General features: G+C 39.1%; 2 protein-coding genes and 2 long non-coding RNA genes across 4 annotated transcripts in view; 2 read left to right on the top strand and 2 right to left on the bottom strand.

Annotated features, from left to right (window-relative positions):
* Positions 1-9,785: 9,785 nt before the first annotated feature.
* On the bottom strand, positions 9,786-42,060 carry LOC122356144. Its single transcript, XR_006252288.1, has 3 exons — positions 41,760-42,060; positions 15,941-16,017; positions 9,786-10,646 (listed from the first exon to the last, which is right to left on the bottom strand). It is a non-coding gene; the product is annotated as an uncharacterized LOC122356144 (long non-coding RNA).
* A 413-nt stretch (positions 42,061-42,473) lies between these two features.
* On the top strand, positions 42,474-45,279 carry six2a (SIX homeobox 2a). The gene is made up of 2 exons (XM_043254638.1): positions 42,474-43,478; positions 44,736-45,279. Exons 1-2 carry the CDS (start codon positions 42,919-42,921, stop codon positions 45,040-45,042), a joined length of 867 nt encoding a protein of 288 aa, XP_043110573.1. The 5' UTR covers positions 42,474-42,918; the 3' UTR covers positions 45,043-45,279.
* Positions 45,280-57,947: 12,668 nt separating this feature from the next.
* six3a (SIX homeobox 3a) lies at positions 57,948-61,253 on the bottom strand. Its single transcript, XM_043256328.1, has 2 exons — positions 60,436-61,253; positions 57,948-59,055 (listed from the first exon to the last, which is right to left on the bottom strand). The coding sequence occupies exons 1-2, from the start codon at positions 61,125-61,127 to the stop codon at positions 58,863-58,865; spliced, it is 885 nt and encodes a 294-aa protein (XP_043112263.1). The 5' UTR covers positions 61,128-61,253; the 3' UTR covers positions 57,948-58,862.
* A 163-nt stretch (positions 61,254-61,416) lies between these two features.
* Positions 61,417-70,457, top strand: part of LOC122357105 — a 10,262-nt gene continuing 1,221 nt past the window's right edge. The window contains exons 1-2 of the long non-coding RNA XR_006252424.1: positions 61,417-63,182; positions 63,429-70,457. The exon at positions 63,429-70,457 is cut by the window's right edge and continues 1,221 nt beyond it. This is a non-coding gene — a long non-coding RNA (uncharacterized LOC122357105). The remainder of the gene's footprint in view (positions 63,183-63,428) is intronic.

Below are 70,457 nucleotides of genomic sequence, written 5' to 3'. Positions count from 1 at the left end.
GCGCGGAGCAACTGGGGCCGGGCCATATGTGTCAGGAATAATTAAGGCTCCGTCTTTCAGTCCGCTGCGTCTGTCTAACCTTCTGAAACACAGCTCATAAAGCCATGCCTCTCTTGGTGTCTCTGATCCTGACCCTTGACCCCTACCTGACCTCCTACCTCAGTCAGCTAGTCAATATCTAGCCAACTCTGTGACTTCTGTTGGTTTCTGACCTTATCTGCCACATAATCCTGATAAGCATCACTGTTATGACAGCTTGATGATATAGATACCACAGCACTTAGTAGAATATTGGTGAGAAAATGGTGAGAAATGCATTGTCTTACAATGAACTCTGTCTTGATACGCTTAAATATGGGTTACTAAACAGTTTAAAGCACACTATATATTTTATATATATAAGTTCATGTTTGTTTTATATGGTTTCGAAATTTGTTTTGGTAACACATGATCATCACACATGATCATTTGGTATTCACATGAAAAAGTATCAAAATGAATTTGAATTCAGATATATGCTCATTAAAGAAGTGGAGTCCTAGTATGAATTGAATTTTAACGTTTATTAACAAATTCACAGATGACAAAAAAAATGAGTGTCAGTGTTATTGTAGGAACAGAGTGTTCAGAGTTATTGTTCATTTTGAATTGCGTTCATGTAGTTTATCTTTATTTAAATTTGAAGTTTTAGAGTTTTATCTGTCTTTTTATATGCGTTTATAAGTTTTACTATCTTTAGTGTCATGGCAATACGCTAAAAGTTATATGTTTATTAGTTTATATATACTTATTTATAGATTTTTTTGGGAGTTATTTTAATGAATGTTAAAAATATACCGACGCATGTTGATCTAAGTGACTTGCGATATGCCTGTATGCCTGCAATAACCACAGCACTGGCAAACATTTTGCTCATAAGTAACATGCTGAACCATCATGTAACAGTACATCGCAGTGCACGCTCATTCCATGCAACCCGTCAGCGAGGATATTGCATCACTGAGTCCTGGAAGACCCATCAGCCTCCTGGCTCTGGGAATAGTGGGGGCTTCCCTCTCTCTGGCAACAAGCAACCCGATCGGCAGGCATTATCACCTCATAATTACAGTCCTTTTGGACATATTAGCGTAGGCGCTGCGATCCGGTTTCAATGCGGAACCCAATTCCCCAACACGTTCCCCACCTCTCCCGTTTTTTACAGATGCCTTCTCAACAAACAAGCCTTGTATAAAAATATCCCCTGGCAGTAATGGTTCTCCTTTGCAGTTGGCCAGAGCGTTAGGCATGTGATGCGATGCAGCCAATGGACGAAGACGCGGGGTGAAGCGTGTTGGGTTACCTGAGCGGGGCATGATGATTTAGCATGGCAATGGTATTTATATCAGCAGTGAAAGTGTCATGGCGAGAAGGTCAGAGGCTTGAGTAAACACATGAGTCTGCCGTATCAGAGAGAAATCTGCTTGTTAAACGTGCGAGGCCTGCGTGAACACACATTTACACAGAGCACATATGCTCCTAGCGCTTGTGGTTTTGTCATATCAAGAGGCCTGTCTGACTCGATGAGATCACTCAACGAGAAATCGAGAGTTACATTTCCCCACTTCTTTATAGCACAATTTATGTCAATTGAAATTGAGTGGAACCGAAATCAAATGCACTGACAAAGTCTGACTGAGGTGATAAAGCGCATATTTCCCCAGTGTAGTAATACGCTAGTTTCTTTCACACTTTCTCACACACGCACACACACATACGTCTAACCAGTCGCACATGCAAATCTCTGACCTGCAGAGTGGGAATTATATAAAAGCCATGAGAAATAGCAGGTTATCAGCGTGCTCTCTGGGGTTAGCATTTACTTTCCGTGCGCTTCCCTTGCGTATCAGTTTCAAATGACAACAGTGGTGTAATTGCACCATTCCAATGTGTGATAGATGAAACCCTTATGTCTTCCATCGGTCATATGATGAGAAGAAACAAAAACCTGTGTTTATTTTCTCCAGACAGCTATGTGCCGTCTCAAATGGAAACTATTACCTGAAGCCACGCTGGGCCAAACAAATATCTTTTAAAGCAGAATAATAAAACAAATTAACGTAGACTGTGAACAAAATATTTGAGCCCTAAACACTAGTTCTAAACTCTAGATTTATGTGGTCTTGGAACCAAAACAGGCTTTTGATTCCAAAGCTGAGAAAGCATGAATCTCTGCAGTGAAGAAATGTCTTCTTTTAAAACTAATTGGTGCAATCTATTTCCAAAAGCAAGAGATTTATTGATATTATTACCTGTGTTTTCAGGCATAAATCTTAAGTGAGTTTTTCGAGCTTTAATGAGTTAACCGTTTCAAGTTCCCTCACCCTCCTCCTCCAAGAACTCATATCATTCCATAGATGGCTTTCATATTTGTCGAGTTAAACGCGTCAATCCTCATTCAAGCTCTTGGACTCGAAGCAAATGTGGGCCTCCAGGACACCTGTGTGGACCATATCAAATGTGCCACACACACACACACACACACACACACACACACACACACACACACACACACACACACACACACACACACTCACACACACACTTTCTTACTAAGACACTAAGATATTGCATGTGTCTTTTATTCATAACTGTAAGAGGTTTCCTTTCCAGATTTTGTTTACAATTTAATGGGTGTATATGTATTTATTATTAATTATATAATTATTCATTATTATGATCATTTTTGACTTCTTACATTTTTCAATTAATAAAAGGACACTGATGATAAATATGTGCAAACAGAGCATGCATGCATTCATTAATTTCAACTAGTTTTTAGTGGATGTGAGTCAAAATTTAAAAAAGGTCATATTTCTCTATTATTAAGAGGATCTGCACTTTTAATTAAATATATTTTTAACTTAGTTTAGCAAAATTATAATACAATAACCTTAAAAGCATCTGTAAAATGTCTCCAGCACATTTTATAATTATGCAAAAGTTAAACATAGTTCCAACCTTATGCCTGTTATCAATGTGTCAAAAACTAAAAACACTGACATAACACTCGTAGGGGCATAAGTCACTTCATTGACTACTTGCCAGCTAGGAAATAAATAATTAATACCTTAGGGTCCATCGGTTTTTACATCTACGTCATTTAAGTATCACATCAACAATGTCTGTCATATAATAACATGCACAAAACACAGTAGTATTTATGAGAAGCAGAGGTCCAACGAGTACACAGACTTTCAGGAAAACCCACACTGCCGGATATTTTGACTACATCATTGTTTCTGAGCAGGAGAAAAGAGTGACCTGAGCAGCTTCAACACGTTGTCTGTCAGAGACGGTCCCTGCTTCCCAATGTGCATACTATCTATCCTAAATAGTCTGTGAAATGTGTCCCAAAGCAAGTTTAAGGCCCCTAGATGGACTACTATTTTTGATCTGTGTCTAATGACAAATATTGCCCACAACTCTTTGCACTTTGCTGAGGGTTTCGGGTTCAGAACTACGAGCACAAATAATAAGTGTTTAAAAACTGCAAATATGGTGGATGTGTGCAACCGGCAACTAAAGGGATAGTTCACTTTGAAACTAAAATTTGAGGTTTATCAGCTTACCCCAACTGCATCTGAGGTGTAGGTCTGATCTGTGCTCCCTCAGATCATTTGGACATAGTGATGAGCAAGCGGCAAAAAAGTATATAAATACTGTTCGGTTTCTAACACAAACCTACGATTTCGTGTCTTAGATCATCAATGTATCGTTACGATGATGTATAGTTGAATTTGGATTTCTCTGTGCATGTTTTTTTTCTTTCATAGAGAAAGTTCCCTATACCTTCATCGAATCTGAAAACAGTCTAGTGCTTTAGTATCTTAAAGGCAGAGTAGGATGCTATCAGTTCACAAGCACAGAACTGGTGATAGGAATTATTCTGTGTTTTGGTAGGTGCCCAGATTTTGTAACCACTTCACAGCTGCAGCCCCAAAAGAGGAAATGCAGAGTTTGTTAATGACTCTTCCCTCACTCAGGCAAACATTTATGGTGCTGCTCTGTATATTTAGCAATTATACTGTAACATATCTTCATTTGTAGTGGTAAAATGTACCATTTAACATGTGCTTTGTAAAGTGCGCAAGTACTCCTGGAAGACGAAGCTATGAAATCCAGAGAAACTGTTTTTCTTAGAGGTGGACAAATAAAGCTGTCTCCAGCCCCCAGTGAAAGCTCCCGTTAAAGAGTGCGACTAACTCATCTTAATGGAGTGTTATTTTTCTGTTCCGTCTCTCTTGGTAACATCATAACATTTTCCTTTCCCACCCACAAATGTGAGCCCTGCCGTTGACATGGTATTAGTCAAGCCTCGCTGTCGGAGTCTGGCTGTGCGAATTCAGACGCAGGTCTTCGTCACCTGTCAATCAACCCCGCAGCACTGTCCCGGTCCAGCCACAACATCTCTGCAGCTGTTTTGGCCCCTTGCACCCCGCCAACCCCACCCATCGCAAACGCTCGCTTTTTATTAGCAAAATAAGTGCGTTCAGCTGAAGTCAGGTGATAAGTTCATGTTAATGCGAAGTTTGGAGTTCATCTGCGGGATACCAAAGCTGTTTTTGTTTTTTCTCTTCGCTCTGAGTGGACACAGGAGTATAATCGCTCCGTAAGGCTGTGTACATATATTACGGCGACCTGCGTATTCCGTATTTCGTAGTTGCTCCCCTGTCGCTCACCTCTGGGTTGCAAATGTTCTTTTACTGCTTAAACAGTTCCATCTCCTCCCAAAAAGCATCCCATATGGTCCCCCCATTGTTCCGACTGCCCTACTCCCCAGTGTCATGCCTTGTCACTGTTATTATAGGCTTACACTCACAAGACGCCGTGATTTGTTGTCCTCTTCTGGCTTTGAAGATCTAAAGAGTAGTGCAGCGTGAGATGAGGGGAGATGAAGATGAAGTCGACAGCCGTGGCCTTTATACGGCCGCACACATAAACACACGACGAAGCATGACTATACACAAACTCTGACAACCCCGAGTCAAGAGGCGCGGGTCAAGTTACGATTTCCCCTTTGTGTCTTTAAAAATCCGCAGATGACAATTACGGCGGATTTGATTAACTGAGAGGGCGGCGCAGATAGTCAGGGTTTTTTACGAAGGGCCAGCGGTTCGGGTTTCACTAGCTGTCATTTATACGGCCAGAGAAAGGCAGGGGGAGTCCCTTTACTGCTGAGCTGGGGCCTGGGCCCAGACTTCAAACACTACACTCCAGCATAGCTCTTCACTTTTATAATGCGCAAGGAATGAGAGAACGCGCATGCACAGCACTTAAAATGTTACATTAGTGGAGTTTTGAGGAGCAGCTTTGAACTCCAGTGGTCTTGCTTTGCTTGGACCTGTTTGTGTGACAGCTTCAGTCTCCATCGTGATCCAGTATAGATCCAGTGTTTGTGTAACAGATTTTACATGTTTTGTTTTGTTCATATTAGTAGTTGCATTTAATTTCTATTTTAGAATGACCATAATGAAATAGATGTAATCAATTTTATTTAGGTAGTGCATTTTATTTTTCATTTTTAAATCTCATTTATGGTAAGTAATATGTATAGGTAACACTTGTTAACTATTAACTAAGAATTTTCCTCAATAAACTGCTAATTTGCTGCTTATTAATAGTTAGTAAGGTAGTTGTTAAGTTTAGGTGTGAGTAGGATTAGGGATGTAGAATAAAGTCATGTCAAATAAGGCACTGATATGCGCTTAATTAGCATTAATGGATGGCTAAAATTCTAATAACACGCATGCTAATAAGTTATATTATAGGTGTAACCATAAAATAAAGTGTTACCAGTATTATTATTATTATTATTATAGATAGCTGTCAAACGATTAATCGCAATTAATCTCTTTCCCAAATAAAAGTATTTGTTTGCATAATATATGTATTTATACTGTGTATATTTATTATGTATATATAAACACAAACACATGCTTATATATATTTATATATTTGTATACACGTGGATATTTTCAAAATATATCTGTGTGTATTTATCTACACATAATAAATATACACAAAGCTATATTATGTAAACAAAAACTTTTATTTTGGATGCGATTAATCACGATTAATTGCTTGACAGCACTAAAATAAACCAGTTATTGTTAATTGAATAATATCGGTGCTATATAAATTAAATTGATCAAACTGATGATTAATAAAACAAATGATAATAATAACAATAATAGTTAATATGCAATTCATTATCGTTAACGTCATCATACAATTTATTAGATTTTAACTATAAAGCATTTGTCTGAAATCAAAGTTAATTTGTTAGAATAATAAACATTATTTATTTTTTTAATGATGGTAACATTATCGTCTTCATCATCCTCATCAAGAATAAATCAAATTGAATCTACAAAATGACCATTAGTTTTAAATGATCCGTATAATTATTATTATTATGATAGCACTTATAAAATTGAGGCCAAATGATTTCTGTAGCTTTTAATCGGCAAATCCAGTCTCCTACGGCCCCTTTCCTCCTCTCTCTAAACCAAAACCCCCTTTTTACCAGGCCATCCATGACAAAGGCGGCCTGTAGTCCCTTGCGTTCGGTCACGAATGGATTGGGCCCACTTGTTTTTACAAGCACCCCGTGTCAATGGTCTAGTTTATTGAGACAGCTCTCCTCTTGGCCTGTGAGGCGCTCAGCCGATGGACGGCACGGATGAGTAACCCTTGTGTATAAATAGCTTCCTTCATTAAATCAGTTGTTCTCTTAATTGAACTTAAATAAAGAATGACTTATGTCTGCCAGCTGGTTTTAATAGAGCAGACCGGCTTGTGGTGTATAAGAGGAGCATTATTTCAGCGGTGTACTGGCTGTTATCAACGTAGAAGGTGAAAACAGGAGAGGCCACCAGCCAGCCTAATGCATTCTGAGGTTTCAGTGGTTTATTTTCCCAACAATGAAATAAATGGTTTGGTAATTAAATTTTCGGCACTGGCTTTAGACCTAATGGGCATCTGTGACAAGTGTTAATGCATGGGCGAAGACGCTGAGGGCTTTGACACAAAACACGCCAGCCCCGTTTCGAAACCCGACATGCTCTTACACACTTTTCTCCACCGTCTTCCAAAACCTGCAAGCAATTTTTGCCGTGAAAGGCCAATCAAACTCCTCCGCCAGGGCACAGTTTGCATTAATCTGCTAACCTAATGCACTGAACTCTCTCAGCTGCACGGTGATACTTTTCTCCAGCCATTTTTTTTTCTGTGTCTCTCCTCTCTGAGACAAGAATTCTTGAAGTGAGCCGTTGTTTGAAAGCGTTTTGTGGTCTCTGGCAGCGGCAGCTGATGGAAATTTGCTGAGTTGGAGCCCTGAAATGTTGCAGCTGTCTCAGAGGAGCTCGGCCACAGCTCTGAGTCTCATTGCTTGGCCGCTGGTCAAACGGAGGGAGAGCACTGATTGACTCCCTCCCACCCGCTCTTGATTATTCCCTTTCCTCCTCTACGCCTTATGCCACTCGATCATGTAACACTTTCTCGGTCATTTAAGCTTTCGCATTTTGGGACCCCCAGTCTCGTCCAGCTTATAAGCCAAAGCTATTACCTCATCTGTGGGTCAAACATTTATGACGATACCTTCTATTGCAGGGTGGAAATCGAATAAGGTTGCACTGCTTTAGCAGGAAGAAACAGAGAGCCGTTTCTTGACCATAAATCACAGTTTAGGGGGGAGATGCTCCAAAATAGCGTGAACTCATTTTTACATGTGCAGCACTCCGCTAAGAGGAAAGCAGCCACTTGTCGTCTGGAGAGATTGAGTAATGTAATCCTTTACAGCCCAGCAGCACTGCTGCCACATACCTCACTAATAGCAGGTTGATTATCAACAAGACTGTCCTTTAACACATTCCCGACATCTGCTTTCTGTCTAAGCGTAGAGGGTGGATACGTATAGACGTAGCAGAACGTTCGCACACACGCTTTCATTGTAAGTGTATTTAAAAAACACCTTCTGGTTCACAAATTGTATATATATATATATATATATATATATATATATATATATATATATATATATATATACACGCATTTAATGCATGCTTGTAAAACCGTGCACACATTAAACACGCTTTTTGTTGTGTTTAAATTGAAGCGTTCGTACTGTCTACTGCTGCTTCTGCTGTACGGTAAAAGATACTCACTCTGTTTCATCCATCTGTAGCATACAGGCTTTCAGTGACATCCTGTTGACGTTGTTTGGCACCGTTTTGATTGAAAGTGTTTTAGATGAGCTGATAATGTCAGCTAGAGCCATATCCTCTCACTAATGAGCCACAGTGAGCTCTGACTTTCGTTAGTGTCTCTTCTTGAGTTAGAGTTTATTAAACTTAAGCACTATCTTGGAAGGCCTCGAGTTATGGGTGTTTTGTGTTAATATATATTAATATTAAATTATACACTTTAATTATTAAAAAAAGTTAAGTTAATAATATAATATTAGGTATAATATTTAGCTTAACTCTTTTAATTGGTGTTATTCAATCAAAGGGATATAAAAATAATGGTCAAGAAATCAAAATGCATTAAAAAAATGTGTCGTAGTCAGTCAGAAGATTCAATTATGAGTAATTTTATGAAGGAAAAAAGTACATAAAATAAATACATGTAATGAAAATAATATAAATAATAATAATAATACAGAAAAATGTATACACGACACGACAGCTGTATATTAAGTATAAAAATAAAGAAGGATTTCTTTTACAAAATCATTTTCCCTTTTTACTTAACAAAATGCAAAAACTGGTCCTTTTCATAAAAAAAGTTGAACAAATAGTTTTACTTTATTTATTTTAATTATCGTTTGTCCTTAGAATACACTACAGAATTACACAACAGAAGTACAAAGCAGGCTTTTTTTCATCCTAATCCTAAGGCACCAAACAAAAACTGCCATCCAACAAACAAAAATAGCACACGACGTCCCCGGTCTTAGGGTATTATTTGCAGTATGATATTAACATGTATAACATCAGTGCAGCAGAGCATCTCTCAGTTTTTTCTTTAATGATGGCTTAAAAGCCTTACTACTGATTCACTGCTTCCCCACAAACCCACATGGCTTTGATTGACACATGCCTCCCTGGTTGTTGGGACATGTTGCTGATTGAGGCATGGCATGCGATTTCCCACTGAACCCCATCCCTGATTTTCACTCATCACGAAGCCCTCTGAAAGTCCACGGTGTCTCCCCTTAGAACTGATTTCTCCAGCTTCTCGGTTTCCCCCTCGCATGGCTCCTGCGGCCGAGGCCAGTCGCTTGGGCAGGCAACAAATGGAATCAATTTATACCCCTGGAGCAAGGTGGTTTTGATGACATCTAAAATGTTCACAACGTAAACTCTGGATATAAACATTTCAGGTCAGGAAGAGTTTAGAAATGTCTTTCATAAACATGCGCAGGGAAGATTTTTTGACTTGTTTTTGATAGATGGCCAGTCGTGTGTTCAAAAAGTAATTCAATTTGTCATGCTATGTCCTGACAGAGAGAGAGAGAGAGAGACGGGGATTGGGGGAAGGTTTGGAAGACGCAGCGATTAATAGGGTCTTATTAGTTCTGACCAGACGTGTGTGTTGTGATACAATATCTGCCTTTAGAGAAACTCAAACACACATTAAATAATGAAACCATCTGACTTGTAAGGTCAAAGTAAAAAAACAGTAACAATAAAATAAAATGATCTATTTATCCATCTATATATATATATAAATCATGGATAAATAAAACACACACACACAGGTTTTAAAATACAGATCTTATGTTATTTAATAAACAGATGAGTGATACAAGCAATATTGATCTTTTCAGTCAAAACATGAATATCGTCTATTATCTGTATAGAATTTTTTAAAATATTTTATTATGGCTTTATTGTAACGCAATACACTATTTCTAATACATTATTTTTTCAATATTTTATGATATTTCAGAATAACAAAAATGGAAAGGAAAAATGTTTTTAGCTATTAAATTGTTATGTGTGTGTGTTCAAGTGTACTTCTTAAGCAAAATATTCTCTAATAAGTAAAGTATATTAAAAAAAGCCAATTAGTGTGTGTGTGTGAGAGAGAGAGAGAGAGAGGGATAGAGGGATAGAGAGAGAGTAGTATATCATGTCATTTTATTCTGTACTTAAGCAGGCTGAAAGTCTTTGCCGCTCACTTTTAAATTCTTACACAAACAAACAAACGTTTTACTTTTTTACTCTTAGCGATTAGAAGATATCGGTGATGCAGCGGAATGAAAACTAGGCTGAATTTTCCAGCCCTGTGGTTTTAACGTTAGTGTTAAAGGACAAGGTTAGTGTTAAAACACTACACTGTAAAAGTCTCTTTCTGCAGCTTGACCATCTTAATTGATCCTCCATTAGGGCTTTATAGACACTGTGTCCTTCGTCCTGTGCCTCTTTTATAGATACTAATAAAATGTTCAAAGTCCCTGTGCAGCTCCTTATCATGCAGCAGCGTTTTTATGCCCTGCTTACACCGGGAGTGTGACTCTGTCTCTCTACTGTACAGTCTGATGCTGAGGGTACGGTTTCATGGCCCCTGCCTTCATGTCGCAGCCTGGCACCATTTTATGACTGGAAAAAGAGAAAGAGGAAAAGAGAGAGGCATTAAAAAAAGCAATATAAAGATACACAAGATGGGGTGGGGGATGCACGGAAATAAGCGATGTTTATTTTCTCATTTGCACAAAACACTTTATGCTAAACGATTACAGTGTTTTTTTTAATTATATACGCACATTTCGCAAAATAATTTACCAGTTCCTTGAGCTATATAAACAAAGCCTATTTCATCTACATAACCACCAGATCTGGTTCTCTGGGCAGAGCAGCGACTATAATGACAGGCCTCTGATTACAGTCTGTGTATATTGAGTTACTTATTGGTTTCAATCATATATTTCCATTTCTAGGTAAAAAAAAGAAAAAAAGAAAAGAAAGAAAGTTGGATTTGGGAATGGGGAATGTGGTGGAATTAATAACTCTAGAAGGATATGATGTGAGCCATTCCTGTAAGTACACTACTGTAAATGGTGAGAGCGGACATTGACAGCGTATGTAATGTATTGTTTTCACTTGAGACAGTATAGGAAACTGATTATACAAGTTTGCTTGAATGTTTGTGCAGCTGGTGTTGGCTTTTTGCATTTTTGTTTTTTTAAATGACTTATTTTAGAACGGTACAAATGTAGTTCTCAATAACGCACTGACTGACTGATCGACTGATTTAAAGAGCGCACCAGAACTGGAGTCAACAATGTGTTACGGTTTGTTAACATTATATTATTTGGCGTGACTAGCTGTGTTTAATGTGTGTTTGACGGAACAACCGTTCCCGTGAGTTCCCGAAAGCTACACTCTTTGAATCTTGAAATAAAAATGCAGTGTTTATGCATGGGGGAAATAAATAGTTTTGTGCGTTTTGTGTGTTAAATAGGATAAATCGCGTGGCAGTATACCAACTCAAAGCCCCAAACTGATTTTTCTTTGTCTTTTGAACTAACCAGTAGCGTATATCATCTTGAAATAGTCTTGATTTCCACGAGGAGATGCAAGAACAACTAAACCTAAGTGAATAATTTGCTAAAACACCTTAAGCCCCTTTCAAACTAAATTACAAAATCAAAGTAGCACTTGCAATAATTATGCCAGTGTTTTTGAATCGGGGTACGAAGGAAAACAACAATTAACAGAGAAAGTTCCCTCATTCGCTAACTTCGTCGACTCGCTCTGATAGCAGAGGAAGTATCTGTTTACTTTGTGATTACGACAATTTCGCTGTCGCGGGGCAGCAAATTCAAACCAGTCGCGAGGCTAGATTGCTCCAGACAACGTGAAGCCCGTTCGGCCGTGCGCATCCAGCGCTCCGCCATCGGCCGAGACGACTTTATGGTGGCTTCAAAGTAAAATAAACTTTTATACGTAATTACAGAGAGTTCTGTATATTTTTCTGTCCGTTTCCCTCTAACAAAAAGGGTATATTTTAAGGGCCAAGCGTGTCACGCTTAACCGCCGGCCTACAAAGTAGATCACACATCGAAGGACCTGACCCGAGTCTCTTGTTTATTCAGAGCAAAATTCTAGAGAGAGGGTAAAGGAGCCTTATTCATTGCACATTCCAAATCACACGGACTGTCATATTTAGACAGTTATACATATATCCCCGCTTCAGAGTTGCCGTGTCGTGAAAACATTATCAAAGTAAATATTATGACTGCAGAACACGCTCTTTTATGCAAAGAGCGCTAGTGTGAAGTGGGGTCCGATCGTCGGGCCCGAGCGGGCTGTGAACAGGAAGGCACCGCGGTCGCTTATAAGCGTAACCGGGTTATCGGCCAGCTCGTGATCGTGTTATTATTCTGTGCTACCGTTTTCCTTATCAGTCAGTCAACATTTCTTGTCAGGCAACAAGCTGGAGACGCGTCTGGCCGCGCGCCACGCAGACCCGAAAGCGTGCACCTCAGAAACCCCACACGTATGTGTGTGTGTGTGTGTGTACGGTGAGATCTGGACAGTGTCCCCGTGGCCAGAGAAGGATGTGAGCAATTACCAATTCTCAAAACACTACTTTACCATAGTTAAATATATTACACGCCTCGCACCCGCACCGGCCGCGGCCCTCTCCCGCTGCAGCCTGGGATACGTGGACCCTACAGAAATCCAGCCACCTTCGACAGGCACAGTCTACTGCAATTAACCATCATCATAATCATCATCATCATCATTACCATCATCATCATCATCATAAACTCACTGAACGTGCTTTGTACAAGACGCTTCTCACTAATTTACACCAGCCAGTGTTAGTTTTTGTTTTTACTTTTTTTTATTGAGAATTTCAATACGTCGAGATGGCGTGGCAATCTTATCTTGTTATGTTTTTACAGATGTACAGTAAAAGATTGAGGGCAGAACAGGGAGTGTTGTACCACAGTTAAAAAGTGATTTTTCGTGTCCTATTTATAAATGTTAATGGTTTTAATTAACAGTGTAGGTCAGAGCAGCTACTAGATATACCAGTTTCTTATTTTGAATGTGATATGCAACATCAAGCGTTATAATTAATATTAATATATGGTGTGTAAACTACATTTTGTGCATATACTACATTACATAGAGCTGTTGGCTAATACATAGACTGTGTAACATAGGATTTGTGCATTTCCATGTTTCTTTACTACTATTCACGACAAAATTTAATTTGTCATTTTATTCACCCTTATATATATTCCACAACTGAAAGTAAATCATAAATATAAATCATATTTGACAGTTAATCTGATATACAATACAATACAATATAAATTAAAGCGCAACATTTAAATGGAAATCTTTTCGGTAGTTTTCAACAAAAGCACCATTTGTGGCTACTTGACGTTGTCTTAGACTGTTTATATATAACGATGCGGGATTTATAAGCCTACTTGAATTTGTAAATATGAGAATGTCACATAAGAATTTGGGATCGATGGAGCACAAAAAACAAAACAGAAACAAATGCTCTAACAAAAATCACTCTTAACACGTACTGTATAGCCGGCATATGTTGCATTCACTGCATATGACTTAATCTTGTTCGAAAAGAAATCCACAAATTCTGATAGTTTCTTAACTGCATCTCTGCTTCAGTGTGATACTTTGACAACGTGTTCGGTTTAAAACAGTCGCCCAGCACATAAAACCACCATAAAATACCTGAACATTTTGTACTATGCGAGCAGTGTGTGCATGCAGCAAAAACACACACACACACACACACACTGGCCATGTGGGTGTCCACCTCTGTAATCCCAACAGACTGAGCCACACTTCATTCAATATGGGGAGTAATTGCCCCTCGACGCAAGGAAATGCGCGGGGCATTGGTTGCGCACAGGCCCCAGTGACACTTTTTTTTGTTTTGTTTTCTATAGTCTATGTGGAAAAGGAGGAACTGGTTCATTCTGATTCTGGATTTAGGAGATTAAACAAGCCTGATTGCCACAAATCAAAACCTGGACGCTAATTAGTGAGCGCGGACACGGCTCCACGCATCAGAGACAAATTAAACAAACAATTATATCTGTCCTGGGTAACCGCTTCTCGGAAGCTCGAGTTAAACACGCAGTCAACTGACACGCACGCGTCCAGTCCCCGCGTTAATACAGCTCTTTCACTTTTGCTGTCAGGCGCAAATAACGTTGTTGATTGCGAGTTTTCGGCGGTGAAGGCTTTTCCTGAAACTTGCAAACTGCCGAGCGCTCAAATGCGAATCAAAAGCACCAACAACAAACACGTGAAATGTTATCACAGAAAATGAATTGTTTTAATACGATTTGCTTGTCTTTTTAATAACAGCCTATTAATACATTGCGTCTAATAATTTATTGCGCGTTTATATATGCGGTATCATTATCCTATTACTGTCAGATTTAAATACCTACATTTCGAGGACACCCTAGGTCCCCAGTCCGAGGTGGGCTCTGATTTATGGACAGGCGGCCGAGGCTTAGGCTCAATCGCCGATCCGAGCTCCTCCGACATCACGCTAAACTGAGGGCATAATGTGTCCACTTGGGCTAAAAGCCGGTGTTAGGTTGCAGCGCAGTCGCATCTGCCTAATAGATATCGCAGAGTCTGAACACAAATGGGCTTCTCTTAGCGTACGCCGTATCACTTCTCACCGCTCGCAGGTAGAGTCCGTCTGCGTAAACGCTTTATCTTTTAAATGGCCGCGTTTAACCGCGCCGATGAAAACAATCACCGAGAGTAATGTGCTTAGCTTTAGCTTATTTTGCAATTTAGCACGCCCGCCTCTACCGACAGAGACCAAATAAGCGTTCACGTTGTAGCCTAAACATTGCACATATTGTTCACGTCTCTTGAAAGATAAACTAGGCCTGGGCGGTGTAGAAAATATTAGAAAACCGCTTTCAGTTTGGCTCGGTTTAGCCATTACCTTAATATTTAAACTCGTTTATTAAATCAGCGCCGCTTTAACGAATCATGATTAATGGCTGCAGCATTAGAGTTATTTTTTTCAATGACCAAACAAACATAAGAAAAGGGAGAACGCTAATTATAATATAATATTTTGATCTATGTGCGTGTAATTAGCAGGTGAGTGAACAGCATAAACGATAAATCTCAGTTCTGATTTGTCAAATAGAATCAAGAACCATCAAAAAATATTTTTTTTTGCAAAGATCGGAATATCAAACTGATTAGTTTTTAGGTGTGTGTACGCGCGCAACATCCCGATTAAATTAATCCTCCTCAAATCACTAAACCTCTAAATCAGAGTAATTTAGGAGATAATTAGTCCCGCGTTAGCTCCTTTGCAGAGACCAATATAATCTGGTTTTATTGCTTTACATCTGTGGTACAGAGTTACAAATAATTCTTGTGTGAATATTATGCAGATTCCCACCAGGCGTCACGCGCGTCCTCGGGGTAACTTTTGAAAATAATTAAAATGAATGAATACATATAAACGCACATTAAATATAATAAATTTAACCTATAATATTATGGAGAATGCAATTCATGATAATAATTTGCATTTGCTGTGGGCTGCAATGGCTTGTAAATGTATAAAGGTGATTATGAGCGAGTGTAGAGAATGAAGTGTGTGTGTGTGTGTGTGTGTGTGTGTGTGTGTGTGTGATGCTTGGCTTGTGGTCTCCATGGTCTTGTACAGCACAGATGAAGGTTACCGACTCTCTGTGTCAGTGTGCAGGTTACTGTTTCTGTGGTCACACTGGCCTGTGTCTAGGTTTAAGTGTCTCTGTGTGTGTGTGTGTGTGTGTGTGTGTGTGTGTGTGTGTGTGTGTGTGTGTGTGTGTGTGGCTGAGTGCAGACTTTGGCTCAGGCTTATTCTGATATATTACCATTTGATCCTTCAGTTTCCTGCCATTGATCAAGCCCCACCTATTCAGCTGATGGGCCAGAGGAGAAACCCGATCACCTAACAAGAAAGAAGCAGAGGAGAGAGGAAGGAGAAATTGAGAGAAATGGTACAAGCCTTCACCACAGCCTCTTCTTTTTTTCCCCCTTCTTCCCTAAAATACATCCCCCTCTGTGCATCTCAGTTTTACCGTATCTACTTTACACTTGCACGTACCTAATTCATCAGCGACAGCTTGTCAATGTAAGCTGCCTGTGCTTTGCATTCAGAAACACTATCGGGCCATTGACGATATTTAGCTTATATTTAGCATCTCCCCAAAACTACAAAGTGCTGTAGTGTTCACACGCAGCGAAAGCGTCTTGTATATGTGTCGCTTAACCACAGACGGTCATTACAGTATCATGTTTACTTGATGGTTATTAGCTGACAGATCTGTCATTAGGGCAAATATCAGGAGAGTGGCAATTATAGTCCGCGGACTCCTTTTACACCGACATGCATCATCCTCGTGTTCTCTTTTACACTTTTGAGCACACATACACACCGAGACACTGAGTGACAGTAGATCAGCTCGCCTGGCCCCGTGGAGGTCATAACCCGCGCCATCTGGATCTGATCGCGCTATGCACAGAAAGGTGCTGGGTTCTCAAGGTATAGCCTCTTTAGCAGTGGGAACCTGCTACGCGGTCGATCTCATAAGCTGGGCATCTGAATGCATATTCATACTTCGGTGCCGCTGAAAGACAAGTGTAATGTTTGGAACTAGCGTATGGAAAATTCAGATGTTGGCGCATTTTTTGTGATGGTTTAGCCGTCCAGTGTAAATGTAGAAAACGCTAGAGTCTCCCGTGTGAAGGGGGAAAGAAAACAATGACAGAATTTTTCTGTAAAAGAAAACGTTGACCTGCGTCTGTCAGGAAGCCGTTCAAGTCTACGCTTGGCCTCGAGAGCTCAAGTCATTCACTCCAGCGGTGTAGCTGTCAATTACTGTCCTTATCGGCTTACAACTGGAGAAGGTGAGCGAGTGACAAACCTCTCTTTGAGGTTTTAGGTTACACAATATGGTAACAACAAACTGTCACTGGGCTTTAGAGGCCTCGTCGAGGAACCTGGGGAATTCCCACCCTGGGTCAATGCACATAGTGTCTGATTCCAGAAGGTTTGGACAAGATTATCTCTTTGCAATGAACTTAAACTTCAAGATCAGTGTATTTAGTATTCAACAGGGGTGTTTAGTCCATGTAATGCTGCCAAAGCTCTGCGTTGAGAAATGAGAAATGCTAGGACGGGTTTGTGGATTGGATAAAAAGGAATATTCCGGTTTGAAGTGTAATATAAGGATTGGTGGGAATAGATAGTGTATGTAACCGTCCATTTAATTATTTACCGAACAACAGTAATTTTATGCAAATCTGCAAATGCTTTATTGGATGAATTGCCTTTGTTCTGCTTTTTTATTGGTTTGTTCGTAAATCGCTTAAACAAGCGCGAAAGTGTACTATTGCTGTTCTCAATTACACTTTTCCAGTCATTTTACCTTTGCAAAGTAAATATTTTAACAGAAAAAATAATGTCGTTATTGTTTAAAATTATGACACAGATTTGTGTTGCCTGAATCTTCAGTTTGCAATGCAGGCTGCAATTTTAATAATATAAAATGGTTTGTCTCTTAGAAATGCACATTTGATGGTGGTTTGAGATGACAGTTGAAGGAGCTTGAGTTAGGATGCAGATGTAAATGTGTCTTTATTATCAAAAATGTAACATCTGTAAAAACTGTAACATTATTTTCATCACATATATATTTCTTAATAGACCATTCCTCTTCCATAGTAACATACGTTATTTTAAGTTTAGATAATTACCTCCAATATCATGATAAAATGTATCTATGGTTTCTAGATATTTTTATGAAAAACAATAGTGTAAATACATTTCATATAAATGCTCAAACTCTATAGCTGAAACAAAAAAATACTGTTAAAATACATGTCTACGTTGATAATATTCAAATTTTATATGAATAACCCACATTTTTACACAACACCGTAATGCAGTAAGTCTCACTACAGTAAATGTATTTGTAGACTAAAAAGCCTATGTATCGTTGCAAAAAGTGTTTTTCTGTTCGTCAACACTGTTAACATCTCACTTAAACTACTTCAAATCACACTCTATTTTAGTTATTCGCTTAATTCAAGCAAATCACAATGGATCTCATACTGTTTTTGACCGAGACTCATCAGCGAGTGAACACATCTGTAACAACAAACAACATTTGAACTTAAGAGTCGAGCGGATAAACTGTCCATGTGGCATTGGTTCAGATGTTTTGTTCCGATTTTGGAGCATACATGTTATATCGAACATTTATCAAACTCTTTTCTGCATGCTTGACAAATGTTGTGTGTATGAAGGCATTGCCACCTGAAAATGATTCCTGGTGGCAACAGCACTACTTTAAGACCAACACCTGCCATGCCGTGTCTTATTTAATTCTCTTATAAATTAAATCGCATACTCATTGAAGTCATTGCATGCCGCTGGAATGTGAGACTATTGCTGTTGAAGTGAAGATTAAGACTGTGTACGTGTTGATCTGTGTCTTTTTCTTGTTGGCTGGATTTACATTTTTTTCTAGACTAATATTAAGCAGCACTGCAGTAAATCGGTGGCACCTTAAATGCTGAAGACAACGGATACGTCTCACACCCAGTGAAATATAAAGTTGGGTCTCAGTAGCCCATGTCCTTCTGAGGAGTCTTGTGGTGCCCTTGTCACAACGGCACTGACAAACGATCAGGCTCAAATAACAGCACACTGCCGCTGTCAGTTCCACAGAGACATGTAAACAATATTTTGATGAAACTAAATTAAGCGCGTAAACGTTTCTCTCCAGAACCACAGCAGACCGACACTCTACTCTACCTGTCACTGCAGCTGCCAGAGACTATGTGAGCACAATCAGACTTACGACACAAAATGTATGTAAGTGGTAAAACTGTGCCAGTTTGAATCTTAAAAAAATATATTGAAAACACTGTGTTTAGGAGTATGAAATATGAGCATAAAATTGTATTCCCCAATATTTTTCTGTAAAAGAATTATTAGATTACATAGATTCATTGCCTTTTTTAAAAAATGTTATCATGTGTTCATTATTTTTGAAGCATAGCACATTATTAAAAAAGCTAAATATATTTTGCATATATTTAAACGACTTGCAGTGTCCTCCAAAAAATGATCAATTCTGTCATCATTTACTCATCCTAGTACATTTCCACACCTGTTTGACTTTATTTCTTATGTAAAACAATTTATTAATTTTTTTAAAACATTCTGAAAAAACATTGATTTTGGGGGACTATAAAACATCTGTCAGGATAGAAAGGAAGATATAACGTTTTGGAGTTACAGTAAGGCATGTATAGATAACGTAAAGAGCTAGACAGGTTACAATGATCACAATAAGTTATTATAGACAATAGGCCTCAGAAACCGGTGTTCAATAATGTAATGGTCAACAAAACACCTCTGTCTTGTACAGCTGCAATTGCAGATTATATTGCTATTATATGCAATTTTAAATATATTCAATTCAATGTCTCCAAATGGTGTCAGTTTGTTAAGCTTTAAGGTTAAGCTATTAAGCTGTTTAGGTTCTACAAAAAAGAGTTTTATTACCAAAAATGAACTAATTCCAATTTTAGATTTTGCTAAAGAAAAAAAAGCTTTGCAGCAAATGATTTGTTTGCAAACGTCTGTTAATAACCTGTTCCTAATTGGTTAAAACAATTTCACTGTTGACCAGAGATCGCTCCAAAGCTTCAATGGTTGTCATTGTTGGTGAAGAAAAGCTGAAAGAAACGGGAAGCAATAAAACCACCCAAGGGCTCAGATTTCTTCCTCTTTATTCATATCTCCCTCTAAAGCAATTATCCATTTAGTTTGCTAATTTAGCCTTTCCTTTACGTCTAGCATAAAGCAGGGAAAAATCAAGACCTCAAACGGAGGAAAAAGACATCTTATCAGAATACATCAGCCTGCCATCATAACAGTAAGTGATGGTTATTACTCCAAGGGTCATTTCAATGTTTATGCTATTTCACAATATTGTTAAGCAGCTCGTATTTTACTTGTGACAAAACATCAGTCTGTATCTTTTCAGCAGAATCTTAAAGTAAATAAACGGGGCCCTACCATAGCGCTCCCCTACTGAGAGCAGCTACGATTGCCCCATCACTCTTTATTATTTCTTTAGTTCACTCCTTGCTTTTATGCACTTTATTAAAAGTTGTAAAGTCAAGTGTATTTTATATACAATATATACAAACTTTATTTTATTAGACCACGAGCTATAGTTTTACTGTTTGACAAAAAAATATACTGAAGTGGAAAAATTCACATTGCTCAGCTCAATCCAGAAGGCATTTAAAATGTCACTGTATCTGACTAAAGATATCCTTAACAGCATCGATGCATCAACAGAGGCCGGACAGTTGGGCTAATGTAGGTCTAATGCAGCAAGCGGGAGCTTGTTTTTATTACCGCGCAGCCCAGTGTTTGTGCAATTTCTTGATTTTCTAAAGCCCACGTTGACAGGCCCACTCTTTGAGCCAAGCACCAGCAGATGTCCAAACATCAGTTAATGTAACCAGCAGGACCCTTGCACCCAGCACACAGAAAAAAAAAAAAAAAAAAAAAGTGGCCAAAGCAGAATTAATCAAAAGGTATAGCCAATAATGTTAAAAAGTAATTTGTTCTTGTGCTGCAAAGCTGAATTTTCAGCAGTCGTTACTGCAGTCTTCAGTGTCACATGATTCTTGACAGATCATTCTAGTAAGTTAATTAGCTTTTTTTAGTTGATTTTGAATTCAGTTATTATTGTAAATTATTATGCTAATAATTTTGAAACTGGAACATATTGTTTTACTGACTGTATAAGATTTATATTGTGACTAGGAATGTGTTGCGAATCTTTATAGTTTGTGTTTATAATTTGAGAACTTAAAAAAAAGTGACAAGTCTACAGTTTGAATTACGCTATAACTTATCTTTTTGTCTAATCTGATTGCTAAGTGGTATTTTACTTCTCTTTTATGTTCCCATTTTTAAATCAAAAAACAAGAAATCATTAGAGTGACCTTTCTTGGTGTTTGCTTTTGATCCTGTCTGCCTCCTAATGTAGAGTTTGAGGAAATGATCCAATAAAACAGGATCATCTGTCTAAGAGCAAGACTGCTATGAGCAAATCAATATGATACTATATACTTCAGCACCGGCTCACATCTTTGCTGACCCAATTCTGAGACAATATTTAGCAAAATAAATATATGATATACTATATACTTGTATTATAATCTTGATATAATGCTGTTATATAGTGGCTCCTTTCCTGCAAAAAAAGTCTCTACATTTCTCTACATTTACTCTTAGCTTAAAAAAATTAAAACAAGACTGCAAAATATAATTGCAGTGTGTTGTACGTCGTCTAGTCCAGCAGGTCTCGTCATCCTATGGTCAACAAGTTTTTAACATTTTGTTTATGAGAAACAGGAAATAATGATAGTAGGGTGGAAGGCAAAAGTTAAGATAAACAATCTGATTTTCAGACTCCCTCTGCAAGTTCATCTTCTTCTTTGATGAAGTCCTAGTCAAACTTAATTACGGCATAAATATACTGATTGTTCCTTACAGCAGAAGTTTCCGTTGAGGAGGAAAGCTATATATCAAAACCAGAAATTTTCACTCTTCATAACCAATTTATAGTAATTGTCATATTGATGAAAAGACAGTTATGAAATCTGCTTTTGTAAATGTCAGGTTTTCATTTCAGGACAACCCATTGCACAGACTTTCATGTCATGGTTCTCTATTATTTGTTTTTCCACTCCCTGTTGGGTATCTCGGCACAGTACGATAATGCTTTGGTTTGTTTGGGCCTCCGCTGAGGATGAGAAGCTCGTCTGAATCAGTCGTTGTTTGTTTAGTCGCTATCTACCCTCCATATTTGGTTTACAACTAAACTTTGCAACATGAACTCTATGCATCAAAATGATGGTTCACTTGAGCAAACCCAAAACAGATCTGAAACAAATTTATGAGACTTTTGTTTTTCAAAAGTAATCATAAAAGTTATGATGTAAAAAGAAAGCATTAAGAAACTAGCTTTTTACATCAAATATCTGGACATACTATCGCCCCTAGCGTCACAGATTGTAGTAAATGCAGTGCGAAGTGTAAGTGCAATCACGGCTGTAGGGGCTCGAGGCCATGCCGTTGTATCCCCAACAAGTCATCAGGATCAAATTGCTGTCCACTGAGGGATCGAGAGCGGATTGAGTGCTAACCATCATGGCTTCCCTATAAACAAGCAATCACACTGACACAGAGCCTATTGTGTTATGGAGCAGAGAAAGCATGGACAATAGGGAACATTTGGATGGAGAGAGGGATTGCAAGAAAGCAAGAGTGGAAAAGAGCTAAAAAAAGATGCTATAAAGGAAGAAAGTGAGAGAGCGACTGAGACAGAAAGGTAAAGGGAGCTCTGTGTGGATGGATGGGCCTGCAGGCCGTAGGGAGCGGTGTAACAGCCTCTCGCTCTCAGGTGTCCAGTCGATAACTGATGCATTAGTCTAGAGCTCTGTGCCGGTTTTGGGTTTAAACACACATTTTCTTAATACAACATGACCCCATTTCCCTCTCTCATTAATCATGAAACGCAGTTAGACTGGCCCCCTCGGTCTCTGACAAAGAGGGCAAACCTACTGTTGAACCCTTCTCACACTGCTCGCATTGACCCGTATGTGCCTGTTGACTGATTAAAACTGCTGGTTGTTCACAGCGTAACTAAAAGTTAAAGGGATACTCCTCCTGAAAATGAAAATGCTCTCATCATTTACTCACCCTTATGCCATCCCAAAGGTATATAACTTTCTTTCTTTCACAAACTGAGTTTTTTAGAAAAATAATCCATCTTTGTCAGTCCATATAATGAATCTGTCCCTTTAAAAACCATGCAAAATGAACATCACCCTAATAAAAGTAAAATAAATGACTTTGAAAAGTTTTTTGGAAAAAATTGTTTGCGAATATACCATTGACACATTGAAATACATCTTTGTAATTTTTACTATTACTATTTTTTTTTACATTGTACGGCCCCAGTTGATTAATCATGTCTTTAGAAGAAAATTGTAAACAAAAAGAACACTTTTAATCTATAAACCATTGTTTAAATTATAAACCAAGTTTTTTTGGTGGCGTATTAAACTGTTAAACTATACATTCATGTGTCGATTTGCGTTGATTTACGATTGTGACCTCAATATAAAACGTATTTTAAACTTATCTATTTTTGTATTTCATAGTAAGCCTAAAGCTGGACATTCATGAAGGGCTTCTGCACTGCGACTAATACACGGTTTCCGGAGCAATTGGGTTCAGCATCTTTTAAAGGTAAAAAGTCTCAAAAGCCATCTGCCTCATACACAGATTCCTGTGGTTTGTAAATGTTTCATGAAGTTTTGTCTACGAACATCTGTGACACATGCGCATAGCTATAAGACACACGTGAGAGGGGATTTTCACATTATATTTCAGGTCAGACTTTGTCATCAGCTCATGGATTTTAGTTGTTTGCTGTTTGCAATCGGCGTATTTCCAGCCACCCACACAAGCTTGTGCGTTTTCTTACCCAGCAGCCCTCAGTCCTTCGGTAGTCACATGTGTCAGATATTCCGCTGTGACTAAACATTTCTGCTGCCATTGGTATACACAGTTTGAATTTCTCAATTCATCTTATAAACTTGTTAGTGAAAGTAAACACTGTGCCTTACGGATACAGGTCATGATCATTATCCATAATTTCAACAAAATGGTACCAGGCAGGTCTTCAGAACACGGAGAAAAATATATTCCGCTAATTTGTTAAAAAAAAAAAAAAAAATACAGCTGTTTTCCAAAAATTGTAACGATAGTCCTTAAGTTACTAATGAGAGAAGTCAGACTTTTGTTCATTCTGGAATATTTTCCCAAGATCACAATGCCAAAACTATTAAAAAAAAAAGGTTGTATGACATCAGTCAAAAGTTTGGGCACACATGACCTAATAAATGTCTGTACAGACCACAAATATATGTGTAAATAAATACATTTAATGACAAACAATAAATGTGCTTTAAATTAAATCAAATATTAATAATAGTAATATGAATAATAATAATATATTTTAAATTATGTATTTCTGATGGAGTGTGCAAAATCAAGATAGGAAGGGTGGCTTCTTTGCGGAATTAAATGTGAGCTTGATTTTACATTTTTATAATGTAACATGCAATATAAACATCTAATTCCATTTGTGTATTTTAACTGCAATAGTCAATATTTGAATTTAAAAAATCAAAAAAGTTGTCCAAAAACCAGTATTTTTAGCTTTTTAAAGGTTTTAAAGGATTAAAGGTTTAAATCCACTTCAAATTTGACTACATGTTATCAAAGTGCCCCTATTATGGATTTATTTATTTTTTTAAATGAGCTTACATGCAGTGTGAAACACGGGTGAATGAATGCATCCTGTAAACTTTTAAATCTGAAAGAGCTCTGTGTATTAAGATATTTTTGTGTATTAAGTTATTTTAAAACAAATCCCAAGCCATTGCATGCTGACATCAACATACATTAACATATTGCCTCCCCATTTGTTGGGATTTTTTCGCTTTGTTTCTGAATGAAAATCCGCATTCATTCTTTGCCACTAGATACTGTTTTTGGAGCGGTAAAAATAACGATTGTTAAAAAAAAAAAAAACAACAACACTGTCATCACAAACACTGATTTATCAGGCATTACAGGCATGTTGAAATGAAAATGAGACCGATCAGAGCACAGATTAGTGTCACGCAAAGGCAGGGTTTGGAAAAATGAATCATTGTGCAAATTGTTTGCGATTCGTTGAGCAAGTAAGGTAAAAATAATTGCATATATAAGACATTTGAAAGTGTTTTTGACCCTGTAAACCTGTTACTGGGTACTCGAACCATAATATATACCTTTCTTTACCCATAATAGGGGTCTTTAATATTTTCCAAAGTTGTAATAATACTTTGCAAATTAATTAACTGTTTTTTGTTAAGCAATCAGCGTTTGGTGTGTTTATTGTGTATTGCGTTAAACATACTTACATTTTTAATTCATAAACTTTTTATACATTTATCAGTGACTTAAAAAAAATTATATAGCACTGAAATAGTCACGTAAACACATCTGTCTAATGTGCTGTCATTATTCCCACAGTATGGACTGATGAAAGACTGCGACCAGTACATCCATCTTGTGTTTTCAAAGACTAGAGAGCTGAACCTGGGTGAGGTCAATACTGCCTTACTCTCTCTGGGTTAAAGCTGCCTGCGTGAGTGACTAGCGGCAGCTCCATAAAGGCTTGTGAGATTGTGCAGGAAATAGAGGAAACTGGAGTCTGAGGGAGACTGGGAGACGGAGGCCACAGCAGAGCAAGGAGGAACAGGTCAGATTGGGTTTACTGGCCTGTCAGTCTGTCAGTGATACCCCCACTGCATCAGTCCGTCAGCGCTGTGTACAGCACACACACGGGAAACACACAGGACACACGCGCACAGCTTTAAAAATACCCTTTTGCAACAAATTTACAGATTGCTGTAAAACGACATTTTCCAGCCAGCCTACGTGTTTAGAATTAGGTGGCTGATTAACACCCATTTATGTGTAGATGCAAGTAAAGTGAATTTCGTATGTGTTTTGATCATCATAGACAAAAACTTTAGAGAAATTCAATCCAAAACTGTGGCTGCATCGATGAGTGACAGGATGTTGCGGGAGAAGCAACACCGTGTACACAGATACCTTCGGTGATGCTGTGAATGTCTTCCAATATACACACACGCACGCACGCACAACACACTCGCAGGGATGGTATTTCGATACACAGACTGGGCAGTATGGAGCGCTTTCTGTCTGTGTGGTTTCCTGTGAAAGCCTAGCAGCTGATTTTACCTTCAACCACAACAATAGGCCTGACACCAAATACTCCCAAACATGCACACACAAACACACACGTACAGAGAAGATGAGACCCAGAGTGGAGGATCAGTTGAGCTACAAATCCAATAAATCAGAATGTTTGTCTAGATGTGTAGCCGACCTTTCTTACGGACATTAAATCACATATTAAACATTAAGACATTAAGGTTAAGTAGTTTGTAATTGTCTGTTAATCTGCCCTTTCCCACCGCGTTCAGTATCACGACCGGTGAAGTTCCATCATGGCTGTCTACTCGGGGACACTATCTGGCTGTGAACCTGATGAGCAAATCAATTTAGGCCTTGAGTTTCTATCGATATCAATCCCCTTGTAGCCTCTTACCCTGTAAAGGCCACTTAAGCACAAGAGGTCCCATCAAGTTAACATGGATTCCCTCATCAATCGCCCTCTGGATGGATGGACAATGGGTTTGGCAGCTATTTTAAAAGTTGCAAAGCCCATGTGTTATGTCTGATGGCCAGACGAAGAGGTAATAGTGGCGGCATTTTAAGCACGGCGCAGTGTCAGTAGTTGTAACGTTAGCCACGTATGTATTCACATGCACTTTAAATGTTGAATTTTTAAAGTGGTCAGAAATTAAAAATGGCATGTAAACACTTTAGTCAGTCTGAAAAGAGCGTGTGTGTGTGTGTGTGTGTGTGTGTGTGTGTGTGTGTTTGGACCATTGGACCATTGTTAGAAAAAAAATTCTAAATGTAATGCAAACACATTAGTCTCACTGAAAAGTACCAAATGCACTAATATTAATAAACCAATAAAATATTTGTGTACATAATATAAATATGTTCAGTTAAATACACAGATATGTACTAATATATATATATAAAATAATAAAAACTTTTTTTTTTCATTTTTAGAATCAAAGATTATTTAAAGAGATCTAAAAAGATTATTATATTATTTGTAAACAGTTATAAACATTATTTGTTATGTAACATCTAATAATATCTAATGTTAGTAAATAGGCTAAATTTCCATATTTTTCATTCATATATGCAACTTTTTATTTTATTAGAACTTTTATTTAACAGTCGTACTAGACTGAAAGCGTACCTCGGACTTCAGTGTTGTGTTTTCTCTGTAAGACTATCTAATATTCTATCTATATTTATTTACATATTTTGTCATGTGTACTAGAACAGAGAGGAGGCTGGCGATTCAAAAACCTGTTGTAGCTTGAATACAACTGCGTATTATTGTACTTAGATTAAGTGAGGACGATAGATGTTGATACTGCCTGTTTGGCGATCTTTTAATCTATTGCCTGATTATTATAATAGTCAACAGCTAGCGTTACATCCCAATTCATCATTCGATCTCACAAAGTTGCGCTTTCACCCCACATCTTCACGGAAGTCTCTGTTTTCCTTCTCTCCTGGAACTAGGACTATCCCTCTCGACCCCCATCCCTCTCCCATATACAGACTGTACCACTGCTTCATTTCTCTTTTTCCTCTCACTCTTTCTCTCTCTCTCGCTCCCCTCTCTACCTCCTCCCTTGGCGCTCACTTGGGCGGGCAGCCGAATTCCTGTGGGCTATCCGGTTACCGGTTGCCGTGGAAACCGGTGGGAAGGCAGCTCCATTAATCATTTAGAGCGCGCCCGAAGTGGAGGTCAGCCTGATTGCAGCGGATAGGGTATCATCCCTGTGTCCCACCAGGGACCTCCTTGATTTGAATTAAAAAAGATTAAGCTCGCCCCCCCCCTCGTGCACCCCTACCACCATGGCCCACCATCATCATCGGCCCAGTCGTATCATGTGACCATGCTCCACGGAGCCACGCGGATTAAGAGATCGGAGCTGTGCGTTTGTTTTTTAGATACTTGCTGAAACATTAGACGTGCACAGGTGTCTACAACAAGGAGCCCAGGAGCTTGTGTAAGAAATGGACAAAGACCATGCGCACCCCTCCTGGGCTTATCCCGCTATATTTTCTTTCTTCTTATCCTCCTTTTTCTTATATTTTATCAGTTACTTGTTACTGCTCTTTGTCAGACTGGAAGCAGTAACTCAGTTTTACTCTCCCACTGACATTTCCCTCTCTTTCAAGCCTATGAAATGGTGCATTTGTTGCAAAACCTTTTTATAACTTAATAGGAATAGGATTTTATGAGCGTGTAGGACAGCTGCCGCTGGCCAGGGAGAAGCGAGGCCAGACGTGTGCGTGGGCGAAGTCACTGTGACATCTCTAGGGTCGCAGTCCACCAAAGCCCAAAGCCTGTCTGGCTGGGAAGGGATCACCTAGATGAAATGTGAAGAGCATTGAAATGACCAAAAGCGTTAGTCCATGTGAAGTGGCCCTTGGGCCTCTGCTCGCCAGCCCCCTGTTCCCTAATGACGGCAGCATGAGTTTAGATTTACGGGGCCTCTGTGGGAACGACATAGAGAGCCATGAATCATCCAGGCTATGAAATAGTGGCATGGCCAACTCCGCCGCAGCGGCTCCCAAAGGTGCCCGCCAAATTTACGGGCGCCTGTAGCACTTCAAAAACTTGCCATAACTTAAATCCAGACGATTTTATCGTTCCATAGAAGCAGAAAGGTAGATACGAAGAAGGTGAGGGAGAAGATAGATGGGCTGGGGAAAAATTATAACCACCTTCATGTCAGTCAATTAAAATTCCAATGGCAGTCTTTTTTAGGAGCTTGGGAATCTGCATACTGTAATAGAGCTTAAACTAATGCTGATATGTAATGATTTCAAGCTGTGTTGCTTTGATACGTTGAGCGTTTTATCATTGTATCCCAGTTGTATAGACCAGCCCAAGAGAGCGATGTCAGTAAAATAAGAGCTCCAATGAGATTATTATCGGCTCTCCCCATTAAAATTAATGATCTCAACACCTTGCTCGTCCAAGTTACAAGGCATTTGGCTGGTACGCTGCCTTGTTAATGTCCACTTTAATAAGTGGTTCGGTAGCACTTGCCTCACAGGGCCTGAACAGATGCTGGCCAGCAGGTCAAGCTGCTGTGAAGAGACAGAGTTCAGACCAGCGATGTGAACAGTGTCTGAGACTTCACTTTTCAGATTTATGTGGATTAGTAAGTGTATATTAGTACCGTGTGTATAATTGCTGCAAAGGTAGTAGTGACAGATTCTTCCGCAATGTGGCGCACATCAGAGTAAAATGGATTATCGGATAAGAAAGCATGTAATGCAAGGACTGTTGGTTGATTATGGAGGCTGATCTGAACCCCTCTAAGAAAGAGGGGTTACACTAAGACACTCTTCTTGTTTCATGCAATTAGAAAATCCGTTTCCTTTTCTCCAAAAATATTCAGTATGTCATGCATTGCATTCATATAAAAATCACTACCTTTCAGAAGCCATAGCAGTGTTCTTACGCCAATTCTCATGATGTAAACGGTAGTATGTCAGTTTAATCACATACAAATTCTGAACCTCAGAATGTATAAAAATAGCCTCATTTTAGTTAAACGGCTTTGTATCCTAATGACGTTCAAATTGCAGGAAGAGTAGAAATACTATAAAGCAGGGAGAAAAAATGGCCAATGAGAGTGTTTGCCTCTGCTGAGGTCTGCGTTACTGTAGTTGACCACGTTCTTTTGTTCTAAGAAATCCATATGAGAAGGAAAATCTTCTCCAGCCAGTGGAGGTGGCTGCTGAGAACATTAGTATGAGGTCTTGCCTGAAGAGGCTACTTTTGCTGTCTTGCCAGATCTTCAGTAGAGTAACATTATCTGTGATGTAAATTAGATTGAAAATCCGGTGGTATTTTTAGTTCCACTTTATATATGGTGGCCTCAGCTACTATGTACTTACATTTAAATGAATCATTTGATACAATGCATTTATTGTGCACATACATGTTTTTACATTATACTTATATTTTAAAAATACCTGCTCTCTAATTCAAAATGGGACCAAATCTTTTAATGTCACTTATTTTAACCTTTTTTTTACACAATTGTGTTTTCATTCAGCATGATTTATAGAACAACACATTTGGCACATTTTTCCTTTTTGTAATATTTAACTGTGTGCTTGTTCAAATACAAGGTTGTTTTTCCAGTAGTAAAATACTTTTCCTTAATTGATTCTTTATTCTCCAAGAACAATATTTTAAGCTCAACTGTATAATGAGTCACTCTATTGATTTATTACCTGCATCCTAGCGCTGTAATTGATGTAGATTCATTGTATTAAAAGGTTTTGGCCAACAAGACCAATTTACACTGTTGAACGTGCATCAAACCCAACACAGATTCGAACAACGCCAGTAGTTCGCTCCAGTATTTTGTTTCTTCATAAAAGCCTCTTAAATAATATTCTGTTGATGAAGGTTACCGTTGCAGTTCTGTGATTATAATTTTGCAATTTAGGATACGTGCCTCGTCAACTGAGAAAATTGAAGTAATATTTACAAATGTGTGCTGCACGTGAAGTCATCACACCTGTCTGAGCCAAGCATGTCTGATGCCTTGTTAAGATGTGCTTTGCTGTGGATGAGTCCTGTGTCAAAGCGTTAGCTGACTCACGAGGCACACTGGATGAGCAGCAGATGGCCTGTTATCTCTGTGAACTAGAACTCTAGTGCTGTGATCACTTTACAAATACCTCAGTCCACCCACTGAGTTGGTCACTCAAACTGAACATGAGCTGATAAGATAACCTTTACCACCAGACAAGCTGTAGGTTGACCCTGGTGTTGGATGAACTAGAGCAACAATGGTAAAACGAAATGAAGGGAAACCAAAATGAGAAAACGACAAAAAAATTAAAGTGGTGTATTGTTTTAACATTGAGATGGGATGAATACAATGATTCACAATTCGTATTCAGTCGGCTTTTGTCACTTCCCAGACTTGTTCTAAGTCATGAAGGCATTGGGAAATATGCACTGTGAAATAAAGTATGCATGACATGCACTTGTCTTCATTTCCAATTTATTCATTGCATACTAATAAAAACTAAGTACCGAGGGAGAGGCTTGATTTTCAGAACAGGTTGATGAAAGACAGAGACCGGCCGAGAAGAATGGAGAAAAGTGCATTTTCCTCGCCGTTGTGTGGACATTCCCGCAGTTCAGCTTTAATTAAGCACACCGGGTAAGAGACTAAGGAACAATGAGACATCTGTGTGGGTGCGTGCATGTGTGCGATTCTGTGGTTGAAAACCGCAGCCAGGAGAAGGTCTGCTTCAGTGATCGCATGCTGCTGTTACATAGATTCTGAAGACATGTAGGTGTTGTCGCACTTGTTTAACCGAGGAATCGAGACGTGATTCATAATTCCTAGTTTGAGGCGGTCTGAGAAAGTATGTGGAAGATGATAATGGATAGAAGTTCCTGTGTATATGAAGTCTGTCTGGCATATAATGGATGGATAGGTAAAATCCAACTTGTTTTATGTCTTTGGAGTGGTCAGAACTGTTTTTGAACCAGTGAACTCCTAGAGACCAGACTGAATGCTGATGACAGGCTCTAAAGCTACGACTACTATTTATTACTGCTGTAGCATTTCAGCACTGCGGTGAAGTGCATGTGAGCAGGTAGAGCTCAAAAATGTATCATCCTTTCACTGATAAAACAACGGAGAGCAGAAACAGGGCAGCTATAAAAATCACAGATTGATTCCAGACCTGGATTTTATAGTCTGAGGGTTATAGAATATCTGGTCAGCGTGAATCTGCAGTGCCCCGTCTATTATCCAGATGACCAACTCACATAAACCGACTATTCACGTAATACTTCATTCTTTCTTTCATGACAGATTCTTTCTATTTTTTTTCTCCAAGGTTTATCCTCTTTTTCCTTTGCTGTCCCTCTAGTGGGATCAATGTTCCATATTGACCCAGGATTTTAAAATCCTGCCTTTTGTTGCATTGACTTTGCTTTTATTACAGGATGGGTCTCATTTTACCTATCAATCACTGCGATGTCACAACAGCTCTGAGCTCTTTAGCCTGCTGCGGGAGTGCAAGAGGAGGAACTCCTTTAGGCCGGGATCAAGACCAGACACAGAACATCTCTTTTGCTCTCTCTTGGTTTTCCCTCTGGTCTCAAATCAAGTGAAATGTACAATGCATTGGCACTTCCGTATACTCTGTACTTCTCGTCTGTTCCTGTATATGCTTACTAAGTATCGTCTTGTTGTAAACTTGCTGTTTTACGTGTGAAAGTTCGACTTCGTCCCAATGCGTGTATTTGGAATGAAATCCTGTGAATTAAGTTGAACAGCTTTTATAAATTGAACTTGACTCGCCAATAAAACCCCCCTGTTCTGCCGGCAGGTCGAACACAGGACAAGCCCTTCTTGCCAATCAAGAGGGACTGATCCGACTTAGTGTTTTGCAAAAAACGCAAACGGTGAAATTCATACTTCAACAATGTCAGCTTTCCTCCGCTTGCCTGTCACTCATCGGAAAAGGCAGCGAAGCTTCGGTTGCAGCCATTGAAAAAAAACATACAGATTCTCGAAAAGAAGATCCTGTGTCATTTCCTGTTCCTTCGTTCTCTTCCTGACCTTTCCTATGATCAGTTCTGTGTTATTCGCCTTCCCACTCTCGGCCATCTGGTACATCCTGTACCCGGTGCCCACTTGTTTGGTGTGGTGGTCGCCTCTGATAGCTTGCCTGAGCGAGTCGCTTGAGCTTCAGCTGGGCCAGTTGCCAGCCTCCTCTCGGCTGAACCTATGTTTGAACGTAAGCATGAGGAGTGGGTGTTTTTTATTTCTCTTGGAGGCCTCACTCAAAGGCTGGTTCTCACTCTGTCTAACCCATACCGAGGCCTTTCGCAGCTCACAGAACAAGCCCTGACAGAACAAGCCCTTCTGTATGCAGAGTCTCGCAAAATGTTGTCTTTCAGAACGTGCAAATCAAGGAAACAAAATAGATCCTGTCTTTAATAAATGCAGCATTGAAAGCTGTGGTGAATTTAAAAGGTGAAAAACAGGTGAAGGCCTGTCTTCATTAAATTAGTATTGACTTACATAACCCTCCATTTACGCTTTTCTCAACTAAGTCAATGTCTTCCTTTCCTGTTCCAAGCAGTCCTAAATGATTGAATTAGTGACTAGATTAGACCGGACAAAAACTACAAATCTGCTGATCCAAAGGAGATGTTTTAAGTGCTTATTTCCAGAAAAGACACTTCAAAGAAACTGTTTACAGCACAGTTCCTAAAAAAAGATTTTGATAATAATAATAATAATAATAGTACTTTTCCAGTCCAGTTCCTTATGTACATACTATGTAATTATTGTAGTAAGTACAATAACTAGGTACTAACCCTTACTAAACTTAACCCTACCCCATGTAGTTACTTTATATTACCAACATTTCTTGGGTAAGTACACTGTAAGTATATTGTAAATACATATACGGTAAAATAAAGTGCTACCATAATAATAGTTGTTGTTGTTATAACATTTCAAATGCATTTTATCTTATTATTTTAATTTATTGGTTGAATTATTTTTTTATAATTATACATAAAAATGGGCAATTCAGTTATTGCTTTTGGATCTTTTAACCATAATTTATTAATCCACATTTTTGATAACGTGTAATGACCTTGATGAAGTTTTTTAATTGATGTACTGACTGTGCTATGTTTATTATTAATATTTAATTTAATTCCTTCTTTCTTCCTTTTCATATTCCTAACTTGAAAATCACAATAAAATTAAGTGTTAGAGATTTTCAGATTTAAAATATGACGACATTACATCCTTAAAATTGTTCTTTTTTTCCTTTTTTTACCCAGTACCCTCGTATCTATAGTAAATTACAGGCTTACGAAAACCGCACCAGACCGGGAAATCACACTCTTGATACTACAAATGCCCGTGACTGCAATAAACACTCTAACGCCCCCCAAAGTACAGAGCATTAATGACTTTGCCACAACATCAAACTCCAATGTTGTGCTTGCTTTTCCGCTCCATCAGGGAATATAAAGTTTAAGAGCCTTTCGCTATCAGTGACCCAAGAAGAGGAGGCATTTGTTGAAGAAGTGGCCATTTAATTGCGGAACTGCAAGGCTGCGCAGAGGCTTGCTAATGCGCCTCTGAACAATGACACCTTTGGAAGTACAGTTACAGGAGAACAGGGCCCCTAATTTATGTCAGCACTATTGCAGGGTTGAATTTATTGATGGTAATGCAAGATGGAGAGATCTGCTTAAAAAGCCCCAAGGCCTCTTATTATACAACTTGTCTGTCTTTCACACTAACCTGAACTGTAACTGTAGAATCTTAGCTGACATGAAGGACATATGGCATCCAAAGAAACCATTAGAAGGACAGTACCCCTCTAGCTCAGAGGAGCGTTAATGAACCCAACGCTCCCTCCTCCACCCTCATACCGCCGAAGTGTTACTAAAGTTAGACCGCTTGCGATCTTTGCATTTTTAAAAGGGAACTGTGGAAGTCATTTGATGGAAAGCGAATGCTAATTTTCTGGTCGCTTTAGGATTATTATTCAAAGAGAGGGAGAGGAAATATCAGGATGGAACCGGAGAGCAGGACGAATGCAGAAAGCAGCTGGCCTGTAACAGAGAGGTCAGCTGGGAAACACCACAGCCCCACGTACATGGCTGGGTGTGTATATGTATTTATATATATATATATATATATATATATATATATATATATATATATATATACATTGTTTTAATGTGCAAGCCTGCACTGTCTGCTTTTCGAAAAGTGATTTTTGTCAAGGGAAGGCATGTGTTCTACAGGCATGTTGACTCTGAACCCCTCTGACCCTTTAAAAGACACAAGAATGTACTAATTCTCAATAATTTCACCTTTGTGTTTTACTGCGGTGTTGGGAGAGGAACATCCAGGTTTATTGGCCATTAGAGGCCCTAAAATTTACCCGGTTCCAGTCACTTCCTTCTTTGAATATTAAAGTTCCTCTCAGAGCCTTATCAGTTCATCATTCGTATCGCATTAGAGGTCAACCTCATCGCGACTGTGAGGTTAGCTCAACAAATACAGACACGTCGATACCAGTATTGGTTGTACCTTGTATTCTGCCGACTCGACAGTTCTGTGAGGTGTTGCTTACTATAGGCACTGAAATCAAAACCGTTGTCTCTTGAGGACGATATTGATGTTCAGATGTTCCACACAAATGTGGAAACTTAAAATCATACGTTGTTAAAGGGGCAGTTTGGTCAAAAATAAAAAGTGTCGTCATATTTAAAGAACATTTGAGCTGTTAAAATGAAAGTCAAATGGGTCAAAAACAACATTGGACCTCGGGTTCTGCAAAAGAAAAGGTCATGCAGGTTTGGAACGTGAGTAAATGATAACAGAATTCAATTCTTTGGGGTGACTATCCCTTTAACCATATCCAGTCCTAATTAGAGGTGGAGACCTGTACATCTCCAGTGCAGACCAAACCCTCCCCCATCGGTCCTTCACAGGACGCCAGGAAGCCTCTGAACAGCTGCTTAGACACTTGTCTGGACTGAATTACTGCAAGGTGCCTCTCTTTCTGCTTTTATTGATAATATTACTATAGTTGATGTAAATACGGCTTTGGCATAGTGGCTCTATATCAGCGTGGGCCGCTGCTGGCCGACAGAACATTATCATGACCCCCATTTCAGTCTCCCTCATGTGAGGCTGAGACAGGGGTCTGCAGGAAGCCATAAGCATGCTGGGTAGCAATAAATATCCAAATGCTCTTCTTTCATTTTTTTTATATGCTTGTATTTGATACTCCGCTATAGCTTCACGCATAAATAACTGATCCATAGGCTTTATCTTAAAGGAGCAGTTCACTCAAAAATGAAAAAGTACATTTATTTATTAATTTGAGAATCTAAAAACTATTTTTCACACATGTTTGGGTAAACGATTCTTTTAGGTCTTTGAATTTTAACTTTAGATAAATTGCAAAGATGTAATTAAATGGGATATAATTGTTAAGCCGGTCACAGTTTATATTAGGTGGCCTTAATTACTATGCATTTGCATCAAAAAATAAGTTCAGTTTATTATTATGCAAAACGCTTTTGCTGCTATTGAGGTAGGATACGGGTAAGGTTAGGGACATGTTTGGTGGTATGGGTAGGTTAAAGGTATAAGGGATGAGTCAAAGTTATAAATGCAATTATAAAAATGTATTGCAGATGTAATTGCATATAGGTATTTTTAAAAATGTAAGTGCAATGTAAAAACATGTATGCACACAATAAGCGCATTGTACCGAATGGTTAAATGTAAATGCATATGAGTTAAGGCTGTCTAATATAAAGTGGAACCATTAAACCATTATCAGAATGAGCAAATGTTTTGCAATAAATTCTAATGTAGTAATTAAAGCATAATTTATGTGTAAATCCAGCTGTTCACTCGCCTCTGGGTCGTTTGTAACAAATACAGACGCTTCTTTCTACTGTGCACCATCTCACAGCCACCAGGCCTTTTATCTGCCCTGACCTGTGGGTGTAAAGTCCTCTTTAATGCGTGACTGCTGAGGACCGCTCTACTGTCCAAACATCTGCTCCAGCTGCCACACACACACTCACGAGTCGTTGCTGTCCTGCACAGTATTTTATTTAATTTTTCTCATATTTGTTTCACAATTAGATTCAGACTTGGCATGTACGAATAAAACTTTGTACAATGTACAATAACGGTTTGAGTTGTTTGGATCAGCCGTCTGATCAAACCGAAACGTCAGCATTTTGCTACAACGTTCGACATTTTTCTTTTGTAAAGGAAATGTGATGCGTGATCTGAAATGCACACAAAGTACACACGTGAAAACAAAATAGACATAACCTGTGATATCTGCGTTTTTGTTTTTTTGGTTGTGCTTGCGAAATAAATTACAAAGAGGGCAGTATAGTTACACAGTCTGTGTACCAACTACTCATAGATGTCTTGCTTTTGCACACTTGTGAAATTAACCGTTTCCACATAAGCCACGGTTACATTTGTCACATTAACAATACAAACATTCAAACAATATGCTGTCTATCATGTGTAACAGTTTTGATCTATAATGGAGATTGTATTGTATTATACTGGCTCATGCTCACAGTATGTTCTTTAGAATTTGCTTTTTCAGATTAAAATATTAAAAATGACATCCGAAGAAAGATTTGCACAATAAAATATCAATGAAAAGACAAATTTCCAGAGGTCTGGTTTGAGGAAAGTGATAACTATAAGTGACTAAAGCATTATAGATTGTCTTTCTCTTTTGGTATGGACACATGTAGCCATCCATCAGCTTTGTGCGTGTGAGAGTGTGGGTGGCCTGGACGGACGGAAATATAGCAATTTATATTCAATTGACAGTAATTCCACTGTCCCCATGAAGACCCCCAGCACACACACACACACACACACACACACAATCTCGTGTTCATTCTGTTGTCAAAAGACACGATTTTGAAAACGCTATGGCTGACAATCAAATGCAAACTTTTTTTATATTTATATTTACCAGTCACACGTCGAATGTAATCAGAGATATTCAGTTGTTTAACCAATGCAGCATGGTTATTTTGACACACTTTAACATTGGAATACTTTTTTTAAAATATAGACAATTTCGCTAGTTTTAGTTTGTAAACCAAGGTTGCTGTAATGAACGGTATTTTATCGAATTTATTTTATGTGAGAAAACTAACCGGTCTTAAATTTCTCACTGATGTCATCTAAAACTCACTTTAATAAAGTTAAGACTTTTTTTCTTGTTCCTGCCAACAGACAACAACCAGATATGACAAAATATGCAGGTATATAAAAGTACATGTAATTAGGTTAACTAAAGGCCACCTGGAGAAGTGAGAAACAAGAGGCAAGTAATGCAACCATATGTTCTTATTTTTCAAAATCGGTTCTAATCAAACTGAAAAAAATCCTAGTCTCTCAACATCGTCAAGCCTGCACATTTCAACAGCCCCGTCCTGTCAAAACTCAGTTTGATAACACAATTTAATTCAATTTAATTAGTTCACCGTTTTATTAAATCCGGTCATATGTTATCATCGTTTCCACTTTATAGACAGTACTGAGAAATGAACGTATAACTTTAAATAACTATATATATATATATATATATATATATATATATATATATATATTTTTAGAATGTTCTAAATTCTTATTTTAGAACATTGATTTAAATAGTGAGTTGACCGAATCTGTAATTATATTACAGCTATCATACAATTCTGAAGCAGTAGTAAAATATAAATAACATCAAACACATTGTAAATGTGTGATCCTAAACAAAGGTTGCTTTTTTACAGGTGTTTCTTCACCCTGATGATCGCTGTTAAATCATAGTCAGGTAGAGCCAATGATATGTAAACGTTTATACACACTTCTACTCAAAATGCAAACGATTGCCACATAATCTGTACAATACGTGATATCCTATTGCCTTATTTATTCTATAAATGCAGCCATCTATGTCCTAAACAGACTAAATCCTGTGATTGTGATCTGCAGTATGATTGCATTTAATCTTTCATTAAGCGAAAGCCATATCGTAAACAAACTGATAATTCATTATTAAAAAAAAAAAGTTAAAAAAGATAAACCTTTATCTGGCATAAAGGTCACACCATCCAGGGCAACAATAAAAAAACTGTCTGGGCATTCAAGTTACCTTCTGCCTGCCTAATCCACACAGCTGTTGGTGTTTTATTATTTATTTATTTGATAAATACAGTCTATAAATCACAGACCTTCTGTTTTTGTGCACTATTTTCAGCTGGATGTTTTATAATAGCCTACACATAAAATGCACGTATAAGTCTATAACCGATGCACACGTTGAATACTTGTATAACTTCTGAGAGAGCAGGTACCGTACGATTTATTAAATATAAAACTAGTCTACCTGTTATATTTCATAGCGCAATATTTTTTTTCAAACGCTGCAGACAGTTGATATTTATGTAGCAGTGACCTGCGTTCCCAAAGTTGCCAAGTTCATTAAAAAGCAGAGCAGACGCATTGTTTAATTGTCAATTTTTATCATATCCGTATCTTACAATATCGAGTGAAATTTCAGGATCGAACTTGCCTTTTTTGACACCCTTTTTCTTCTATAGATCAGCCCCCTTGTCATTTATGTTACGCGTATGCTCAAATATTTCCAAGTTTTATACACAGGTATTTTCTCCCTGGTTATTATTGCCATCTTGTAACATTAAGTTACTGCTACTATCATAATAAATCAACCTCGATATGGCCAGCACAGATAATATGATGTTTAATGTGCGTGTGTGTGTTGGTGAGTTGAGAGACGCTTCCAGGCTCATCCGGGGTTTAGAAGAGAGAGCGCGTCCACCAAGAACCACGACCTTTCCTAACAGCTTTAAATGCACGGTGAAATTGATTTCACTAATTATAATACCACCAAGCCCGTGTTTGAAATAGAGCCATTTTTTTTTTTTGCTTAAAGGGCGCCATCGACTTTCTCTATGCAAGACTACAAGCATTCGTTACCAACTGAATCAAACGCACACTCATTGTGACAGTTTTATTTAGCAGTGGTGGACTGTTCATGTTTCAGCGTTTGGGGCTGTTTCGAACTTTGAAATAGAATAATCATGTTTCGAATCTATTTTGAATTCTAGCTGTTATTTATTTAGTAAAAAAAAAAACCCGAAACGCGTGTACAAAGTGTGTTTGTAGCGACAGGCTGTAACATTAATACAGTTGTTTGTATTCTTCAAACCCAAGTTCAGAATAAGTCTGACCCGCTTACAAAACTTTATATTATATATAAGTACAAATGCATACGATTTAAGACCTATTGCGTGTCATACTGCGTCAGATTTAGGCCTATAAGTGTCCCTATTTCGTCAAAACACAAACACAAAAATTTCTTAACACACGAAAAACATAGAAAGTGTTTCGTGACTGACAGCATTATTATGCACGCTTTTGTCGACTATAGGTGGGTTTTTTTTATATTGTCAAATTCAACTTGGTTATCTGCTCGCGCGGAAACTTTAACGCATTTCGGTTTTTAATTAGGATGGGTGTCTTGTTTTGCTCCCACCGAACCGCACGTTGACACCACGCGTCTGGGTTTAATTCCTTCTATTCCCCGCTAAACATGACATGTCTGAAAGAATGTAGCTCATCGGGTCTCGCGGAGCAGCCGCGCGCCGCCGCCACCCTGCGCTTTCGAGAGAGGAAAAAACATCTTGCAATAATCAGTCCAATTAGTGGAGGTCGCGGCTGCGCGCTCTCCGGTTAGCTGTGGGAGGTTGTCAAAACAGGGGGCGGCTATTAGACGAAACGCGATCCCCATTCATCAGCGTTGTAATAATCACCGCGCAGACGAGCAGCGCAGGTCCCGCGAAGCTCTGATCAAAATGATCCGTGGAAACAAGCCGTTTACAAACAGTGTCAAGGCGAGACGAGTACCTTGATTTGGCCTGTCACTGACATCCCCCACCACACACACACACACACACACAGTATGTGCTTTCCATTGCTTTACTTCACTCCATTGTTATAGTTTCATCAGTGTCAAATGGAAAATATAGGTAAAATACCTCGATCAGAATAAGCTCACTGTTTAGCCATGAGATGATAATAACCTAGCTATGTTTAATTGATCGTTAGCATTATGTTCATCTGCATCAACTGGAAATTGATATTGGTATTGCTATAACAGATATTGGTATTGTTTAAGAGATTATAGATTGTTAAGCAATGGGTTTAAAGCACAATGTGAAATGTTTATTAATACCAATTTCTGAGGCTGAGATTAATAGCTCTGCTTTTATTTTTTTATTATTAATATTGGGCTTAGCCAAATATTTAGTTAGGCTACTTATGACAATATCAATAAAAGTCATTAAACTCATGCACTGTATGTTCTTTCGTTCGTGTTGAGTAGCTAATTATATATTTCATACTTCGTGCGGTTATAATAATAATAACAGTTGTTATTGTTGCTCATGTAAATAGTGAAATGTTGAATACAACACATGCTAGATTTCTAGATTTATTTTCGAGTCTATTCAGAAATAAGTCATTGAGTAGGTCATCATGTATTTGTCAGAACCTGCTTAGAAGTTTACGTAAATTTAACACGACCTAGTGTACTTTACCGATTTAATGACCGGTTTAAGGGATGTATTGGATTTAATAGCCATTTAGCTTTGTAATCTTTCCATGATATTAACCTCGGAGAACGCTGCATGCTTTTGCAGCCCGTGCGTGTTTTGGATGGCTGTGCGGGCTCTGAAGTCTCTTTCACCAACGAGCCACATCACAGGCCTTTACTGCGGCAGTGCAGCACGGGTGTCTCCAAAACCTGCAAAGACGCTAGACCTCAAACTAAGCAATTTTCCCTCGGCGTCACGACAAGGTCGGCATGCCTCAACAGCGTCAGCATTTTTATTTCACGTAAGACGCGATTTCGCTGAACTCTCTTGTGGCGTCAAGTACCATCCAGGTGAAATCAGAGAGCGTTCCTGATTAAAGCGGAACTTTGTTTCAGTGCCGCTGCACGGCGAGATACAGTTAAGACTGCAGACACTGACTGATGATACGCCAATAACGCCGCGCGTAATAGGCGTCATTAAAAGATGCGCCTCTCGCGCCCGTGCGCTGTTTTACATGCCCAGCTTTCAGAAAAGCGAATGTTCCGCAGATTCGGTTCAGAATGTATCTACAAACTTAGCAAAAGGAAAACAATGTACTGTTCGATTAACTTTTGTCAACAGCATGTTTAACAAATCTAAGATGCCTTACCGGTACAAACGTCCCTCGCGGTGTTTCTTGCGGTATGATACCCAACCGCTGTACTTTCTAACGTGTATCCTTGAATCCCGCTCTATACTGCTTAAAAACGCCCTCCAACCCTGTTGCACTCCAGTCCATAATGCCTGGCTTTTACGCGTGTGCACTTGGAGAAACGTGTACCCCCTTGTTTATCTCCAACAACTGCTAAATAATGCATAACGCAGCACAACTGGTCCGTTAAAAAAAACTGAATTGAACAGGAATATAAAGCGCGGACTGAATGCGCCTGCATGAGCTTGTCAAATTGTGATTTTATTTTATTGCATGTGATAGCAGTAATAATAATGCGCTGCAAATGAATTAGAGACAGCCTGTGTGCGGTTTCTGAGAGTTTCCCGAACGCTTAAAAAGTTGTGATGTGATCAACAGGTTAGAAAGCGGTGGTGGGTTTGCTTATGGTCACTCGCACCCCGGCCCCTTGGTTTGGAGAGCGTCTGGTGCGCAGTCTTGCTCCAGCGCTCTCGTCTCAACTGCTGCTGCCTCACTGCCTCAAAGATCGGCGCTCTTTGGTTGCTAAAAGTGTCTGTCAAACCCCAGGCAAAAAAATGTAATATACAGGGAAAGTCGGGGCTATATTTCGACGTCGGTGGGCGGGCTCTAAATGAAGGGAATAATCAGTCAGCCAGCCCAAGGAGCCACCTCAAAGCATATCAGGTTACTTTGAATGACAGCGTAACCATGGCAAATAATTTGACTAAAACTATTGTCTTATCCTCATCATCCCTGGGTCAGATAACCAACCAATCACAGTTCACATAATCGCTTTTCTTGCCAGCTTAGAATAATATTATTAAAACAAGAGAGCGAGGTCCTTCTTCGGGAGTGCGTTATGCTGAAACGACATAGAAGAGGTGGCGAGAGGCTCGCGCTGGAGGAACGACTTTCTCTCGTGTGCTTTAGATGGATATACGGTGTGTTATGCTTGCCTGAACGGATCTAAAGTTTTGCGCCTCTCTACCCCGGAGCGGGATTTCACTTCGTCTGCTCGAGAAGTCGTTCTAAATTTTTGGTCTCCCAAAGGGTTTGCTTAAAATCTGTCGAAGAACTGCCACCGCCGTCCTTAAAACAGACATAAGATCGAAAAGTGAAGGTTTATTCGCGACAAACCATGTCTATGCTTCCCACGTTCGGCTTTACGCAAGAGCAAGTGGCGTGCGTCTGCGAGGTCCTTCAGCAGGGTGGAAACATTGAACGTCTCGGGCGCTTCTTGTGGTCTCTGCCGGCTTGCGAACATCTCCACAAGAACGAGAGCGTGCTCAAAGCGAAAGCCGTGGTCGCTTTTCACCGGGGAAATTTCAGAGAGCTTTATAAGATCCTGGAGAGCCACCAGTTCTCCCCGCACAACCACCCGAAGCTGCAGCAGCTGTGGCTCAAAGCGCATTATATCGAGGCTGAGAAGCTCCGGGGCCGCCCTCTTGGGGCTGTTGGGAAGTACCGCGTCCGAAGAAAGTTTCCGCTGCCCCGCTCCATTTGGGACGGCGAGGAGACAAGTTACTGCTTTAAAGAAAAGAGCAGGAGCGTGCTGCGGGAATGGTACACCCATAATCCGTACCCTTCCCCGCGGGAGAAGAGGGAGCTAGCAGAGGCAACGGGGCTAACGACAACACAAGTCAGTAACTGGTTTAAAAACAGACGTCAACGCGACCGGGCAGCGGAGGCTAAGGAACGGTACGGGTCCAGATTATGTGTTTAAAATTCATTAGAAAGCTTTCTTTACATGCAATGCATTTCTGTAGTCAATTTGCATTAAGTCAGCACCTATAACCGTCCTAAAAGAAACTTTCACCCAAAAAATTCCCAGACAGACAGTAACTGCAAATGTCATTATCTCTATTTAGACTATATATATATATATATATATATATATATATATATATATATATATATATATATATATATATATATATATATATACCTCTCTTAAACGGAGCACTTGTATGCCTTATTTAAAAATGTAATAAAGTTTGCTGTGTGTGTAGCTTATTTTTGTGCAATATAGTAATATAGACCCCTAATAGCCCACTAATAATTATTAGGAAAGTTTTTTTTCGAGTTATTTGAACGTATATTCTTGTTTAGAATGAGTGCAGTTGCATACTTCTTAAACGGGTGTCTCGTTTCACCCGCGGGCGAGGTAGTCAAGTCGAAACCACAGTGTAAACCATTAAACCGGCTCGTAGCTTTCCCGATACTTTATACTTAATTAATACTTCATGAAAGAACCTTTACCTGACATGTTGTGATTGAGAATTCAGACACATCAGTAGGTGACAAGGTTCTCAGCCCAGGCGATATATTCTCAGATCGTGTTAATAATTAGGGCGCACGTAAATCATGTTTTCTTTTTGCACGGACGTTCTTTTATACAAACGATTAATATCGACACGAATAAGGAAGTGCAATAAGACGAGTGTTTATCACAGATACATAGTCGACAGCCGTACATGCCTTGTATTTGTGTACCGCGTGTTTTGTAATAGAGCAAGCGTAAAGAGATACCTTTTTATTGTTTATTTTTTGTATAGTTTTTACTAACAAAATATTTCTATAAACATTTAATACCCACAGGACCAACGCGCTGTCGTCAAATGACAGGCCCGTCCGAAAAATACGAGGCTTAATGTTGTAAATAATCAAATAAGATAATATTAAGTAGGCTAATATTAATATAGTTTACTAGCCTACCTATGAAATATTGGAACAATGGCATCATTGACATTATTTTTGTCGTTGTTGTTATAATTAGCATTATTAGCAGAAGGTGTGTTTTATATGTCAGCTCGTATTAAGTTGTTTGTTTAATTTAGCTTATTGGCTGTTCATGTAATGCCAGACATGGTTTTTAAAGTTACTTTTAATTAGAGCGCCGAACCTGTCGGACGTGTTGCTTTATAACTCTGTAACTCTAAATTCTCGTCTTCACAGGGAGAATAACGAGAACTCGAACACAAACAGTCACAACCCGTTATCGTCTTCCATGAATGGAAATAAGACTATTTTAGGAAGCTCGGACGACGACAAAACGCCGTCGGGTACCCCCGACCACACCTCGTCCAGCCCGGCCTTGCTCCTCACGTCAAACCCGGGGCTTCAGTCCCTGCACGGCCTCGCGCCTCCACCCGGCCCCAGCGCCATCCCAGTGCCTAGTGCGGACTCCGTGCACCACCACCATTCGTTACACGACACTATACTGAACCCTATGTCATCAAACTTGGTCGACCTCGGCTCTTAAACACGTGGACCCTTTCCAAAGGACGCTTGTACATGAACGTTTAGAGTAAAACATCTCCAGACGCGTATGAAACTAAAGCAAACGAGACGTGGAACGGACAAAGAGAGTTGTGGATGTTTGTCGGCTGACCTCCTGGCAAAGCTGATATGGAGGGCCTTGATAGAGGTATTTTTCTAGAATGTAATGCCATGATCTATTGTTAATAAACATGCTAATAAACGTCTTAATTGTTGATATCAACTTTATTTGATATCGTTATTATTTTAGATCGCAGTTGACCCAGGACTTTTCGGTCGCATATTCCGTTTGTTTACGTTTATTCTTTTTTTTTTTTTTAAACGGCCGTACGTCGTTCGACTTTAACGGGATTTCGTTTAATGAAATGTTTTAATATCAACACAGCGTTTTTTTGAAGGACTATGGGGCATCTACTCATTTTCATTTGTATTTTACTTTTTGGAAAGCGACTGCATGTAACCTTTGGGATCAATAAACAGTGAAAACTCCAAACCCATCATAGTTTCATATACCCTTAACAATAAAATAAGATGCATTTACCGAGCAAAGAAAATGTTTGAATGCTTTTGTTGTGCACGCCGTGAGCAGGTGTTCTGGTTTGATCGCAGGAGGCCCCTGAAAATGACCTGCATCTGGTCACGCGCCGGGTCCGAAAACAGCGTTATGCTGCAGCAGCGAACATGACCTCGATTGATGAGAAAACGAAGCTTTTAGAAGTTAGCAGAGTTTTGACGGTGCATGATGCGGTCCGTTTTACAGCAGGTGACCACTCTACTGACAGCACTAGAAAATGAAGATATATGTGTTTCTTCCTACGCCCAATTTTCGACCACAAACTCAAGCGGTGCTGGTGTTCAGAAGCGCAGTGCACGTGCCATGCGGTTCCGTAGCTAATCTGATAGGCCTATTCATAATTAAGAAAACATTTTTCAGTGCCGCACAATGCTGGAGCATAACATTAGGCCTACAGCCACCAGAATGCTGTCATTCTTCGACATAGCCTCGTTTTTATTTATATATATTATATATATATATATATATATATATATATATATATATATATATATATATATATATATATATATATATATAAATATATAATATAATATATATATATATATATATATATATATATATATATATTTAAATGAGGCTAGATAAATTATATATAATATATATATATATATATATATATATATATATATATAATTTTTTTAGATAAATTAATAAACACTCTGCCGTTATTAATTTTATTTCAAACTAATCTGCCAACGAGACAATAATAATCGGGCCTATTTGTAACCTTTTTTATTTCTTACTTTGCTATTATTAGGTCTACAGTAAGACATTATGCAGTGTTTTCTCTAGCTGCTGTTTGTGAGTGAAATCTTTGTTTGCGAGTGATATTTTTTCACTCTGTTTAGAATGGACGTATCCTACTTCAAATATTTCGTAAAAGAAACGCATCAGGATTCAGAAAGCCGAACTTCAATTAGGTGACTCGAACTTCTGGACATCGACGAGGCCGGTTGTTGTGTGTCGCTTCATGATATTAATAGATCGCGTCCACACTAACCAGCTCTTCAGAGGTCGGTACGCAATATAATCTGCTCACTAATATCCAAAAAGAAGATTGATACTTTTCATCTGTTGGTGCGAATTCTTTTTCACGTGATTAGTATTTTCATAAATCTATTCTTTTTCATGAATTTGATCTGGTTCTTATTTAATTTTAGTGTATTCCCGGGATAACGTTAACAGCCCTGTCTCTTTTAAACAAGGTGGTAGCAATTATTCTGAAAAGCCTTATTAACCTAAGACACAGAGTGCGTTACACTAGTGTTTAAAAAACAAAGTCTGCATCTCTAGAGTTAGGTACAACGCGCTAACTAACGTGGTCTGTGTCCTTTTTAGATTTGAACAATAGCCTGTAACGCTGTATGTGACCGAGTCTATGCCGTAAGAGAGGCGGGTGAGTCGTAAAAAGGTCGGGCAAAAGATGTAAAGAACGGCTCTCTCAGTAGTGAGCCTAATACGCTATAAATGCTGAGTAAATGCTGGAAAGCTTGTTTATAAGGAGGTGACGTTTAACGGTCTCGCAGTTTTTCGTTATAGCTGCATTCCAGCAGCAGTCTCCCTCACCACCTCTCTCATCGCTGCCATGTCTTTCTTTTATAAACTGGGTCTGATCCCAAACGCGCCAGGACTTTTGAGGGGGCTCGCTCCGTCTAAAAAGCGTCTAAACTTATAGTGCGCGTAAAACACGTTTCTTGTTACACGTAATATTGTTGCCACTCAAAAATGTTTCTCAGAAATATCGAACATAAATCGTGCGCGTTGCTTACAGATTGAAAGACTTTACCTTTATTTTTGTCAGGTTAAAACTTTGTTTTCTGTAATCAAAATTATTTTACTTGAAAGTTTTTTTTTTAGACAATTAATTTATGAAATTTTTGTGCACCATAAACATATAATGCTACGTGTTTGTATGATTCGGACGAGGTTTTTATGTTTTGGGCTTCAGTAACCTGGTCGATATTAAGTGCTGCTAACCTGAACACAAGAACTGGATAGCCATAGCTTTACGACCGTCGTAATCCATAAATGAATAAATAGGAATGCATATAGGCTAAATAAACGAGCAATGACGCTAAAGCTTAAATCACGCTTTAACCAGTGATCGTTATTATTATCAAAGCGTTATCATAAAACAAATTAGATAAATATTACAGAATTGTTCTTCATGTTTCTATTGGGTATAGCTCGCTTAAATATATACAGTGTAATAACGTCCATGGAAAACATTTTATATTAGGCTTTTTTCCCACTAAAAATAGCCTATTAATATTCCCGTTAATCATTAATTTACTTCAATTTAACTTTTCTCTTTTCTTTACATTAAACGACATTAAAGACTACTATATTTTATTAAGAATTTTATATATATATATATATATATATATATATATATATATATATATATATATATATATATATATATATATATATATATACTAATTTAACAGACGGTCCGATGAAGAGTTATCACGCGTAATCGGTCCCATTTACCGGAAATACATGGTAACTGTTTACTCGGCGTTATTTAGGCAAATAATTCATGTACTCTGGTTAAATGCACTTTTGAAACCAAGGAGAATGAGAGCATGTAGCCAAGGTAAGCTTTTCTGGTCTATAGGTGTCACGAAGCAATAACACGTTTCTTGTTTCCTCTATGACAATTCAGGTCGAGACTCGCCACTGTGGTATCGCGATATTAGGAAATAATATACCTAGCTGTTTAAAAAAAAACGTTCACTTGTTCGGAACACAAATCCTTGTTTTACGCACATCCTGCCCTTGCGTTATTTCGACCTGCTATTTATTAAAAGCTCACTGTATACCTTTATGTGAGAAACGCTCGTAGCCTGAAGCGCTGCATTTAATGCTTGTTCGGAGGCTGAACACAACTCTGTGACTTTTGAAAACTCAAAGCAACCTCTTGCTGCACAACGTGCCGTAATTAATTGCCCTCCTCGCGTGACGCATAGAAAGGGAGCACTAAGCTCCTAACGCAGAGATCGCACGTTGTTCATGCAACTAGTTGAGCAAACGGTTTGAAATAACGTTATGTGTTGGTAAGGGTTGACGCAGGAGCTGATGAGCTCTCAAAGCCAGGTTCATTAGAAATGACAAGATACAAAAGGGCCTTGCGATGCAACGAAAAAGTTCATATTACGATTTATGAGCACACAAATGCCAAACAAAACTTTTAAACCATAGTATTTATTTATTATTAATATTATTCTATATTATTATTATTATTTTTCTTTTGAAAATCTAAACATGCAGAACGTTTTCTGTGATAAAAAGGTTAAGGGGTAGGGTTAGGATAAGGGGATATAAGGTTTGTACATATAGAGCCACATATACACCAACACGTGTGCGCATACTTAACCCCGCATTTATTTATTTTTACACAGAAATGAACTATGAACAAATTTCCCAAAACCTCATTTTTTGGGGACATACCCAATAAGAAATAAACAAATGAATAAAATCAAATATATCTGTAAAAAAACAAAAAGGCAGAAAGTTTTCCGCTAGGGCGAGGATATGTCGCGGAATATAAACCAGCTAAACGGAATATTAAAAAAAACAGTACATGTTAAATTAGACAAAGCTAATTAGACGAGCGGTATATAAAACAATATACACCTATGTCCACATATGCCTAGGGGGTCGCTTTGCTACAATCTACAGAGCACACTGAAAGAAACAGGCACTGCTTGGAAAGCACGAGCTCTTCATGTTGGGATCTCACTGGCGCCCTCTAGTGAACCCACGACTATCTGCAGGGAGGCTGAACAGGTCGTGATGATATATACATGTGAATTGTTCCAGGTCTTTCGCTTGGAGCTAAGAGTTATCCCACGAACATGTTGGGAAGTTTACTTTGGAAATGTTATATTTTACAGATTACAGATTTTTAAATGTAACTAATATGTAACCATTTTAAAATAAGTAGTGTAACTATTTAAGCTACTTCGTTAAAGTAATGTAACTGACTCTGTTTGATTACTTTTGATCTTAAATGGTTTTTTTAAAAATGTTAATCATACATTCAAAGCAGGCAACATTACAGTATACTGTAGCAGTACCCTGACTCAAAGTACTTCACGTGAAATGAGATAATAAATATAAAACTTTGAAGCACAGCCACCGCAAATCCAGAATATAGACCCCTCTTTTGGCCTTACAGTCTTACAGTCCAGGGTTAATACAGATTTAAAGTGATAAGATCGTAGTTATGATACTGTTTTTGAAATCAAATCTTTGCACAGCTGTGATAGGATAAACCTAATCCTAATATGTAAAGAACATTTATGAACCCAAATAAAATAGTTATTGAATACGCATTCTGTGTCTGAAACTGTTTCATATTTTAGAGCAATTTGAGAAAGAACTGAATTAAATCTGTGCATGTGTGTGTGTGTGTGTGTGTGTGTGTGAGAGAGAGAGAGAGAGAGAGAAAGAATATTTAGATGTAACCCCCTTTTGTAAGCATTAACATTCATAAGTATGTAAGTAAGTCATTTATTTTGGCCTACATGTGTTTTCTCAGAGATTACTCACATTTATTTAGTAATTAAATTACTTAATTCCATGTATGCGTGCCTATATAATCTTTGCATTAGTGGTCAACAGATTGCTAGGGCTCCAATAGCCCCCTATAGACAGAAAGATAAATAAATACATACGCATTAAAAGGAGGAGATGGGCAGGAGGATGGATGCTAAAAAAAAAACTAACAACGGAAGCCGTCTTTTAACTCGGATATTAATCGTAAGATTAGATGGGTGTACTCCTCCCGAAATGATGTTAATAACTTCACTACATGTAACTAGTTACACCTCAACACTGACCATCATTATCCCACATGAGACATATAAAAGAAATCTAAAATATGTATTCTTTCACCAACATTATGTGCCGAGCAAATAATAATGAGGTGAAAGGGAAGATAATAATACACTGTGATAACTGTTTGATTGACGAGACCTATTGTCTATTGTCAGAATATGGGCAGTCTGAAACCTTCAGTGAGAATGAGTCCTTTCTTAGAAAGAAAAAACAAATGTAGCTGTACTTTAGAATGCATTTAAACTAATCTGATATTATAAGGAGGCATATAATACTGTGCTATTGAAATACTTACAGACAGTTTGCTTATGTTGAAGTTTATTTAAGAGCCAGGTGATCTGCACATTGTATAATTGCAAATAAATATATATTACAACATAAAGTATGTATGTATGTATGTGTGTGTGTTTGTGTGTGTGTGTGTGTGTGTGTGTGTGTGTGTGTGTGTGTGTGTGTGTGTGTGTGTGGACGCACATAGTTTTCATCATTTATCATAAGCATCTTATCTCTATAAGATATACATGTTTTTGCATGAAGATCTGCTGCTGCAACAGTACTTATAACCTCATATACTGTGTATCTTTATTACACCTCATCTTTTCTATTTCTTATTTTAACTTCAAGGCTTGCTTGAAACAAAAAGACATTTAGATTAAATGTGAAAAGGAAGCTTCAGCGGTCACTAACGCCATGTTATCTATCGTGGATTAACGATGGACATTTATTGTTCATCACAGTTTAATATCGACCGCTTGTTATTCAGGGAGACCTGAAAGGACTTTGAACGAGGTGTTAGCGACATCTAGAGGACCAGCAGCGGTACTGCAAGGACTCCACCAATCATGTATAAAGTTATTACGTTTACATTTGTGCCTCCCAACATTAAAAAGTGAAATGTAAAATACGATGACATTTATCTGTTCTAACAGTAGGCCTAAGCAGCTTTAACACCGACAGAAACTATGGATATTAGGCAATTCTATATTTTAATTTTACACTTACACATGTGCACATTTTTTTTTTAAACATCATATACATATTTGGAGGTTTCGTATAATTTTTTATACCCAATCCTTAATGTTAATTAAAGCAATAGTTCAGCCAAAAGTGTTTACCCAAATCTGCTTGCAGCCAGGGCACCCGAGACGCAGGTGACTTCGTTTCTTCAATAGAACACAAGGAACACACAATAGAAGAATACAACTAACAATAGAACACACAACTAACCGTTGCAGTCTGTCAGTCATATGATGGTAGTCCATGGCTTCCAAACGTTCAAAAGCTCAGATGAAACCAAATTAAACCCTGCAGCTCGTGAAGAGGTGTTAAGACACGAAACAATCGGTCAGTGCAAACAAAATCATTACCTCTTATACACCACAATCTCTGACTGTCCAGAACATATTGTATAAATATATAAGGAATGGGACGATTCTTCAAAGAGAACCGTTCGGTCAGATAGTGGAAAAGCGGCTAATTGACTTCCATTAAACGACTGAATGACTGCAACGATTTGAGTTGATCATCTTTGTTTGTGTTTTACTGAAGAAACCAAATCACCAGTCCTTGATGCTACTTCTACTGATTTTCCTGAGATGGGGTTAAGAGCAGCGGGTTAAGACCTAAGCCTGCTCAGGCACCTGCCCTTTTGGCCCCTGATAGCTGCTGTTTTTGCCAGAAAATGCAAAAATATATGTATTTATTTACTTGTTTTATAAATCTGCAGAATGTCAGTCCAGACCGGTAGAGTTAGGACCCTTTCTCTTTTGCAGCCAAATACTGAGGCTGTGATGGCCTACATACCAGTGCATGAATAACATGAGCAGGGTCTCATTTGAACCCAAACATGGAGATACTGTAATAATCCTAACTTAAATGTTTGAACAAGCAGCCTACATTGTTAAAAAAAGGATAAGGATCTGTGAGGAAATCCCATTCTAACCTGCCTAGATGTGTTTAGAATTTTTAATGTGAAGTCTATTTTGGGGTCACCGATGCTTTATTCAATTGAACACATGCCTAAGGAGTAATGTTGCTTTTACATGTGCAATGACATTATATTTGACGAGTTATATCACGTGTAGCCTAATATAAGGTCTACCTTGAATTTATTTGAATCATACCCTCAGCTTCATGTGTATTTCTTAGCAAACCTAAGCTAAATATTTTCTTTTTTCGTCCAGTAGGTGGCTTAAGTGACTAACCCACAGTAGAATATAGTCATTATAATTTATTGGGACATTAAATAAGATTTATACAATTAAATTAAGTGGGTACGAAAGATATGCCTATCTAAAAAAATAAAAAATACTAATGATTAATGTGTAGCAGCCGTAGGCTAACTGTGACAAACCTGTTTTCAATTTCTTTCTTTCTTTTTTAAACAGCCTAACTTTTACTGCAAATTGAAAGGCTCACGGAGAAAGTGTTACGCGATCATTTAAAGCCCAAAGGTCCGAGAAAGGTCTTACAGGTTGACAGGGTTTTACTCTTCATTATCAGAAAGGTTCGTCGAAACTTAGAAGAAAGAGAAGGAGATCTATAGAGTTTTACATCAAGTCTGGGCACCTGTAGTGAAAAAATAAGGTCCATTCCATCACAGTCCGAGCTGGCCAGCTCTGTGATCGAGCAGTTCAGTGTTTAAACGTGATCTGATTTACAGATGACTGAGTATTTATGTCGTCTTCTGGTGATGGGCACGAGCGGAGAGACGTAGGCTACGACCCAAAGCTGTCTTAACTAAGCTTTTAGGAATTAAATTTAAATTTTTAGCTACTATTTATTTTTAAATAAACCTACCTGGTATGAGAACCTAACTAAGACTTTTCGTGTATTATGTAGTAGTGTCGTGACGCGCAACAGACTGAAGCCGCGCGCTTAAAGAAGCGTTTTCTATCTCTTTCCAGAAGATGGCGTAACGCACCCACGAGATCAACGAGCACGACGAGAAGCGCTTTCATCTCACAGGGGTGCTGCTTTCTAACTGCATTCACATATTTTATGTGTAATCCAGTCTACTGTATAAAGCGGTGGTGAGACCCGTTTCTTGCTGTTTACAGGCTATGCGGCATTTTAAAATTAGACGTTTTGAAATGAGGCAGTTATAGCCAGTAAAATGGTTTTTTTTTGTTTGTTTTTAAATCAAACCTCATATAAGCAAACACTGGTTTCACTTTATTTTAAAGGTCCCTCGTGAACATTATGTTAACAGCAAGTAACTTTGCACCTACATGTCAACTAACCTTCATTAGAGTATTAGTAGAGTATAGTAGACTGGTAGGGTTAGACTACAATAAGTTACCTATAGTCAGTAGAAAGTCTGCTGGTGGATCATCACAATGAATGATAATAATAATCAGACAGTCTACTTATACTCGAATAAAAATGAGTTGAAATGTGGGTGCATTTTCAACAGATTGTTCAACAGGCACCATCAAAATAAAGTGTTACCCAAATGTATTTTTTATTTCCTCCACCAATTAGTTAATAAAAAAATCTAAATAATATATTAAAATGTTCAGCTATATTGCTGTTTTATATAGATACGACCGCCTAGATCTGTAAGACCTTAGTTCGTGCTCTGTCTGGATGAATAAGCTATGTCTTTCTGGATATATATATATATATATATATATATATATATATATATATATATATATATATATATATATATATATATATATATATATATATATATATATATATATTTCTTTATCCTGGGCAAAAACGCCAGTTGCAGTTCATCTAAATGATGTGCGAGCAAGACACCAGCAGCTAACATGACATCTGTTTAAATGCTTTCATGCTAATACACTCCTCTCCAATGGCGTCTTTGTTAGTGCGTCAAAGATTATTTACAGAATGAGTCAATTGCTAAATGGTTTCATGATTGTTGAGCGGAATCGCCGTAGGAGGCGGTTAGGACTATTGGAGGCTGTGAGGTCGAGCTCTGGCGCGCAGCGGGGCTCCGGTAGGAGCGGCGCTAATTGAGGAGGCAGAGTCTAGGCGGGCCAGCGGAGCGCGGGAGCTCGAGGAGCCGGGGCAGGGCGCGCGTCTTGGAGCTCCGAGCATTGTTTAGGTGTATAAAATATGAGAGCAAAATTTATCGTTCCTATCCCCTCTTTTTTCCCCAAAATAGATGTTTTACGACGATTATGGCCTCGGATTGCCAAAATAGACTCGCTTTATTAATATTCTGCTGCTGTTGTTGTGGATATTTGCTTTTTTTTATTTGTCATATCTAATCGATTTTGTCTTTATGCGCACGTGTATCATAGCTTTTTGTATAAATCGCCCTTTTTGCTATGGTTGCTATGCAGAGAGCTGTCAAGAGTTTTTTTTTTTTTGTAAAGTTAGATTATAAGGCTGCATAGGCTGTTGCTATCGTGGCCAAATGAATGCTGTTTTTAGCACAGCAGTGAAGATGACAGTACGCCAAGTGTACTTTATTAACAACTTTTAGTAGGATACATTGCATTACAAATTAAAAGTGCATTTTAACCTGTGCACTGAACTAGTGTAGCTTGATACCAATTTGCAATTTTTGTTATTAGATGGCTATCTGTTGGGCTACGTGTTTTGCTTCGGTTTAGAAAGTAAGTGCATGTGAGTATTTCTCGTAGGCCTAGTTGTCTGTCATCGCCCACCCACGTGTGAGAAGCAGAGACTTGAGTTTTCAGACTTACGTAACTTTGCAAGGTGTAGCGGTGAAGGAAAATCTGAATATTTCTAGTTTGTCCGCAGTTCATAGGACCTCATCCGAATTAACCTTCAAACGGGCTCTTACACTCTGATCTCACTGCTGATCCTGTATCATAGCCTCTCGTGACCTCTAAATTACTCTGTAATAGAATTACAGTTTTTAATCCCGCTTGCCAGAACGCCTCATCACAGGCTGCTGGGTCGACGACTACACTCGCGGTACTCCTTTAAGAATGAACGCAGTCGCATCTTTTTATGAAATTGGTCATTATTAATCGACTTTAGATAGGCTAACTAACTCGTTCACTGTCTATCCAAAAATAATGCGCACGTCTCTCCAAAGCCAAGCGGTTGTTCAGATCAAAGTATTGTTCTTCTTACGGTTTTCAACCATGGCGTGGAAGAGAGAAACACCGGTCGGTCGTAATATGTCGAAGCTTATGAATTTCCAAAAAAGAAGCTGCCAGCTGAAATAAAAAAAATACAAATCTAACGTAACATTTCAGATGTGAGAAGTTTTAATAATGAATCTTTTAAAATATATAATTCTTTCAGGAGCAGCCTAAAGGTTGAAAATTACAGTGAACGTGTTTTTTTATGTGTAATTATTATTATTATTATTATTATTATTATTATTATTATTATTATTATTATTATTTGTCGTCGCATTTTAGACTACGTTATATTTGAAACATTTTACAACATATATATATATATATATATATATATATATATATATATATATATATATATATATATATATATATATATATGGATAATACGGACAATAAAAAATTTAAATTGATCAATAAATGTGAATAATAAAAATTAATTTCAATTTCATTTTTAGTAGCTCGTTTGGATGATGTTTGTTTGTTGAATTATATTATTTATTGGGCATTTAGCCGACCGCTGTCATCCTGTCGTCTGCCACAATGGCAATAGCCTGCTAATTCACGGTTCCGATTTTAGCTTCACGTACCTCTGTGCTTTTTTTTTTTTTTTTTTTTTTTTTTTTTGTGAGAAGGGGACTGTTTCGGGAGGGAAAAGGCTCAGTCTTGCCAAGAGTGGTTGCACTGACAGGCTATGCCGAGGCTCCACGCTTTCAATCCGGGTCAGAGGGAACTGACGCTCATTGAGGACTGCATGAATACACACGAATAGAAAAGTTGTGTTCAGTTAACCGATGAAATCAGAGAAAAAACAGGGCTGTACAATCTTTTCTTATTGCCGTCTGCGGTCCAATTGCGTTCGTTTGTCTCTGTGCGACGAAGGTTATGGGAACAGGACAAAAAAATCTATTCTGCCTTTTTGACACTCTCGCCGGTGATAATAGTATACACGGGCGTGCATGTGGATGAAAATGTTATGTGCTGTTGCCGGTGTCGCGTACTTATATTGTTGTAGGTTACTTCGCATTGCAAGGTGAAAAATATCTTAAATGCTGTGGGTTAACTCAATCATTAGACACTTTATGGGTAGCTGCAACGAGAGTTTAAGAGAGCAGCCTCTTTGCAACTAATACGTAAAAGCATGGGGCCACAATTTTTTTTAATATGTTGCTGGCGTTATTTTTTTTTTTTTAGCAATATCTTATTATATCTAAACGAAACATAAAAGGCAGTTTAATGCAATAAGCGATTCTCGTAAATAATTCCCCCATCACACACAAGCTACACAGTTTGGCGCTGCTTAACACCTGTTTATCTCATTCTCAAATAGCAGCACTGCTGATATTACAGTGTCTTCTCACGATTTTATCAGTGATAAGCATGTTTAAAACAGTATCGATAAACGAGCGCAGTCTGGATGCTCAAGGTCCCCGTGAAGCGACCCGAAAGCTCTGTCAAGCTTAAAGAGGCAAAAGGTATAGTCTCTCGCGATCAGCCACGTTAATGCAAATCAAAGGTTTCTTTATTTTAGCGCGAGTGTCGTTAGGATCAGTGGATGTCGACTCGAGAGGACGCGCGAGACGCACACGACGCGCCCCGCGGAATTATGAACGTGAGGGAAATAATAAACGCGCGCGGCCTTATTTTCCTTATTTGCCGGTTGCGAGCTGAAAGTTTCGTCCAGTCTTCGTTATCGTCAGCGAAAGGAACGGAGGACGAACTTAATAAGTGTACAGCCTAAACAAATCAGTTTATCAAGCGAGGGCGACTCGACCAATTAAAACAAGTATCTAAACTCACCAGTCTACTTCTGTTTTTCTGTTTTTGCCATCTAAATCAAATTTAAGACGTTATATATATATATATATATATATATATATATATATATATATATATATATATATATATATATATATATATATATATTACGCTGACAAACTGTTTGCATGCGTTTTTAAGTGCGCTGAAAAGGAGCAAAGTAAATAAACTTGTAAAGGAAGTGCTTTGCAGGGTTTTCTGTTGTGCGTGCTCGCCCAGAGGGAGCTTTCTCCTCGCATAGCTCAGTTCTGAAAGAAACGCCGTTTCGTTGACTACAATGGGACACTGGGCCAGGGGAGGAGTCCTCCGTGATTAGTCAATTTAATGGCGCCTTCACTTAATTTTTTTTTGCATTGTGCACTTTAGCCACCGGCCATTAACAAAAAGGAAGACGAACGTTCACCCAAAAATTCGTGCTTTAAAAGCATTAAGAACGGTGTTTGTTGAAGAATTTCGTTGCACGTGTTTACACTGCCGGCCAACTTATTTCACGCTACGCTGTTGTACAGAAATGATAAAAAAAAAAGCTCTGTGGAAATGACACACGTAATGCAGTTTTATAACAAAATTGAATACTGTATTTTCAGTTTAGAAACGTATACATTAACAGAAACACGCAAGAAAGTAACATTGAATTATAAGCGCTGGACTGGAAACATGAAATAGACTTGGTCAGCCGATGACGATATCCAATATTTAGTCTTTTGCATTAATCTCGACTGATGCTTCATGGTCACTAGCGTTCTTTTCATGGCGTAAAACATGGAAACAAAACCGCCTAGAGCACTTAATATTTACGTTTTGACGAATAGTTTTATGTAGGGACACCAAGCCAAGAAAAGTGAACAGGGATAGAAAAGAGAATGGGTATAGCAATATTATTTACAGACTTATTTCTACACATATATTACAGACTGGGAGAATGATCGCATTATTTAAGATATACATAATTCAATATAAAATCTCGAAATAAAAATAAAAATCTGATACAGTCATAACGATTCAGTTCCACATTTGACCAGTACCCCACACAGGCAGTGACAGAAGTGTAGTAAAAAGGTGCTTACGACTCAAATGATTGTCTGATGAACATAAAGGAAAAGAGGATTGCATCCTGGCTGCTCGTCGTCACGCGGACTAAAACAGAAAAAAAGGCGATGGACACCGGTTTCTGGTAATTCCCTCTTCGCGGTGGTCCTGGTAGACATAATAAACGTGGGGCATTTCCCCATATACAAAAAAAGAAAAAATATATATTTAGATATATATATATATATATCATGCAAGTGATGGGGTGGTGGTGGTGAGGAGAGGGAAAGGTGTGGGGTCCATTGAAAGCGCTTGAAAAAAGACGTGCTTTTATGTTTTTCTTTTTATAATAGTAATATCAATTGGTCCTTTTTCATCTTCCCCGATAATTAATCAAGTTCGTTCAGGTCCTTTTTCCTGCATATATTTCTCTTTTGCGTATCATACGTCGCATTCCGAGTCACTTGACGTTACTGAAAGGATCGACGTGCCCGTGTCGACTCGCTCTGTCATGCTCGAGACGCTGGTCGTGGGACTGGCCGCGGTCGACGGCGACTCCGCCGAGCTGCGTGGGGTGCAGCCGGACTCCGAGAGGGACCGCATGCCGTTCTGCCCTATTGCTTGATGCTGGAGCCTACAGCGGGAAAAGTGAGAGAACGGTGTGGCCGTTAGAATAGAAAAGTCCTAGGCCGTTTTCGCTGAAAAACGCGCCTGCGTTTCCACTCGGGCTGGGCTGCGTTAACTGTTAAACGTTGTGTACTTTTAAACCACACAGGTGAAATAGCATTTGCTTAACGTGGTAAAATAAATACTACAGTTTTGTTTTTTTTTTGTTTTTTTTTTGTTGTTGTTGTTTTTTTACGATTGCATAAAGCATGGCCGCTACAGGATTAGGTGTACACGCCAAAATGTGATCATATTTATAGTCTATCCTCAAAATTTGTGTGACCTCTCACTGTGTCTAGTGATGATACAATTATTGCATTTTATCATGGTTACGTGTTCAAATTAGGTGCGATTTGTTGAAGAGGTCAGATTGAGTGTGCTGCATGACCACAATGTCATAGCTCCTGTTTAACGATTTGTTATCATCCAGTCAAGTGCGATTTGTATGATTGTTTGTTTGATTTATTCATTAAATAGTATAAATCGGTTACGCCAGTGCGCTTGGTTTCTTATTCCCTAGATGCACAGTAATATTTAGCGTTTAGGAGGAACAATAATTGGACTCAATCAACTGAAAGACTACTTTACGTTACCGGTAATATAATTAGGAAGTGAAACGGTTAGCCTAAATATGACATTATTTCACATTCGCAAAATGTAAAACATACCAAACACCAAACCTCAGAATAACATGTAACCTAATAACGACGCATTTCACGATGCACGCGGAATAGGTTAGCATCGACGATGTCATATTGCAAAAGTAACTGTCTTAAAAATGTTTGTGACAAACTACTTTCTAGAATGACCGTGGATATAGTTCATTTGGAGAGATTTTACTTATTTATTATTTACAAATGTAACAACAGAGAAATGCTGCTAATGGTGTTTCAGACATAGCTTGTGTGTATTTGTGTAGTTGTAGCTAGCAAACGTGGGGACGGCTATTAAAATATGATTTAAACGCTTCGTGTTAACGACAGAATACTCATTTCGTACACAATACATTTACTGTAAAGCACGTACACGTTTAACTACGTGCTCTTTTTGCTATTTCGGGTCTGATCGACCAAAAACCTTTTCTTTTGCATCCTATTTTTCACACCTTCATGAATCGAAATAGGCACGTCTGCTTTTAAATATTCTGGTTGGGACTTTTTAAAACATCTTACGCGTGGCACGAATAAAAAACATCGTCGCCCCCCCTCCCTAGTCTCTTAACATCTATTTGATCCCGTCTTCGTTGCAGCACTTCGCGTTCACGTTTTACACAACATCGCGTTGATAAAATAGCAGTAGTAACGATTAAACGCTAAGCGCTAAGTTAAACGTGCCTAACGTGACTGACCTGTTTTTTGCTGCCGCTGCCCTGTCTCGTTGTCTCCGGTTTTTAAACCAATTTCCGACCTGTGTAGGAGTGAGTCCAGTGGCTTGAGCCAGTTCCCTTTTCTTGCTGGGGTTTGGGTAGGGGTCCTGAAGGTACCACTCGCGTAACAGACTCCGCGTTCGCTCTTTGAAACAATGCGTCTTCTGCTCGCCGTCCCAGATGGTTCTAGGCAGGGGAAACTTCTTTCGCACCCTGTACTTATCAACCGGTCCTAGGGGACGCCCGCGTAATTTCTCGGCCTCCTGATAGTGAGCCTCGAGCCACATCGCTTGCAGTTTGCCGTGCGAGTCCTTGGTAAACTTGTGGTTCTCCAGAATGTGATAGAGATCGCGAAAATTGCCGGTGTGAAAGGCAACAACAGCCCGGGCGCGCAGGATGGATTCATGCTTGTTGATCGCCTCGCAAGCACCCGGTGCCACTGGAAGCGACCACAGGAAGCGACCCAGCCGCTCGATGTCCCCGGTCTCCTCCAGCGTCTCGCAGACGCTCGCCACTTGCTCCGGAGAGAAGTTTAGGGTCGGTAGCTGAAACATTGACAAGTCTTCGGGAGACCTGGTGCTGGGCGCACTGCTCGCCAAGAGCAAAGGGCGATCAGCAAAGTTTGGCAGAAAGAAATGAGAGGGATAAAGCTCTAAAGGCGATCTGAAAACCATGGAAATGACCTGAGAGAGAATGAAATTTGCGAAGGAAAAAAGAACGACGAATTCAGATTGAATGATTCAATAGCTATCGCCTAATGACACCAGCCTCATAATATCTCCCCCTAAATCCACCGTGAGTGTAGCATTGAAATATTTTGTTTCGCTTTTCTATTGGTCTTCTTGGTGTCGTTGTAGGGTTGTCATGGCAGCCCTGCCAATCACTGTCAAGCGTGCCAATCATTAGCCAGTACGTAGAGGCTTTCACCACTTCGGCTGCGCGCACGGGGGGTTATCAGGAACTCCAATCTCAACAGCACCCTCCCTCCCTTGACTCGTGTGAAGTCGAAGCAGAGTCTCGCCTATTTGTTGAATGGAATGAGCAATTAGTGGGTGGAATATTATTGTGATCTTAACGAGGCTCGTTAAAGTTAAGAAGATATGTAGGGAGAGAAGGCAGGGGTGGGGTCTCGGAATGACAGTCACGGACACGGGAATTTAAATGAAGCGCTAAAACGGAATCTACGGCGGGGTACGCAGATAGGCTGTTTCGTTCTTTAGCGCCTTGTGCGAAGCTGGAGGAGACGCGATGCCGCGCCGGCTCGCTTAACCCGCGAATTCAGGCGCCATAAAAGCACGTATCGAACTGTATCTTTAAAAGGACCGTTTGCTCGCTTTGCGTACCCAACGCTGAAAACTCCCGGATCGTTTTTGCACCGCGATCGCATTTCGGTACGACGCGACTGCTGTGCTCGCGCACTGACGACGCTTAGCCTGCTAGCGGACGGCGCGTCTCCGCCGCTCCGCCGATGCCGCTCAGAGAGCCAACGCTGGCCCATTACCCATGCACGTCGAGAAAAGCACGTGATCGTCGATGCATATTTGCCATCATTTCATTAAACCGCTCTCTTTTGCGGTAACGGCTACAGCCGGGCTATTCTGCGCGCCGCTTAAGGTCGTTAAAACGAGAAAGCCCGTTTCCCGAGAGTGAGATTGGGCTTCCAATGGCATGTTGGTAAATAGGTCTCTCCTGCAGCTGAGAGTTTGTGCTGCACTGTATTTAGACGGGATGTGCAGTCGGTGTTAAAAATGCTTGCGTCCGCTCGATAATAACGACCATATCGATAGAGGCGTAATGAGACGCAGCATCCAGACTTTCTCTAAAATAATGCTGAAATAATTAAATGCATCTTCCAGAAACGAGATGCATGCGTCTCTTTCAGATATTTGATTTCACCTTTTCAAATAATCCTGCACGTAAATCGGATAACGCAGTTTACTTGTATGAACTTTTCTGTTTCCTATTCCGGTTAAACTTTATCATTAGCCTCCATAAACAAACGCGGCGCGAACCGAGGGGCCGGGGAAGAGATCCCGGTAGATACATCGGGTCACGTTGTGTCTCCAGGATCAAAATCTGGAAACTCAAGTGAAGTAATTCCAAGAGGCACTTGAAGCGGTCTCTTCGGAAACTGTGTTGTTTCATCGTTGAACTTTGTTTTTGGCCAAACTGTTTTACATCTCTTGATCGCGTCACGCGACGCAGGCCCGGTCCCCCCGATAACGTGATTAAAATAATTAGGTTCAGGAGACACCGGTGTAAGCTGTAATAGTGGAAATGGCTTTAAAGCAGGACAAAAAACCGTGCTGAGTTGTCGTAAATTCACTTTGTTTAACATAGCCTTTGTTTTCGTTAAGCAAGTCATTAGCATCCCCAAATAAGTTCATTCACCTGGTTTAATCGTCTGTTTATCCCCTAGCTTTCATTGCTCTGTTCTATGCCAAAATCAGCGGGGAGCAAGGTCCTCAATACAGACGAACGTTTAGCTCCGTCTTTGTTTATTTACTGACAGAGACTGTGAAAGAAGAACGCAATAGACAGCGGATTATTTCGCGATATGCGTTTCTGTAATACTTTCGGTATTTTTGAGCAAAGTGACATCACGGGTTTGAAACTTAACGCGTAATTTCGGCGTTCACCGTCTCTCCGAGAGAGCCGTATAGCCCAAATAAAGCTAAGCGTCGTCAGCGTGCCAGAGATCATTGAGAAGAGCTCGATGGCACGAGAAGGTAAGCAAAGCTCTCTTTTCAAACTTGCCCTCACTTCTTATCGCACGAAAACGCGTCCTCCCGCGCTCTCACCAATGTTGGCAACCACGCGGTTAACATGCGTGAGTAATTTAACGCATTGTGTGGCGAGTCGGGGACTTGCAAGTGTTTGAGGAGGAAAGGGCACGGGACAGTGCCTTCTTTAAAGGTTTCGTTTCATTTTAAACACTTATTATGTTTTTTTTCCCCTTCTTCGCATCCACTTAGGTCATAACACATCGCCAAACAGGAAATCGATCTTCAGGTGACGGCTGCAGAAAAGCAGAGCTCTATCAAGAGACGTCTTCTCGGAAGCGGTGTGGTTTGAGCCTTTCAGTTTTTTTTCTCTTTTCTTAAACTAACTTACGGGTTGTAAAACTGGAAGTGGTTCCATCGATTCTGATTCATCGCTTACTCTTTTTTTTCCCCTTTATGTCACGTCTCTATACTGCACGTCTTTCCCGCTATATTTTCCCGGTTATGTTTTCATCCAGTTATAAATTAGTGGCTATTATGTTATAGGCTGAAACGCCGCTACAGTTCCGTCCTGAGTGGACTTTATTTAGTCCGCGTTGTTTATACAAGAGTGCACATCTTTTGAATCGCATTACTTATTTTTTTTTAATTGCTAATTGTTCCGAGAGACTCACCAGAGTTGGTCAAGTTCTTAAGAGTGTTTAGGGCTTCATAAAAGACACCGAGATGCAGTTCATAAAGCGAAGGCGGAAGAATAAACGAAAAAAAAAAAAAAAAAAGCCGTGCGTATTCCCAGATTGTCGCTCGCGAAGTTGTCGTCCTCTGCCGGGACGGTGCTCTCCCTCCGTGAACCGCGCGAGACAAACGCAGCTTGCAGCGTCGTGGGGCCGTCGTAACGGGGCGCAAATGCCCCTTTCCATTCTCCGCTTAGGGTCTTAACCTCGGCTGTATTTTGAATCCGCGTGGTTTAACGTAGGCAGCACGATAGATGAGTTTTATTACTTCTGCCTGTACGATGTAGGGAGCCGATAAACCGTTCACAATAAAAAAAAATATTGAAATGACAAACGTTTGATATGTGTCATTTGTTAAAGCAAATTAGGTCAATTTATAATTGTGTTACGTGCTGATCATCAAGCTCGCTCCACGCTGTTCTCTTTATCATTGATTTGAGCATTAATAAAAAAAAACCGCAAAGGCTACATTGGTTATTTTAGTTAGGTTATTAGTTACGAGTCCCCGAAACCTCAATGATAAGTTACTTTTTTTTCCATGGGCTGGGGGGAAGGAGGCGATGTGCGAGCACCATTTTCAACAGAGATGACCCCCCTCCCTCCCTCTCTTTTTTTTGTGTGGTCTCATTAAGTGGGTATCCTGCTAGGTCTGCGGAGTTACACGGGAGCTGTCCAATCACTGCATTTGCACGGCTTGTTAGCGACATTTAATGAGGGTTCTCTGCGAACCGAGTGAATGGCGCTTCAATGTTAGATTTACCTTGTGTCAACTCGTTACTTCTAATGAAGCCATTGGAGGTTTCGCTTGTGAATGGAGCCGGACGCCTGGAACTGCAGGCCCTCTTTCTTCCGGTTTCTCCTAAAGCTTCGGCTTGGCCCAAATCCACAGTTTGTGGTGTGGGTGGTGAGGACGTGCACTGTATTTTAGGGGGGTCGAGCGGAGTAAAGGGGATATTCATAAACAGATACGCTGTATCCATTCTATTGTGCGTTAAGCGATTATGTTGATTTTAGGACCTTTTCGGGGATCAACGTGATTATCCTTGAAGTGATAAAAGAGCTACTCTAGTTCTCTCCTCGAGATAAACGTATAGCCTACACTTCTCTGAGATCCACCACTACAATCACATTTCCACAGTTTTTAACAGAGACGTTAAATGGGTTTTTACATAGTCTTGTGTTTAAAAAGGATTAAAGAAATTACTCAGTTACTCAAAATAATAATGCATCCTAATATCACTAATTTTCGGCTATATAGATTATGTACAGTATGATCACTGTGGAATGCATTTCTTTCTGCATGAATGTATTTTTTATAAAATCGTCTGCTTAAAGAGTATGGTCAGACGAACTAGTGAGCCATTTAACCTAGTTTCTGATTTTACAATACTAGTTTTCATCAACAAAATAAAACGTTTTTTTTATTGTAATAATTATATAGAAGTAATAGACTAAGCAAATGGTTTAAAACGTAAGAGGAGCATGTCGAGATGCATCGATTTGGGCTAATATTAGAAGAAGAAAAAAAGCATAGGAATTTGACGTGGTTAAATTGCATTTTTGTAGGCTACATCAGGTTGTTTTGTCAATCTTGCAGGTGCAAAATGACACGATATAGCCCACCGAGGCCGCTGTCAAAACGACCCGAGGCAACCCGACAATAATTCATAAAGGCTGGCAATCTGTCACTTTGCATTCAGCAGGAGTTTTCTATCAGAGGTTTTAAATAGGCAGAAAGTGAAACGCGGGTCTGCGCCTAGTAAGACGAACCAAACTAGAGCAAACCGTCAACATGGGCGAATTATTAGCGCCTCACTTGAGCTGCTGCTGAAAGGGCAGACCCATTCATGATTTTGCTCAGTCTCTTCGTCCATTCCCCCTTTAGCCATTCATGCTATATTATGATTCATTTACAAGATGTTAGAAAAATTAAACTCGGGCGTACGGGTGGGACATTTTGTCACTTTAACCGATTTAAAATTAAATTAGTATTTCAATAGTCTTAAATTTGTGTATCTAAATGATTTGTGGAATAGGACACTTTATCCATATATCATTATTATTATTATTATTATTATTATTATTATTATTATTTTTTCCCTTCACCATATAATTACTGTTCTTTAAAAAAGTATAGCCTACTGTAGACGTAACGAACTTTAAACACAACCTAAGTACGAGGGCTAGATTTAAGAAAAATGAATTAAGCTACTAAATTCTTTAAATGTAGAATTACTCATTCTTTTATAACAACACATGCAATTTTTAAATAAAATACAGCGATGAAGATTTTTTTATTTGTGTTTCATTATTGTCCGACTGGCTTGTTCACATTTAAGCGAATCTCAGCGAACACGGTGCTTAATAATGCAAAATGCAACCTGTCCTTCCCTACTGCCTAAACCGCTGTGTTTAACATAAGCCTTTCCCTCGTCCTTCATTTGACAGGGAGTCAAGTGACTGAAAAATTACACGAGTGAAACCAGCATATTTAAACGGGACAAGCCCTGCTATTGTAGCTTGACGTGTTTTTGTTCCTGTTATCGAGAATGACAGTGATTGTTGCTCGAGAATGATATATAATAATTGCATTTTGTTTTGCTCACATCAGGTGTTTTTTTTTCTTCTTCTTCTTCTTCTTTTCTCGACACTTGCCTAAACCGCTGTATTTAACCGTGATACGCATTTGAATGTATTAGATGATGTGTTGATATTTGATTGATACGTCGAATGAGGCTGCTGGTTCTCAAATTATATATTGACATCTTGTTATATCCCCATGTTTGGGACAAATATCGAATTAGTGCGTCTGCGTGACCTCTGCTGACCCACGACAGCTCTCGTTTGTAAAGGTTACCAGGAAGCAATTTGCTAAACATTAGTATTAAAAATGCTTATCTCTGATATCAACTTACAGTAATTCCAACTCACTTGGGGGGGAAAAAAGACTTAGGCCTGCGCGTAAAAGCAAACAGTGCGGAGTATTTATTACCGACGCTCCACCCTGGGACTGTCCCTTGACATTCGTAATAAAATGTTTAACTTTTCATTAAATGTAAGCGGTTTAAATACGAACCACTTGCCTTCTCGGAAGTTTAAGTCAGGAAGGCGAATGCTGAGATGTTTAGGCCTGCTTGCTTGGCGTTAACTCGGCGGTGACTGGAAGTGTAGCATCCAGAACTTGTTATTCATGGGTGAAAAGCATCTGTCGAATAGGATTTCTGTCTAAAAGAAGAGTCTGACCACAGAGATCAATAGAGGACGTCTGGGTTGCTGCAGGAGATGCAGTGCGCTACATCGCTGTGACAGGTACAAGGAGACTACTTTGAGGAGGCGCTCCGGACATCAACAGGTAGATCTAGGCCTGACCAAAAGCTAAGGAAAGAAAACGAGAACACCGAGTGATTCAGGATGAATCAGGGGGTCACGATGGGGTGGGGGTTATTACAGGCCTGACGCTAACATTTCTCAACGTTTTATAAAACGACTTTGATCAAGGGAAACGTCTTGATAACACATAAGCCTATTGCAGAACTGACGTTTCAGGAAGTTACCAACAAAGAACTATCCGGCGTTTTAGTCTGTTCCCTCACGGACGATGTTTAAAGACGGAATCAACGAGGAAAATAATTCTTCGCTATTTTCTTCTTCTTCTTTTTTTCAGATTTCTATTGCTCACAACACGTGCCATTCTATTTCGGTTGACGTGATTTATACCGTTTTGTAAAATGACTGAACCGTGTTATGCTTGTCATTGTACTGCCCGGCCGAAAACATAAAAGAAGCACATTTCGTTAAACAGCTAATTTTAGATTGAATTTATATACAATGAAGCAAAGCTTGTGGGAAGGTTTGAGCCAGGGGTTTACAGTCTGTCGGATTTGTGTGACTATAGTGTCTTCAATTCACAATTAATTATTTCCTTTGGAAAGCTGTCTGTGACACCCAGTGATAATGTTTCCCTCGTGTTTAATTGGCGACCACTTAAACTTTCACAGTTGTTGATTATTAGAGACGACCACAAAAAAAAATCTAAACAAAAAAAAACAACAACAGTTGTTCTGGCGAAATCCTGAAAGGCGTAATTAGATGTCGTCTACATCTAGTAGTCTAGATCGTAATTAGTCTAGCTTCTAAAGCATTGTTTTATAGCGCAGGTACTTGACGGCAATTTTTTTTAATCAACACACATGCATTTTTTATTAGATCACTTAACTAAATTATTTGCAGATACTCAAGCAGATGTCAAAACGTCTTGAAAATGTTTGAGTGACCGACTGACGACGATACCAAAATGAAAAATTAATGACTGACAGCTGTAACCTGTAGCCTGCCCTCGGTCTTTCAATATCTGTGATGGTTATCCACAGCACAGCCTCAGACTATTTTCTCAAAAATACGAGTTTGCTATTGATTTACGACCTCTTATTCCCTGATACGGACCGAGAAACGAGCGAGAACGAAACCCAAAATAATCTAAATAATTCTCTACGTTTTTGGATTATTATAGGGGCTTCTGCAAGCATCCATAAGGCTGCCTTACAGCTGCAGGGGGTCGTCAGATTGTTTGCCGCGAACGAGACGCCTGTGCGCGCGCACTCACGCAAGGTGAATCCAAAGGCAAAATGTCGCGCAGAGGTAATGGGAAGTTATTGGGAGGCTGTCCTGCCATATTGTCCCGCAGGTCTGCGGTTCACGGCGGGGTTAAAGAAACTGTTGATATCTTTGTTTGCTCCCTCCGCAAATCCCTTTCCTTCCTAAAAGAGGATGTGTCCTGCCCAGCAGCGCCGCGCTCACCGGCTCGCACCCCTGTTTGTTTTTATAGGTTTACAACATTGACCAAAACAGGAACACAAATAATATCGCGACGTCATAAACTGCACGGTTCGGTCTCGTCTTTGTGAAAGCAAACACCCGTCCTCGAACTCAAGTGAATTCTTTGTCTTTGGCTATTTTTGTCTGCAATAACCCAGAAAATCCTTCCGCCTGTTTCCGAGTAACCCGCCATTGTGCGGGAAGGGGGAAAAAAAAGAACATTTGCTCAGTCTCTCCATCAGCATTCGACCTTATTTAACAATAAGCCTTTCGCGTGAAAGCGGGCGTGCTTTAAAACGCACACTGGGTTGTGATGATGTATGATAATTCGTTTAAAACAATACAATTTCACGTTTCAGATCGTCTGTTGTTGCTGTTATATGTTGATTTCCTAATTGAGCGCACTTGATGATCTTTGGCATGGTATACGATCAGCTGCATGCACGTTCTCCTTTCCTCTTCTGCGTTGCAGCTCTGTGCCGTCTTTGAACGCAATGGCTCGTATTACTGAGGAGCTTGCAGTATTTGACCCATCAGAACAATAACATTGTTTGTCAGCCTGTCACTACTCGGATGACTGAGCTGCTAGCGGTGTGTGAGTGTGAGAGTGTATGTGAGACTGACTCTGAGTGTATGAGATAAAGAGACAGAAGGGGAGGGAAAATATTGTTATGTCCTCTGTATTCCAGAACATGACTTGAGGCTCTTAGCACTTTTTCATTTTTTTTTTTCTGTGTATGTGCGCGTGTGTTTGCATGTGTTGATATTGCCTCCATTAGCCTCATTAGATCTGTTTAGCTGCAGAGCATCACAAACAAGCCGAACATCATTAGAGCTCACATCTCTCTCACTCTCTCTCTTTCCCACTTTTCCATTCTCCTCATCTCTCTAAGTACTGCTATCAGGTGGTGTAAACCTGAAAATCCTAATGCTGTTGTGCAACTTATGTTATAAATCAAGACAGTTTTTATCAAGAACGCTGGGATAAAAATAGTATTAAGCAGTCTTTTATTTTTTTTTAAAGGCAGTGATACTATTTTACAGGGAGACATTAAACTGATCAAAACAGCAAAAGACTTTAATACTGTTACAAAACATTTTCCACAACAGAACCATTTTCAACTAGTAATTGTTCAGAATCACCATTGGAATGATTTGAAGATGCATTAGCTGCTAAAAAATTAAGTTCGTCATTAAAGAAAAAAAATAAGATAAATAAAATATTTAGAAACCTTGTTATGGTCCCAGACTTTGCCTTTATTGTACAGTTGTTCAACAGAGGGGGGGAAAACCATACGGCAATGGCGTTTTATTAATAATTAAATATTTTGGGGATTTTCAGTGGGCGGTAACTTAAAAAAAAAATTGTAATAGAGTAGATCTTTCAGAATGAAATACAGTGAAATATTAATTCAAGCGTGTGGTACTGAAACTCTAGTGTACAAGCTGTAAATAAATGAGGCTGGAATGTGCTACACGACTCCACTGGACAAATGTGAACAATAACAAAATGTAGTGCTGTGTAATCCTGTATCTAAAGTATAAATCCTAAATGAAATTCCATAAAAGGATTAGTAGAGTGTCACAGAGGAGCCGGTTAAGAGTACCAAAGGTAATTTGTAACCTTAGCAACTACTGGAAATGGGGATTATCACAGCCATGTGGGCCGCCTTTGTGGATTGGGCCAGAGTGAGGTTGCCCAGGCTACAACCCGGATTCCTAAATCATCGTA

The sequence above is a fragment of the Puntigrus tetrazona genome, chromosome 13, assembly GCF_018831695.1.
Source record: "Puntigrus tetrazona isolate hp1 chromosome 13, ASM1883169v1, whole genome shotgun sequence".
Classification (NCBI taxonomy): Eukaryota; Metazoa; Chordata; class Actinopteri; order Cypriniformes; family Cyprinidae; genus Puntigrus; species Puntigrus tetrazona.
Note: the sequence above shows the minus strand (reverse complement) of the source record. Positions and strands in the feature narration are given on the sequence as shown.

What these genes read in the sequence shown, in the direction of transcription:
- six2a (XM_043254638.1), top strand. Translation starts at nt 42,919, where the DNA reads ATGTCTATGCTTCCCACGTTCGGCTTTACGCAAGAGCAAGTGGCGTGC. An exon ending in GCAGCGGAGGCTAAGGAACG is followed by an intron (nt 43,479 to 44,735) that starts GTACGGGTCCAG and finishes TCGTCTTCACAG; the next exon opens with GGAGAATAACGAGAACTCGA.
- six3a (XM_043256328.1), bottom strand. Translation starts at nt 61,127, where the DNA reads ATGGTTTTCAGATCGCCTTTAGAGCTTTATCCCTCTCATTTCTTTCTG. An exon ending in GCAGCGGCAGCAAAAAACAG is followed by an intron (nt 59,056 to 60,435) that starts GTCAGTCACGTT and finishes TTCCCGCTGTAG; the next exon opens with GCTCCAGCATCAAGCAATAG.